The 72,089-nt window shown below is 38.9% G+C and overlaps 1 protein-coding gene across 1 annotated transcript; it reads right to left on the reverse strand.

Moving 5' to 3' along the window:
- Positions 1 to 25,477: 25,477 nt before the first annotated feature.
- AQP1 (aquaporin 1 (Colton blood group)) lies at positions 25,478 to 45,949 on the reverse strand. Its single transcript, XM_074830629.1, has 4 exons — positions 45,470 to 45,949; positions 29,338 to 29,502; positions 28,878 to 28,958; positions 25,478 to 27,359 (listed from the first exon to the last, which is right to left on the reverse strand). The coding sequence occupies exons 1-4, from the start codon at positions 45,851 to 45,853 to the stop codon at positions 27,180 to 27,182; spliced, it is 810 nt and encodes a 269-aa protein (XP_074686730.1). The 5' UTR covers positions 45,854 to 45,949; the 3' UTR covers positions 25,478 to 27,179.
- Between the last annotated feature and the right edge of the window lie 26,140 nt (positions 45,950 to 72,089).

Consider the following 72,089-nt stretch of genomic DNA (forward strand, 5'->3'; position numbering starts at 1 on the left):
TGATTTCTGGAGGTTGTCATACACTGAATAGCAGAAAGAATAAAAGTAAACTACCAAAGCTAGATGGACTCACTGAACAGAGTAGTTGGATTTCCCCAGGTAACAACGGCAAGGGTGTTATTTTTTTAGACTACCCTTGTCCTCTCTTCATAACCTTGAGAACTCAGTGTTTATATACACCCGATTTGCCTTAAGCAAGACTCAGGTTCATATCTTTTTTTACCTTAACCACCATGCTACTGCAGTTACATGTGAACAGAGGAGAGTAAATTGTGTCTTCCACCAACATGCATGGCTGGACACTGACTCCTAGAGTAGATCCCTAGAGGGGGGTGATGGTAGGGCTAAATTTCACCCATGGTATGAAACATTAACCAGCACAATATAGTCCAAAATTTATGAAGAACATTTCCACAGCAATTAATGATATATAATTGTCTTATGATGATGGAAAGCTGGAGGAAACCTTAGTATGATAAACAAATATTTCACAATCTTACAATTTACGTACAGAAAGATAATAACAACAACTTATTTTATTGACATAAAACCCCAGGGAACTTCCAAAGTTAAAAGTAAACAATTCAAGTTAAATAGTCAAGGCTTCTGAGACATTATTGCTAAAGCTTCATATTTCATAAGGATCATGTCCAGAAAAATGTATTAGAATTCAGCACTGAGAAAAGGACTAGAGTTAGCATTTTGTCTTGAACTTGTTAATCCAATCAACAGGGGCAAAAGTGAAAATGGAGTCAGGACAGTTTCTATGGTCTACCAAGGTCAGATCCACAGTCACACACTGTCATGATAAAGTTTGTAATAGTGAAGGCAAATCTACTGTGGAATAAAGAGAAATTTCAGTTTTTATTGTTGTCTCCCAGAGGCTCTTATTGCTATGACAATTCTTTAAAACTATTGAAATTTAGAGGAAAGGTGTGGGAGGAGAGGGGGGGAGGAAGGTTGGGTCCAAGTCATTTAACCACAGCTCCAGGAATAGGTAATTTTGTTGTGCAGACGTGACAGATAAATGTTCAGTTTCTGAGGAAAAGGGTATGTTTGAAACAGGGCAACTTTAGGCAATCCAGAGCTTCAAAAAGTTTTATAAATGGGGCCTTGAATTATCATTTAAACACTGAAGAGCAAAAATATACAGTCATAATTATGCAGTGGAATTAATTTTTCATTGCAACCTAGTGTAAAAGAGTGAGAATTTTTCTTACACCATGTATGAAATGAGCAGATGGATTTTAATTAAAGCTGTTTAAAACACAATGAAAAAAGTAGATTATTAACTCTTGATCACATTAAATTAGATTTAATTTGTTTAAGCACTTGTATACTAGGGGTTTGCACCAGTGTGCTTGATTGATTTGGTTTCCACTGGGATAAATTTTCTACCTTGGCAGTAGGGCTATGGCACAGTTACTTGACCACAGTGCTAGCTTCAGCACTTCTTTCCTTTCCCCTTTCAACGTTCTTTGGGCTGCTTACTCCCTGCCAGAGCTATTTGTGGGCATAGCAGGGAGCTGGAGCAGGGAGCTGATCCAGACTAGCAATAAACATTTTTTCCCCCCAGGAGAATCAGTTCCCCAGCCCACCTCACCATGTCTCATAAATGCTGTCACTGTAATGGAGAAGGCAGCCCCTGGTAGAGGAGCTGGGGCCAGTTTTAGGAGAGGGAAGGCGCCACTGAAACAAACCTGAAACCATGTCTTGCGGCTACCTAGGGAACATCAGGTGATGTTTTCAGACACGCGTCTTGTCATTTGAATGCTGTATTTAAAACTGCTCTTAAGGGGGAAAAAAACCAAAAGTTTTTGCATGCAGAAATAGGAAAACATAAACTCATGCACATGATCTGTATGAATGATCAAAATAGGCTGCTTAGCTTTTTTTTGATGGCAGCCTGTTAGTGAAAAACTACAGATTGAAGTAGATTCTCATGCACACTTATTGCCTTCACCTCTGGTATCGTCAAAGGTTTAATCAGTGATATTTGACTTGATTTCTTTATTTACAGGTAAAAAGCATCTGCTTGTTGCAAAAAGTTGAGGCTGCAATTCAATGGTAGGACTGTTAGTATACATATAGTAACATCACAAGAAGTTTTTTATTCTGCCAGGTAGTCTACAAATGTCCCCATTGATACAAGCACATTTCATAAATTTTATATATCAGATGTTCTACAATCACCCAGAGCTGAACAAAGTTTTCTATATTTTTTAATAGGGCCAACAGAAATTTTGGAGCATACTTGTTTTCTATTTCACAGAAAAAGCAAAATAGAAAGAAAAAAAACCCAAAAAACAAAAAACAGAAAAAAGCCCAAACCAAACAAAAAAACACAAACAAAACCCAAGTTGAACATAAAATGAAAATGTTTTTTTTAAAATAAAAAAAATCTCTGAGTATAAACATAGAACAAAACTTCAGGTTTTCTTGTAATGATAAGTGAGAAAAATTAACATATTGTTCACCTTTAATAGGCTTATTTTCAATAATGAGGTGGGAAGACCATTATCTTCTGAAACAGTTTTGAATGGTCATTTCATTGACTTGTCCATTGATTAACTATTGTCTAATGTTCACCATGGGTTGTCTATCATGCCACAAAAATGACCAAAAATCTTAATTTAAATCCTAATAAAAATAATTTTTTAATCAAAAAGGTCAACAAAAATGTTCTCTGAAGAATTTCCATGTATCTTATAAGTTCTACAGAAGATAATTTTTGAATCTCTGGTATTGTCCATGAAATATTTTCTGTCTTGAATTGTTTCCTGGTTTCCCTTGATTTCTGTTATTTGGGCTTGACGTCAGTAGATGAATGCAATAAACACTTATTTCCAAAGCTAGTTGTCATCTGGAATCAACATAAAAGGCTCTGAAAATTTTCAGTTGAAGACATTTTTTTCCCTTTTTAAGTGAAAGGTTGTCTCAGCCAAACAGAACATTCCTTTCTAACACAAAATACATTGACTACTTTTCCCAGCTGTACAGAAACATGATTCCTGTGTGGTCCAAAATGGGTGTCTCTTTTGCTTCTCATTTAATCAGTTGCCAATTAAGACCTTACAAGATCTAAAAATGGTCCTTACATTCATCATCTGTCATTATCTGCTGGTTATACTCCACCAATGCCTTACATCAGAGAAGGAAAGTAATCCACTTTTAACATTAATAATTTCAGGATATAGTATAACTGAAACAGCTGCAAAAAACCAATACAGGGCTGGAAAAAATCAAGCACACAAACACAATCTATGAAGCTGTTGTTTACAGAGCAGGCCCCCAGGAAATCATCTGAGAGTCAAGATAGCTAACAAGGTGAGTAAACTATGTCAGTGATGCTATAGTACTGAAGAAAGGCAAAATTATTTGGTATATAAATGAAGGTATTACTTATTTCTTACATGAAGCAATATATCATGCTGGTAAGCAATTTGACTGATCTATGATGAGGACTATTTTTGAAGTGTTTTTCAAGAAAGTTTTGGATCTGCTGGAAATAATCTAGAGGCAAGTAGAGGATTTGAGGAGAGGCCAGGGAACTGCAGCATAGGGGGAAAGGTCAGAAGGAAAGCAAAATGGTTTTGCCAGAAAAGAAGATGAAGGGGATATATGACACATCTTGTATTACAAAAAGACCTTTGGAAAGGAGACAGTAATAATTTTGCACATGTCAGATAGGACAAAAAGACACTAGCTGAAACTGCTAAAGGAAGATTGTGGATGGAATGTCAGGAAAAATCTTTCTGGCAGTAAAATTGTTAAAGCCTTTGATAAATCAAATGAAGAAAACATGGGGCCTCCATCTTTGAAGGGTTTTTGAAAAAGATCAGACAAACATCGATGGGAGTGGTGACTGAGACTGCCTTGTGGCTGGAGAATGGTTGATGTCTTGAAGTCTCTTCAAATCCTGTTCCTCTGTACTTTGATGGACTTCCAGCAGTCACAGAACATTGATTCTTGAAGCGCACTGCTGACAGAGCTGTCTTCAGGGGTGGGCAAAGTAAATGGCCTTTGAAACAAATGAGAATTTGAGGGGAGAAAACAAACAGTTTATAAAAGTGTGATATTTTCTTTTCCATACCAGTAGTCCATTTCCTGCTCAAACTGTCAAGAACAATGGATTTAATTCTTCTACTTTCTTTTTTTTTTTTTTTTTTTTTTTTAAGATGTTCAGAAGCTAATGGGAGAAAAGACCAAATTTTCTTTCCATTTTTTTCTAGAAAACAGATTAAAATCTGTCACTACCTCCCATGCCTTTGAGATGAACTTCACTATGAATTTCATTGTGCAAATGTTACAAACCTTGTAAATCACAAAACGTCTCAATGAAGAGAGGAAAAAGAGTAAGGTATAAACATGATACTACTCTTCTGAATTAATGGAGCAGTTCCTGGCAAAAAAAAAAGTGCTAGTCAGGGTGAACAAGAATGTCAATCATGCTCTTAGTAAGGAGCAAGCCCACGTGTACTTGATGCGCAATAATTTGAAGAGTAGCAACCTGTCCTTAGATTTTCCCTCTTTCAGAGTTGTTCTCCTATATGAATTCATCTAATCTCTTTGGTGTAGTGAATGTGTATAAGGGGACCTTGGCTGGAAAGGTTCAATGGGACAATATTGTTAATGAACACAGTAGATGGTGCTGTTCTTGGGCGAATTCTGCTTGTTTGGCCATGATAAGATGACTTTTCTGCATTCTAAGAAATCTTGTGAAAGCTCAGGTCAACATACTGATTGAATTTTCTCCTAGACCTTACACAGTGGACTCACGCAGCTATCAAAAATATCTGTGCCTCTGTTCTTCCTTTTAATGGTGAGAATAACAGTGAACACAAACAGTGTATAGGAGATATGATGTCACATTATGATGAAGAAATTTCTGTGCTAAAGTGACTTATTGAATCTGTATATACGTTATTAATAGAAAATGTGGAAAATAAGACCATTTTCCACAGATTTAAGACAGATTTAGGAAAAATGTAATTACATTAGGCTTTTCGGACTAATGTTAATACCAAATAATGGCAGAAGAGCGTGCAACAAAAGATGTCCTAGGTATTGAGTGCTAAAGCCTGATAAAGAATAGGACCATTATTAGTACAGTCACATACAATAGAGAGAATCATGTATAGCAAGCAGTAGGATGTTAATAATAAACTAAAAAACCCCATAGAAACAGTTATTAGTTGCCTTTATGTTTTCATGGAATATGCTAGTAGTGAGGTATTATTTTCCTAACTATGCTCTAATTAACTCCAGCTGTCCTGACCAGGTACTAAGCAAAAGTCACTGATGAAGGCCTTCAATTAAGCAGGTGGATAGTTATTTCATTACCAGACTTTAATCACTATTAAAGATTGTTATTACTCTTGACCAGGAAGAAGTTTTGGCAATTAAAGCTACGTTGGAAAATGTAACATAAAGTGTAGCCCATTCTTTTACAAAATTGCACTTATTTCTTCCGAGCCATTGCACAACATATTTTCACCTTGGGAAGGTCACTGTTCTTTTGATTGTATCATTGACCAAAGGTTAAGATAATAAGTAAATCCTGATCATCCTAATGATGGGAGAAGTTGAGAAAAAATGTACTAATAACCAACACCTGTAAGGGCCTTTTTTTTTTCTTTTTTTTTTTTTTCCCCCCCTGACAAAAAGCAGAACGTGAGTACTATACATAAAAAGGGATTTAGTTAACCATGGTTGTTGGGAAAGGCAGGACTCCCTGGTTCTGATTTACTTTCTGTACTTCCCATTAAATCTTATTCTTTTTATTTTGAGCACACAGAGTACTGGTGTCTCATGGCCTGGAGTGAACAGCAGTGTGATTGGACTCTTGCCTATTAGGGATGGCTGAATATCTTTTTTTGGCAGTGACTTTTTTTTTTTTTTTCCTTCCTAATGGAAAATTGCCTCCTCATACATTGAAAAGTTCTCCATGGAGTTTAATGTGAGTTCAGACATCTGGAACAGGATTCAGTTACCTGAACATACGTGGCTATTGATATCTGAGATGTTCTGGTTGACCCTACTTAACTTCCATCTGGATAGGAATAGTACAGGTGTTCCCTAGATCCATTGATGCGGGTGTCTTCAATACCCTGGGGTTTCTCAGATGTCAATAGACATCATGTTACAACAAGTAAAATAAGCACCTAGGCAGAAATTTCTTCCCCTGCATATTTAGATGCTGAAAATAAGGTGCCCAGATCTCAGTCTGGATCTTGTCTCTAACTGTATTGGGTCTCGCTGGGATTGAGTTAATTTTCCCTACAGCAGCCCTCATAGTGTTGTGTTTTGTATTGATAGCTAGAAAGTTGTTGATAACACACCGGTGTTTTGGCTACTGCTGAGCAGTGCTCGCACAGCATCAAGGCTGTCTCTACAATATCACCCCCTCACCAGTAGGCTGGGGGTGGGCAAGATCTTGGGAGATGACATAGCCAGGACAGCTGACCCCAACTGACCAAAGGCATTTTCCATACCATATGATGTCTGCTCAGCAATAAAAGCTAAGAGAAAGGAGGAAGAGTGGGGGTATTTGTTATTATGACATTTGTCTTCCGGAGCAACTGCTATGCATACTGAAGCCCTGATTCCCAGGAAGTGGCTAGACATCACCTGCTGATGCAAAGTAAAGAATAAATCTTTTGTCTTCCTTCGCTTCCACATGTGGCCTTTGTTTTTACTTTATTAATCTACCTTTACCTTGACCCACGAGTTTTTTCCCATCTTATTTTCTCCCCATTCTGTCCTGCTGAGGAGGGAAGTAATAGAGTGTCTTGGTGGGCAGCTGGTGTCCAAAACATGGACTGAACACAGCTAGAGAGTGAAAAGTGGAATGATCATAGGGAATTTCTGTTGTTGTATTTGTGGTGAAGGAACAAGGTGTGGATTGTGTGTAAATTGTCCACTTTCATTCAGTGTTGTAATGCTGTTATTTTGATTTTGGTGTGAGGAATTATTTTTCACTGATATGAGTGAAGTTTGTGAAGATTGTGTGATGAATGTGGATTTTAATAATAATTCTTAAATATGTGATTCACAGAAGCAAGGGGTGGAATGCATTGGATTTGCATGGCAAGGTTTTGGTAATAGGGGGCTTCTGTGAGAAGCTGCTAGAAGCTTCCCCTATGTCAAATACAGCCAGTGCCAGCTGGGTCCAAGACTGACCCACCACTGGGCAAGGCCAAGCCCATCAGTGACAGTGGTAGTGCCTCTGTGATAACATATTTAAGAAGGGGGAAAAAAACCCTGCAAAACTGCAGACAAAGAGAGGAGTGAGAATATGTGAGAAACAACTCTGCAGACACAAAGGTCAGTGAAGAAGGAGAGGGAGGATGTGCTCCAGGTGCCGGAGCAGAGATTCCCCTAAAGCCTCTGATGAAGACCATGGTGTGCCCCTGCAGCCCACGGAAGTTACTGGTGGAGCGGATCTCCACCTGCAGCACAGGGGGAAACCCATGTCAGAGGCAGTAGATGCCTGAAGGAGGCTGTGACCCCATGGGAGGCCTTCACTGGAGCAGTCTTCTGGCAGAACCTGTGGACCATGGAGAGAGGAGCCCACGCTGGAGCAGGTTTGCTGGCAGGACTTGTGACCCCATGGGGGACCCACACTGGAGCAGTCTGTTCCTGAAGTACTGCACCCCGTGGGAGGGAACCACACTGGAGCAGTTCATGAAGAACTGCAGCCCATGGGAAGGACTCACATTGGAGAAGTTTGGGGAGGACTGTCTCCCGTGGGAGGGATTTCATGCTGAAGCAGGGGAAGTGTGCGAGGAATCCTCCCCCTGAGGAGGAAGAAGCAGCAGAGACGATGTGTGATGAACTGACTGCAACCCCCATTCCCCATCCCCCTGTGTCGCTCGGGGAAAGGAGGTAGAGAAAATTGGGAGTAAAGTTAAGCCCGGGAAGAAGGGAGGGGTGGAGGGAAGTTGTTTTAAGATTTAGTTTTAATTTCTCATTATCCTGCTCTGATTTGATTGGTAATAAATTAAATTAATTTCCCCAAGTCAAGTTTGTTTTGCCCATGACAGTAATTGCTGAGTGATCTCCCTGTCCTTACCTCGACCCACAAGACTTTGGCTATATTTTCTCCCCTGTCCAGCTGAGGAAGGGGAGTGATAGAGTGGTTTCATGGGCACCTGGCATCTAGCCAGGGTCAACCCACCACACTAACTTAAAAGTCCACTTATGATGTGGTGCTTCTATAACAAATGGAAAGCAACTCACCTCCACAAGAAAGGTCAAACTTTGAGTGAGTTCAATGACCTATTCTGCTTGCTCTGAGACCTTAATCTCTAGAGACATAGAAACTATTAGTCATATTTATACAGTGTCTAGTAGAATGGGGTCCTGAACTGGAAGAGCTAATCCTGAGCACAGTCAAATAGTTAAGTCAGTGATACCCATGTGGTGGTCATGGTGTTGACTATGCAGCATTAGCAGCAGGACAAGTTAAGTCAAGTGTTCACTCTTTGTGTTGCATGGACTACAGATAAACCTGTGCCTGTGGTTATTCTCCAGATGGTTTAACACTAAAATGCTGGGCCAAAAAGTAGGGGTTCTGGTTGCATTGGTTACAGTAGTAATGAAAAAAGTAAGAAACATATTATTATTTTGATTACACAGTAGTAACTGAGGAATTACACAACGTGGTAATTCAGGAATGACTAAAGAGAAAGGGGAACCATAATTAACTAGGCTATCTTGCAACATAGACCCTTATTTGAGGAAATGACATAATAACATGGAGGTAATCTCTCCTTACAAACCTAAGTACTATAGAAATAGTTCTCAGCTCAGACAGCTTGTTCATCTTAGGGAAGTACTGGCATAACAACTTTTGAAGGAAAACAACAGGAAATATATACATATGAAAGTATATATGAGTGTGTACATGAGATAAACTATGATTATGATATATTTTCAAGCTTTTTTGGAGAATAAATTCTGACTGACTGTGTTCCCACTAGCCATCAGATTCAATGTCTTTTCATGTACAGGTTTGAACTGCCTTTCTAGAAAGCTCAGGGTTTTATTTTAATTTTGAAACTACATATTTAGAATCCTGCAACCATCTTCAGGGCTCAGCAGAAAGACCAAAGGTGAGATCAACCCAATAAACAAAACTTTTGTTTTAGCCATTCCAGCCTCTTCAGAGAATTCAGGATATCTATGATCTATTAGTCATACTGAGTCTGACCCATGACTAGCTCCATCAATTAACCAGCACTTTACACAGACTCAAGGATTTCCTCTGTGAGAATTTTTTTTTTTCTACAAATTTTCTATATTCCCACTCTTTAGCACTGTCTTTAAAAATCAGAATTGGTCAACATCGTTCTTTTTGCTTACTCCACAAAGCTTCTGGTATCTTCCAGAACTATATATCTTCCTGGACTATAGTCCTGAGTAAGGAAAAAACCCTCCATAATTGAAACAGAAAAGAAAGGAAGATACGTCTGTCAAATAGTTGTGAAACTAGCTCAAGAAGTTTATCCATGGACAAGTTTTGAGCCTTGTGCTTTTCCCACAAAATTGAACTGTCGCTTCTAAGTGAATCTCCTCAAAAAGAAGTTGTCCCACACCTGATGAATCTCTTTGAAGTATCTTTTAACGTGTTGTTATATCAGCCTTACATATCTTCATATTTTATAGTCTCACACATATATCTGCTCTCTTAAGATGGTGCCAAACTGTGACCATTTGGACAATACTAGATGGTAACCACTGATAAACAGAGAAGGGGCACTTCATCATGGCATTTCTTTCCACTGTCATTTAGACTAACAAGGCATATCTACACCTCTTTTTCTTACAAGGGATTATCAGTTTACTTAGCTTACTGGGGTACAAACAGGTTTTGGAGATTTACTGAAATTATCACAAGATATATTCTGCCCTATTTTTATATTTGCCATATTTTTATGACTTTCAGTGATGGACAAATAAGAGGAAAAAAAAATTCCAGTTGTTTTATTACATAGTCCCTCATAGACACAGGGCATAACAACAACAAAACCAAAATCAACCAAACAAAAAAAGCAGGTTTCTCTTGGATTATCCATAACTGAAAATACCAGTTATGCAGGACTCACTCTAGCTACAATAACTGAGGTAACTAAGTATTTTAACCCTAATCTAACACTACAGCAATAAGGATTTAATTCTATGACAGATGGCTGTTTAACTACAAAGATCTGCACTGATAGTGATTCACATTCTCCCTTGGCAACCAACTCCACGGGCTATTTTTTCTTGTACTTGTGAGGTTTTTCCTAATATTTGATCTAATTCCTCCCTGCTGTCTTATAAGCCCATTTCTTCTGACATAATGAGAATGATTGCCTCTTATGTAACATCTTTTTTAGCCATCCTCAGTTAATGACCAATCTCCCTTTCTCTCTGGAATCACACACACAGTTCTTCAAGGTTTCTCTCTGAGACCTTACTTGCCCAGCTTCTTCAGTCTAACAGCTTTCTCTGAGCTCTCTCTGATCCATCTGTCTTATTTAATAGCAAATTTTCAGTGTTTGTAAGCATATTGTGACAAAAAGAAAATACAACAGAATTTTAAAAATTCTGTTGAATGCCATGTAAAACCAATGTCATGTCAAAAGCTTCTCACCATTAAGACCTAAATGTGACCAAAACAGCCATGACACTTCATCCAGAGGTGGGTTAAAGAGAATAAGAAACAACTTGGAGAATTTTGCACATTATTTCAACGTGCAAACAGCAGCTACAGCTCTGCCCAACAGACACAGAGCAGCTCATGCAAGGATTCAAGGTGTACTGTACATCATTACCTTCATTCATGCAAACTCACTGAACTTGAATCTGCAGTAGCTGAGGTATCTCAAAAACTGACAGAGAAACATATGCTTGAAAAAGAGGAAGTGAGATACAGCCTTGGGTTTTTTATTTCTTTTAATGTCATGTTCTCCACAGTAGATATGCTAGCAGGGACTTGCGATGTATCATATCATAGAATCATAGAATCATAGAATGGTTTGAGTTGGAAGGGACCTTAAAGATCATCTAGTTCCAACCCCCCCTGCCATGGGCAGGGCCACCTTCCACTAGACCAGGTTGCTCGAAGCCCCGTCCAACCTGGCCTTGAACACTTCCAGGGAGGGGGCAGCCACAACTTCTCTGGGCAACCTGTTCCAGTGTCTCACCACCCTCACAGTAATTAATTCCTTCCTTATATCTAATCTATGTCTGCCCTCTTTCTGTTTAAAGCCATTACCCCTTGTCTTATCACTACCCTCCCTGATAAAGGGTCCCTCCCCATCTCTCCTGTAGGCCCCCTTTAAGTACTGGAAGGCCACTACAAGGTCTCCCTGGAGCCTTCTCTTCTCCAGGATGAACAATCCCAACTCTCTCAGCCTGTCCTCACAGGGGAGGTTCTCCAGCCCCTCTCATCATCTTCGTGGCCTTCTCTGGACCTGATCAAACAGGTCCACGTCCTTCTTATGCTGGGGGCCCCAGACCCAGGTGCAGTACTCCAGGTGGGGTCTCACAAGAGCAGAGTAGAGGGGGAGAATCACATCCCTCGACCTGCTGGCCACACTTCTCTTGATGCAGCCTAGCTGGCCATACCTGTAGCATCATGGCTGTCAGCTGACTTGAGCCTGCTGCTCTTTTGCAGCTCCCTGGTCCCTCCTGCTCAATGAAATGATCATGTTTTGTACAACTACAGGATTTCCAGATCAGTGAGCTGTCTAGAAAGATCTGACATTTTTGTTCTAAAGAAAGTGACTACCGTTATTTTCTGCTATCTAATCAAAAGCCTGCAGGAAGTTAAACTGCAGGCATTATCTTGATTTTGTGGTTTTCCGAGCTTTGTTCCTTGTGAGGACAAAAGGAGAGGGTAGGGAATGACTGAACCATAGTACTGGGAATGGACAGTATGACCAATTGACCTCTGAAATAGCAAAAGTCATCAAACTTCCCATTTGTTCTCTGATCAGAAAGGGGGAAGTGTAGTAATTTCCCTCTCTCATTCCCTTCTCGCTATGTCAGGATACCCACATGCTAACAAAACACCACTTCCATACCAGGATGGGGGCAGAAACTTGTACAGGAAGAAATAAACTGCAGACAAAGCAGAGTTGTAAACTTATCGAAGCAGTCTTGTCAGAAACAGGAAACCATTTATAAATCTAGTCCACTTCTGGGAAATTGGTGGTGTAGGATATTGCGATGGCAGAACTTGTGGCAACAGCAATTCTCCTCTGGCATGTTCTTGGAGGATGAGCAAGGAGGCTCAAAAATTTCCTTATTTATCTGCATCTTTCATGACACATAACAATGAGGTGCAGTAATCAGCATGAACACACAGTAATTTAAGATTCAGCATTCATTGTGTAATAACAATAAACAGCATTTCAAGTGACTGACAGTTACAGTGAGATGTATTATTTTTCCCTGATGAGTGCAAAGAAACACACATTTCCTCCTTATGTGAACAATAAGGAAAAAGCAGAAATCTCCCTTCCAGACTGATTCACCATTCTGTTAATGACACTGTGCGTATCTCATTTCCTGGGAAGTTCCAAGTAGTGAAATCATTCTTGACACCTTGTCCCTACACAAGAACTATATGTAAATTTCACACCAAAGTGACTGCATGATCTGAAGTCTGGATGAGGGTAAGAGGGTGAAGTGTCAGGAACAGCTTGATTTGTGTGACACAGGATGCTTGAATGTCTCAACTGGAATGAGTGTCTTCAGAACTGTAGACTTGGTGTTGACAGCAGGCATCTCACAATGGTTATTAGGTCACTTCTTACCTCTGATCACACATGTTCACATGGTGTTACTGAAATTCTGAGTGAGTATCAGCAGAGAAAGAAGTTGTCTCCAGATGGTAAAATGTGTAATATAAGTTTTGAAAACATTCTAGACAAAAGGCTTGGTTTTTGATTTTGGTGTTGGGTGGCTTCCCCCCCGCAATACACATATAATCAATTTTAACTTGGGGGGTGTTGGGTGGCTTCCCTGCCGCAATACACATATAATCAAAACTTGGGGGGTGTAGGGTGTGTGGTTGTTTTTTGTTTTTGTCTTTTTAGAGGAAAGAATATTTTTTTTCCTTGTCTGATACCATAATATGCATTGGCCACGCTCCTTTATAAACCTTTTTCCAAAGACTGTGTGACTCATATTGGTTTTTTCCAAGCGTATTTTCCACTTGCTATAGAATAAACAGCTTTTTTTTTTTTTTTTTTTTTTTGGTCTCTTTTGGAATCTCATTTGCCCAAAAAGAAAGCAAGGGTTGACCTTTCAGCTGCTGCCCTGATAAACTGCACCTCTTGCTTGCACATCACTTCACTGATAGAAAAGGGTGGAAATTTTCTCTTAGGCCACATTATTGACCCTCAGCTCTATGATAAGGCATTACTTACTCTTTGAAGGAGACTATCTCAGGATACCCCAGTCATAATGTTTTGTGAATTCTTACTAATCAGCTGGAGTCCAATGGTTTTCAAGCAGAAAAGTTTCTCAAACTTCATTTGTCATACAAGCTCTAGTTCATGGGGTAAAAGGTTCTTGTGCTCACTGACTTGTGCGAGATCTAATCTTGTAGATATGTTCTCACCAGCTATGAGAGCGAGGTAACTCACCCCTCGATGTGTTCATCTTACACTAACAGTAATACATGGGCCATTACTAGTTGTTGGGTGACAAATTTACAGCCCTGCCAGTTTCACAAGAACATGTCTGTTTGTGCGTAAATCCTTTACTACTGGATCTATCTATAGGCATTTGAAAAGGTGAGAAGTTCATTCCACTTGACTCAGGCAAAAAAGTAGACTTGTGACCAAAGCTGAGAGTTTGAGCAATAATTCTCAAAAGGGTGAAGAGGAACAGCTGTGAAGGAAGAGAGAGCGCTGTTTATACAACATGGTTTATTGTAAACCATCAGTGAGATCAGAGCAGTGCCAGCACAGTTGTAGGAGGGCACAAGAGAGTTGAAAACTGTATTTAAAAGGAACAAAACAAGTAGTATATTCATCTTCTCTGAAGCACTTGTGAAAGTGAGAGAGTTATTAAAATATCTTCAGAAGGCTTAAAGAGGGCAGAAGTACCTGATCGCAGTGTTATCAGAGAAAATCAGGCGTCTTAAATAGTCAAATATATGATGTTTATTGATGTGGGGTTTTTTTTCTAGCCTTCCAGCTTGTACAAGGAAATTAGAGTAACTCAGCTGCATACTTCCTCAAAACAATGTTTTATCATTTCTTCTTTTTTCTTCCTTGGTAATAGCTCTCAAGAGAAGTTGATACACCATTCAGCAAGTAACATGTTGTGGTCTTTTGTCTGCAGCCCCTACAAAGAACACATTTTGAGTAACGAAAAAGAAAAATTATAGATAGGATATTTGATTTTTTTTTTTTTAATTAATTTGGAACACTGTGGAGAGGAAAGAAGAAATCTCAGATCAAGTGGGACAACAGAGTACCCTTTTAATGAGTTACACATTATATTGTATGATGTAGATCTTGCCAAGGCATTGCCCTGATCTTTGTCATACCTTTTTATAATATTAAAACCACCTTCAGAACTACAATGCAACAAGGATGATGTTTAAACTCTCAAAGCCAAAGAGATTGATATTAACCTAGAAATGCTGGCTATAACTTCATCCTGTGTAATTATATCAATAAAGTTACAGCAATAAACATCATCTGAAAACTGTACCTCAGAGTATTTGCAAGTCAGTGAGTAATCAAACTTCACAGCACCTTTGTGAGGTAATAAAAAGTTACTTTTGCAGTTTAATATTAAAATATTCTGAGAACTTGTTGCTAGTGTCGCAGTTACGTATAAATACAGGCAATTAATTTCCATACGCATCCCTCTGCTTTGGCATAGAAGTTCTCTCCAAGTCAAAGAGAAGGAAATTGAGGTAATGACATATCACAGGCAAGGTTTTCAGAAATATGAGTGAATTAGAAGCAGAAGTCCTCAGAAATTAATGCTGAGGTTTGAGTTCCTAATTCTGTCCAATGTCTTTGAAAATCTCACCTCAGGGGAAGAAAAATCAAACTTGGGTATTGGTCTTCTACATCCCTATTTAGATGCATGTTATGGTTTGACACTAGAGTTCTGCAAAGATCCTCCTTTTTTTTGTTGTTGGTTTTTTTTGGTGTGGTTTTTTTTTTTTTTTTTTTTTTTTTCCAGCTCATACTTGGACATTGCTTCTTTTTTCTTCAGGATAGTAAATATTGCCTAACATGATTTGTCTGAGACCAGAAGTGGAATTGGTGGCTAGGCCAGAAACAAAATTCAGGGCCCTTCCTCCACTCTTATTTTCTAGACATTAGCTCATATTCTTTGAAAACTACATGCTGCAACTTCATTGCTATCACAGTCTGCATTAAGCTTTAATTTGAGATGGCTTGGCTTCTGTTGTGATTAAATTGAACTCTTATCATAACCTAAATACAAGTTCTCGTGTGTTTTCCCAGAACACAACAATATTGGCTTAACACCAAGCTGGCACTCTGCACCCTAGACCTTGGCTAGGAAATTATATCTGTAGATACGTACACATGCAAACCTATACACACATGCACATACACCCTCACACACACACACATCTGCACACTATTTCAAGCACTAAGATATGACAGTGACAGAGGACACTATCTGGAAGATATATGGAAGCTGAAAATTTATTTGAGATGTAAAAAACATCTTGATCCAGTTTGAAACACCAGTCTCCACTCTCAGTGGCTGTAAGGCTACTGAAGCCTTTCAGAGATGAGCATTAAGTAAGTCCATATAAGACAGTTGTTCCAAATCTTTAAATAACGTTTTTTAAAAATCATTATTTTTCCTTTAATTTGACCACAGTCCTGGTGGTAGCCCCTCCTTCCCCAGCTCCTTTCTTTGATGGCTATATTTATTAAAGGGAGGCAGCCCCACTTTCCAACTTTTTGAAAGTAGGGGTGGAGAAAACACACTGGACAACCCACCCATCTGAATGTCCTGACAAGTCACTTGAGTGTCACTGTCTCCTTATTCTGCTTGTTTGCAGGATTTGTTTTTTTTTAAAGAGCAGAGCCCTTGAAACTGGATAGTAACATGCTGTGTCTCTGGATGCCAAAGGGACAACACAGAGTTACTCTGTAAAGAAGTAGATCGGCTGTCCTCCCTGCTCAGAGGGAGAAGGGCCTAACTGAGAAGTGCACTTGGATGGCATTGAAAGCGGTTTGTCAAGTCATCAAAGGGTCTCTGCACCTTGTGGGAGATGGCCTTGGAGAGGGAGGAGGGAACTCTCCATCTCAAGACTGTCTCTGTCACACTGGGAGATTAAGAACTAGCCTTTGATAAAAATCAGGGAGAGGAGGGACATCTCCTGGGAGAAACCTCACTGTGTCCAACACACTTAGGCTGACGTGACAGCATTTTACACTGGCAAGCCCTACTGACCTTATCCCGGTATCTTCAGGCTGCTTCTTGATTGTCTTCAAAGGGCACATCTCTTCTGCTGAATCACAATTTGTTTTGTTCATCCCTCTTTCCCAGACAGTAAAAAGGATGCTTTGCAAGAAGCACCTAGAGGAACTAAATGTAATAAATCCCCATGATGCAGGAGAGCAATTGTCTCACAGGGTTCTGACACACAGCAGCTGTGAAGTCTGAATACAATGCACTTTCCACTACAGTAAATCCTTGCTTGGTAAAATTTTTCCGTCAAATGACTTATCTGTGTGGGCAGCAATACTTCCCTGTTGGTTTCATTCTTCCAGCCTCTCTCTCCCACCTCAACCATTGTTAACCTTTCAGTCACAACTGCAACCTAGTCTAGCAGTCGTCATTCTTTTTGGCCCCATTTCAGACAAATACTGTTTTTAAGCTATCTGACAAAACTGTACTAGGTTCACAAAGCCTTGAAATGACTTAATCCAAGGAGAAAATGTTTGTAGCTTACATTTGCTGGATTAAATATGGGTTTTAGATTTCCTGCCCCTCTTTTAGCTCAGACAAGGGGTGTGTTTCCCAGTGACATAATGCCAGCAAGGAACAGCCTGAGTAATATATCCACCATACGGTGTGCTTTTCTGCTGCTCACAGATTGCATCTATAATAATCTGCAAAAGGCTCACAGGCTTCAAGTCCTGCCCTGACTGATCGGGGATGTGGTTTTGTCTTTGCGCTTGTTCAACACAAATGTTCTGCAGACCTCCATCATCAAAATCATCACTTGCATGTCTTTCACCACTGCGATTTCATTGAACATTTGTCACTCACTGGACAAGATGTGAGCTTTGCCTTCAGGTAGATAAGCTTGTGCTATGTCCCCATTTCTTTATCAGCCTCATTTTCATAGGCACTTCAATTTCTAATGAGATGGCTGGGTAAAAGCAAGACATGAAACAGGATATCTAGATATTTTAAACTAGCTGTGCAGCAGCTAGTAACTTCTACAGTGTGCTATAGAAATGCCCTTCTTAAAAATTAAGAAGGAAACCCAGGCATATAAAATACTTTAGGGTATCTTTTTCAAACCTGATGTATTTAAGGAAAATTGCTTTCTTCTGTGGCAAAATAAAATATAAATTAAAAAAAAAAAAAAGAGCATGATAGAACAAAAGAAAGGCTCTATCATTTGTGGTCCCAGTCAAAGTTGTACATCTGGGAATGCTACTGGATTTTTTAACAGGGAAAATGAGAGGCTGATTCAAGATAAATAAATGCATAACACCATCAAAAAATGTCTACAGCAAAGCAGACACCAGACAGCAGATACATATATTCACATGTTTATGTGTTCTCCGGAATACTTTAGGAAACAACAGATAAACTTGATAAATTTAAGCTTTTGGTTACTTGCCTCCTGCCTCTGAAATGGTTTGTCTGTCCACTTTTCTCATTTCAGTCTTCTCTTCACCCTGTCTCCCCTGCATCTTGTACCTTTAGTAATTAGCTAGCACTTACATATATATATTTTTTTTTTTAGGAGCAAGGGACTAGGGGGAATTTTTCTTACTGAAATATCCATATTATAGCACACGGTTATACCATGGTCCCAAGAAATCATCAAGGGAAAATATAAGGTGAAAGCACCTTCCATTTATATGGTAATAACTGGTGTACCTCAAAGGACAGCATATGTTATTCGCATCAAAGCATAAATTAGCCTAAGAGGACCAGTCTGGATTCAAGACAACTATTTGCACTGCCTTACACCCCAGTTAGTCCCAGGTGCTGCTCTTTCACACCTCTACAGAATCCACAGTTAGACTCTGCCTTTTCCATCTGCTGCTTCTCTACCCTGTTGAGTCCAACATTTCATTCCCCGTGATTCCTCAAGCCCTGATATTACTTCTTGTATCACTTGTGGAGGTGATTGGTGAGAACTTGGCGTTGGGAACCTGGAGGTGCGTTATATCCAGCAAATGAAGAAACATTAGAAGAAAGAGCTTGAGAGAAGAGTAAAAAAAATTGCATATGTCTCTCAAAGTCAGGTTGTTCACCAACTGCCTGGAAATTATGTTAACCAGGCTGCTCCATGGAGGCTGGCTGCATTTCAGGTCAAGGCTCTTGAAGTGCTAATCATGCTTATCCTTCCTTTTGGTTTCTACTCAAATATTTGACTCCTAATTTTCCTTACTCCCAAATGTCTCCTTTCAGCAGTCCAGGTTTAAATCCAACTCTATGCCCAGCTCCTTTACCAAGTAGGAGTATGCTGAAATTACCAGTCTCAGTGATGATCTTAAATGTGATTTTTGAGTTTGATTGGGGTCAAAAAAGAGGAGCAAGAGGGAGAAGAAACTTCAGTTTCAGAAAGGTGTTTGATACTGGATAGAGTAAGCCCAGAGCATAGACTGTGCAAGGGGGATACTATGTCCTGAAATACACGAGGTGCTGGAAGCCCTGTGAGAAGGGTGGAAGCGGAGCTGCCCAGTTACTGTTTGTATAGTGTGCTGATGGATGAACCACATCTGTTCCAAAAGTTAATGGGGACAGATACTGCAGAGCTGGGAGAACAAATTCCTATTAAGGCAGTGACAAAGGTGTGAAATACATCATCATCAGGGGAGGTACTAAGCAAAAATGGGACTGGTCCAGTGACATATTCCAGTATGAAGCAAGAGGAGAGGCAAATCATATTGGAGTAATTGTTAACAAAGAAGATGATATGAAATAAAAAAGATGGAAATATTATGAGGTGTCAGAAAAAAGAAGAGATGCAAAAAGGATGCAGCATTTTGACAAGGGAAGTTCTTCATAGTGCAGCAAATGCAGTCCCATCTCCAGTTGAAGGCAACCAAGCAGAACAACCTTTCTAAAAGTATCTGAAAAGAATCAGAGAAAAGTTCCCGCTGTGGATCATTTTTCAGTCTCCAGTTCAAACATACCATGGCCTGTTTGTTCCCACAGTGCAGGGCTGACCTTAAAATCTTTCATGAGCTTTTGCTAACTGTAGCCCAGTTGGTTGCAGCATTCCAGCCATCTGCTTCTATTTTTAAAACTCCAAGTTGCAGACAGTTTTCTTTAGCTACCACTTCTCTGGGGATTGCTTTAAACAGAACTGCACAAAACAACAAGGCCCCCTGTTAGCATCCCTGAGATCCTGAGGGATTGAAATGCAGCAGCAAAGGAGGCAGGCCTGATCTTGTGCAAATAAGAACCTTTAATGGAAGATCCATTCTTATGAAATATCAACTTTGGAGGGGATAGGAGGCTTCACGCTTCAATACATAGCCACCTGGCAGCAGTTAGGCCAACTGAGTGAACTACCAGTTGAATTTGGGTAAGGAAGATGTGGAAAAAATTGAACTTTTGTGTCACCTTCAGAGAAAGATTTCTTGGCTTTAGGTGAGTGTTGAAGACCATAGACATGGACAAAGTTCTCTATTCAGAAAGTTCACTTGCCTTCCTGTTAGAAACATTACTTTAAAAACCCAAGTTCCAGGTTTCTCCTATAACTTAGCAGCCCATAGGCTGCCCTTCGTGCTTACATCTCCATTAGAGCAGGTTTTGGCTTCAAGCATTCCCAGAGAATGGCCTAAATTTGCTTGAATAATCTGATTCAAAATATTTGCAGAATAGAGTATGAAAAGATATTGTTGTTACTGTCCCCATTCCCCCCCCGCCCCGAATTAAAAACCAAAACCAATACAAAACAGTAAAACAGATCTGTCCAAATCATGCCTATGAATATAATATCAACTGTAATCTGAGTTTCATCAAAACTCACACAAGAACTGTGATACATCTTCACTGGTATAACAGAAGTTGGAAAAGTGTGTTCCACACAGGCTCATTAGTAATTTTATATAACTTTGGCCCACATACATGCTTTTCCATATGTAAGACTACATACACAAAAGTTTATACACCTACACATACACACTTTTTACTGAGTCACATGAAAGTCATACACTACTCTGAGAATCTAGCTTGGCACAGTGTGCCTACCACAACAGTGTGTGATTCCACTGTTTTCCATAACTCAGCTATCACTGATTTCCCTACATTGCCAACTAATTAAGTCTGCAGACCTTGCAACTCTTCCATTTCTATTCCATTATCTTTATGCATGCAAAATATTCGTGTGAATTTACTAAGCTAAGTTCATAGGACTAGGCACAATTTAAACCATTTATGTTGATTTATATTTGGAATAAATATGTACTGGTGAAACCCTCCAATTTTTCTGAGTCCATTATTAAAATTTAACAATGATTCCAACGTTTGAATGGTCTCAGGAAACAGCTATTATTTATCAAGAAGCCAGATTCAGGGCTTCTTAACAATATTGTACAAAACTGACTAATTGGACAAACAATCCTTTAAGGAAAGAAAGAGGTTATTGTTCATACAGTGAAAACCATAGCATAATAATTAACCACTCTGAATGTTTTGACAAAAGGTCAAATGCAATAGAAATGCAAGGTGCTTGAAAAGTCATGTGAACAGTCCTCATGTGACAAGACAAAATACTTGAAAGAGGACACAAACAGAACTCGAACGTGTAAATCTGAAGTGCCTAAATCACTTAAATGTCTACACAAAGCCTAGATTGTCTTTAAGGTCCCTCAAAACCTGAAGTTTAAGTTTAAGTTTTAAAGTTTAAGTTCCAATTACATTGAAATTACTTTGAAATTTAACAGAAATGGACTAACATGGATTAGAAAGGAATAAGACCTACAAAAACCAGAGTCTCACTGCATAATGCACACTTCAGGAAGGACTTTCCAGGCTTCTCCACCAGCAACAGACAGGTTAGTGCTGCTTGGACACAAAGGTAGTGTGTCAAACTGGCATATCATAGATCTTTCTGGCTCTCACGGATTGAAATAAGTGTTCGAGATTCACTCCCATGCCCAGCTAATGAGAAGCCAGAGTTGAGATCAGATCTCTTACAGCAGACTTGAAAGTGCTAGTGTCCACTCCCTAGTATCACAAAAAGCATTTTACACTACTATGACAATGCAAAACACTGTAAAGCCATATAGGAATGTAATTTAGCTCTTCTTTCACTCCTTGAACAATGCTAAAGTATTTTGGAGTAAAGAAGATCTGGGTCCAAGACAGAAAGTACAGTCACAGTACAAATGAACTCTCTTCCCACATGGCAGTGATAGGATATAAAATCTGCAGGCCCATCATTTCCCCCTCTTCCCTTTAATTCATGCCAGATTCTTCTTGTTTAAAAATGTGAAATAGTGAAACAAGAAAAAGTCAGAGATCTCCAAGGTAAACTAAGTGTGTGTTGCAGCTTGTCATTTTTATAGTCACATCTATCTTTTGGAAGGATTGCTACCTGCAAGTGCTCCATTTACTTTTCAGGAAGAAAAAAAAAAGGAAAAAGTATAACTGTTTCCAGCAATTGCATTCAACAGCCACTTTTTGCCAAGACTTGCTGTTTGGCTCTCATGCTTCCAGGGAACATGGTTTTGTTTGTTTTTAATGGCAGAAAAAAAAAAAAAAAAAAGAGAGAGAATTAATAGAAGGTCCCTCCAGGTTTTTATCTAGGAGTAAGGATACACCCTTTAGAAAAGAGAACTGACCACAAGCTGAAGGGAGAAGAGATTAAACGGAGGGATCATCTTTAAGTGTTAGTAGTTCTTCTCAGGACCTTGAAATTTAAGCACAAAAGAAAAGAAGAGGAAGGGGAAAGAAATTTCTAGACACACAAATGGTACAAAAATGGGCAAATAGTATCACTATGTTGATAATTTTCTACAAGCTTCTTAATTCCTGCTCTAAGACAAGGATGGAAACAAAACAGAGGAAATGGCACAATGAGGGCAATTCATGGCAAATTTTAGAGCATGACAGAACAGGAAGTTCAGGAGATCTTGAAAAGGGGAGTGTATTGAGTTTCTGGAGTTCTTTTTTATCAAAATCTATAAATCTCATAACACAATGATTGAAAAAGTTGAAGAACTTTCATTCAAACAGGCATGGCTGAAGGGCAGTAGGTTATATATTTCAACCAAGGTAAAAAGAGAATTAATCTTTTTGAATGTTAATAAAATCTACAAATCAGTTGCCTTTTCTGTGGTGTGTCACTTCCCTCTATTCTTCATTCTTGTGTTTATTTAGTGCTCGGTCTCTTTACCGAATTCTGAGATATACAGTAATTTATCACATTATTACAGGCAATAGGGCTGACATTCACATCTGAAAATGACTATAAGTGAGGTAGCTATCTGTCTCTGCCAATTGCTATTACCTGCCCATCTCTCTGTGCAGGATTAGACAGGGTATAGAAGAACAGGAATGGCCGTGGCCAGGCTTTCATTGTTACATGGAAGCAGCCAAGACCACAGGGCCCAAGAAAGTTCTACTCAGAAGCAAAGACACACAGCAGCAAATAACTGATCTGGGGGTAAATTAGGTTTTTATCTGATGATAAATAGTTGGAGTCAAATTTTGCTTTCCCAAAATAGCTAACAATGACTGTGGCTTCAGCAAGAATAGGATTTCACTGAGAGGGTTTAAGTGAAGTTGCACTGCTGTCAAATCAGAATTTAGTTTGTTAACTCCCTTTGTAGAGCTGAACATATTAGATTTATCTAACAGGACAAGGGAATCTCGAAGTCAATAAGGATTGTGCCTTCTCAGGAACATCATCCATAGCCCTATGTGGCATAGGATTTCAAGAACCTAAAGCGATGTGAACTCATAGATTGCTAATGTCTAATTATCAATGAACCTATTTAAACAGAAGTTTGATTTCACAATTCAGCTATAAAATGATGCAGTTGTCTCCAGAACAAATTCTGTGCAAGTAATTTCTGTAACATCAGACAACTTATATACAAAAAATATGGTCCTTTCAAGGAGATCAGTCTTGAGTAAAATGAAACCCAGAACCATTCTTGCAACAGATGTTTACTAGAGCCCAGGCTTCAACTAAATCATAACAGTCATATTCTTAATATAGTTTTATTGTGTGAGTCTTGGCATGTCCAAACTTCATCTGGGGAAAAGGAGGGAAAACACTGAAATACTAAGAGAAACCCTATTAGTGTTATTTTAATTTTTCAAAACATTAAGCCATGAATTGTGACCAGTGCAGCTGGTGGATATGGAAGGACAATGGAAGTTTCCTGGCTTATTGGCTGTTATTATGTTATGTTTCAATCGCCTTTCTTTCCTTGCACGTGTTAAAAGTCTATGTAGTCGAGCAACATGAAATCTAAAATTAAATTGCCACAGTTACAATAGGGAAGGCAGAGAATGTATTTACTTCTAAAGATAGATGACTGAAGTTAAGAACCATATCTCCTTAGATTGTCTATAGAGTCAATGGATCAGCAGTGGTTTCACCAGGGACAAATTCAAAGCACCTTGCTCAGTCTTCTTCTAAGTTTTCTTGTGTTGGTGCATGCAAAAACCAGGTGGTACTTCATCAGCTGTCTAAACCACGGAGTGAGTACATCTTCACTGCTGGTGCTGTCTATCCCTGGGATGACAACTGGCCCTCAGACAAAACAAAGTGGATCATCTTTGCATGCTCAACTTTGACCAGGAAAAGTTGGGGAGAATGCCGGTTGGTATGGTGCATAGAGGCACTGGCAATTGTATTCCCATACTTGGGAATATTTCCCTGTACTTTTTCATTTACTAGCATCTGTGTAGCCACTCTCTGTGGGTATTTGATATGCTAAGGCCTACTTGACAGGTTGGCTACTGAGACCATGGCAGGTAGTCCCTAACTAATCTATGAAAGCATCTACTCTTTATCATCTTTTCCTATTAGAATGTGTGATAAATACAGAGGTTTGTCCCTGGGAATCACCAGGGCACAGACGTGGTCTATTTGTCCATAGGTCAGGAACTAATAGTGCATACATCATGGGAGTTGTTTTGACGCTTCCTCTTGATATCAGGGAGATTTTTTTTGAGTTCCTGAGTCATCACATGTGAATACATTTGCCCACTTGACATTTGTTAGTGTGTTTTGATGTTTGCTGCTTCATGCTTTTAATTCCTTTGCTGAGTACCTTCCAAATATTTTAATGAGTTGATGATAACTTTTAAGTGTACTTGTCTAGCACAAAACAAAGCCATTTATGCCAGGAGTGGGAAGACCATTAGCAGCTATGGCTCTGCATTGCTTAGAAACTGCTGTTCTCATTTCACGATCTAAGTACCACAAAAGCACTTTAAATGTACCATTAAGCTTTTCCTTCTTTAAGAAGAAGGGAGAGGTTTAAGCCTGGAATTCTATTGAAACATGGTTTCACTTAATTTCCAACGCTTTGCTGTAAATTGTTTAAACATTATCACTGTGAATAAATACACCAACAAATCACACTTCATTTACTTTGACCTGGTTTTTGTTTCTTCACTAGTGAAAGAGTTATTGTACATCTTTTATCCATTTTATTTATTATTGTGGTGATCATAAGCAGCAGCTAGAGCAGCTAACATGGCACAGTCCTATTACACACCAAATAGAAAGGCAATATTGCTTGTCTTCAAAGTTTGGTCTTTGAAGTGTAGAAAATAGGCCAAATTATTGCTCTTTGTGGGTGTAGGCTAAGGAACAAATTGTGAATCTCACATTTTCTCCATCACTATATGTGTTAAGTTACCTCAAGCTTGTCAAAACAAAATATTTACTGTGGGTGACTTCTGAAACTGTTCCAGCTCATAGATTCTGCAAGGAAAAAAATGCTTAATTTTGGGTCAGTGGATGCACGAGGGTACCAGCAAATAAAGTTGAGAAAAGATTCTGGAAGGTTGGCACAAGGTCATTGTATCCTGATTCATTTCTAAGTATAATTTAGATAGAGTTTACATCCAGGTGAGGGCCTGCTGTACAGAGAAAACTTCCTTTACCCAAAGGTTAGCATCAAATCAAAAGAGCACTCAGGATTGGAAAAGCAGAAATTGTCTCAGTCTTACAGGTTGACACCTGAATGGTATAGAAAATTAATTTACATTATGTTGCAAGGCAAATTAAAAACAAGAATCATGAACATTTTGTGTGTTAGCACAACTGATTTTGTTTATTTTTAAACCACCCCAAAATCCAATCATGCTGTATGAACATAGACAATATACAGGATAGCACACCAAATGTAGACAAGAAGAATAAAATGTATTCTGTTTTATTTTGCTGGTGATTTTCCTTTTTATTTATTTTCATTGTACATCTGCTCAACTTGATGCAATGATCCAATCTATATGGATCCCCCTGTCAACCGTCTCTCAACTCCTATGTCCACACTGTCTCTCTAAGAGGAGGCTTCCATCATATTACCTCTGGGGTATTTGTCCGAATGGTAAAGTGTGCAGCTTCTTATGTAGGTTCCTCTGGGCCTCATTTTTTATGTAGAACTGTTTAGTGCAGAACAAGTATACCAGCATGTATCTGCTTTAACTATATTCTATAGTTAGTAGGTAAGACCAGCTAATGCTTTGGGTTACTTGGGCAATCATAAGTAGCACACACACAAAAACAAAACCAGAAAATAGTTTTCCACATCGTTTAGAGTGTTAATTTTCTTTACGTTTCCAGTGTCATTTATTTTGCTAAGCACTGCTGCAATTCTTTCCACTTGTCTTATGCTCTTATTTTCTTACAAAACAGTATACTAGGCTTTCTGTATAAAACATATATATAAACATTTTTATATATATATATATATATAAAAAAACAAAGCAAAGACCCCCAAAATGGACTTACACACAGGTATACATTTGTCCCTCATTAGAAAATATACTGTGTGTATCTATTTGTTGTCCCTGAATGTCAAAGCACTATTAGAATGGGATAAGGAAGAAAGGGGCCTCTTTATTTTCCTGGTTTGTTTTAAAATGTACAGTTAAATTATGTAAGCTGAACAAAAGCAGAGTAGTCACAGGAACAATAAGATCCTGTTTACATATTGACACCATGTGGTTCTTGTTGCCATTGTTATTACTACTCTCTAATTTGACTTCTAGTTATTACTTCCCAGGAATTAATATATCTATACTTTTTTTTGTCATATATTCTCTCCCCTCACAATGACCTGGACACAGGTTCAGGGAGAATGAAACACTAGGAAATCCAAATGGATCCTGAGGCTCTGGAGATTCTTGTCTTGCTTAACTTTTCTGGTCCTCTTTCTCAGAGATTATCAATCATTTAGAAAATTATGGTTATTTCTATATAACAAGTAATTTTTAGTGGCCTTTCCTTCCAAAGATGCTTTTGGGTAATGATTTGAGATAGTTTTTCACATACACTGTTAGCCTTAGACACCAGCCTTGCATATTTGTATAAATACTTTTTTTCAGGTATAAGCTCCCCATTATTGGTACAGATAGTTCTCTGTCCTCGGTATCTATTCTTTCAGCAAACAGACTCATCATTTGAACTACTTATCATTATTGAGCGATGTGCTGGGAGAACAACCCATGCTAAATACACCTGAAAATTTGGTGGTGGCAAGGAAGATGTTATACTTCAGCCCAATTTATTTAGCTCACAAAACAGTGTCTAATGACTTCTTGGCCTGAAGACTTTGTAATTGAAAAACCCCAGATATAAAAATGTTATTAAGATTAGGGGCAAAAAGGGAAAACCATATGGAATTTTTTTAAAAAGAAAGTACTGCTTGCTGGTTTACAAAGAGTCTATAACACTGATAAAATCTTCGGAAACCAATGTTCATTTTTTTTTCCCTTGTCCTTCTTTATTTTGGCTTCATTTCAACCCGGGAGTTCATATCATCTCCCTCCAGATCATACTCTTCCACTTGGCCGCTGGTCCACACCTTCATGCGGTCAGTCAGGTCGCTGCTTCTGGGAGCCAGGATGAAGTCATAAATCAGGGCAGCACTTGCTCCTCCAATGATTGGGCCAACCCAGAAGATCTGAAACACAGTTCCCAGCCCAGTTAATAAATGTATCAGGTAATACTTCATTTGAAGATGTTCTGAAAATCTCCTCTGAGGATTTTCACTATGAAATTTACAGCAAAAATATTAAAACTACATCCTATCATCTGAACTTTTACTTAACCACATGGCAAGAAAAGAGGAATTTCTCACCATGAACTGGCAGTAGACCAAGAGATTAATAACTGTAATTATGATTTAAAGTCCTGGTATTCAAAATTAGATATCTACCAGTAAAACATCTCAGTTACTCCAGACAGATTTGGCAGGGGGGCACAATTTCTAAAAGCATTGAGGGCATTAGATTCCATTCTCCCACTAACTTTCAGTGACAGATGAATTAGAAAGTAATACTTAGCGACAACATAATTAGGGGCTTAATTTGTTACTAGCTGTTATTTAGCTAGTGATATTGCTGTAATTTTACTGGTCTAATCACTTAAGGCAAGTTAAGTTTGGAAGGAGAGGTAATAAAAGTATTTTAGTAGACAGGTTGATTTTATTAGAAATAACAGATGATTTTGAGGGATTTGTATGGCCAAAGAATTCTGGAGTCTGAAAACATGTTTTCTTTTATTCAGCAATATCAGTGGTTTAATATGAATTATTACCTCTATCTTCTTCTCTCTAAAAAAATAATTTTTCTATGAAGTTCCAAAAGTACTAGCTACTAGCTTAGTTACATTATCTTAGTACCCCAACAGAAATGTTTAAGTGGGAGATAATGACAAAATTTCCCCAGTGTCCTCCTTTTACTCTTTGCATTAAAGTGGCATCCATATCCAAAATTTTCACAACCCATTGTATTGCCACTAAATTTCCATGAATACTTATGCAACTGGCTGTCAAAATCATGAGTAGGAGAGTTGGAACAAACTACATATTAAATATTCAAGAACACGTACTCATTTAGGGCTTTTATATCAGCCTTCTTTATTGATCTTTAGTGAAATAAGTAAATTTTTATGAAGTTCCTCACTTTAACCACATTTAACCACAGGGAATAATCTAAAATTTATAGTGTTTCCAGAGAACTTATCCATGAAAGCACATAAGCAGACAGTTAACTTTAAGATGAACATTATATTAGCTTCCAAATATTGGATGATTCATTTCAGTTTGTAAACCTGATTCAGAACCTTCCTAAATTAGGTTTTACCAGATTAATCAGTAACACTTTACAAACTCAGTTTAAGCAATAAACACTTGATACAGGATTCTGTGTAATGAGTATTTAACATTTAAAATATTTGAAATAAATAAACACAAGGGAAATAACCAAAAAAAATCTACTGTATTACTTTGAACATATCACTCTGAGGACTTTGTGATCTGAGGCTGGTCAGGAGCAAAAGGAGATTATCCTTTGTTAAATGAAATGGAATGAGACAGAACTCACTGACTTGGTGATAATAAGTGTTTAAATGGTTCTGATCTTGTAGATTATGCATATTCAGAGACTCTTGTAAGCTAAAAAAAATTTATTCAACTTACCCAGTGATTTTCAAAGTTGTTGGCAATCAGCGCTGAGCCAAAAGATCTGGCTGGATTAATTCCACAACCGGTGTAATCAATCTAGGAGGTGGAAAGAGAAGCAGTGGTGAGGCACTGATGCACATGTGGCATCTTCATTACACAGGAGGGCAAGTGGCAGCCTGTAGCATGGTTTGGATGCTAATAACAGCTTCATTCATCCCACCCACTATTCCTCAGAAAAGTGCCTGTCCTGTCCCATCAGGGAAAAAGGTCCCACTTCAGTGACTCCTCCCAGATGTGCAACCTCATCACTTGTTGCCACATCCACATGGCTCAAGAAAGAAGGGCCATACATGTTGCAGAAACAAGGTCAATCTCTGAAGAGGAAGAAGAAGGAAGAAACTATCATCTTCCTGCCTTCACTGGCCCATCCTGAGGTGGGACATTGCAGATATCAAGTGTGAGAGCTAAAACTTACAGCAAGAAGATGTCCCAAGGCAACAGAGAGACCGATGGCCAAAGGTGCTGATCCTGAGACATCATTTCTTCTCCGGTCTGTGGTGGCGAGGACACACAACACCAGCTGGAAGGTAGCAATGATTTCGATACCTAGTCCTTGGCCCGCATTGATTCCCTCTGAAAGCTGCATGGTGACAAAAAAGAAAATGTCACTTGATATTCCTACATGACTTCAACCAGTATGACAGAGTTTTGAGGGATCTACTTTCTCAATAGGGAAGCAGAGACCTGCACAGAAATTTGTCTCCTCAGGTTACTTTTGCTTAACAGAGGGGAAAAAAAATGAAGGAAAAAAAAAACTGAACAGAAATTAGTTTTGAAACACTCGTTGCTGTACTCAGGTCTTGGCATAACCAGCTTTTGTTCATGGTTCAACATGGTTGCATGGTTGCTGCATCCAGCCAAAGTGAATGCTCAACCACTAGACACAGTGACAACATAACTGATCTACGTGCGCTAAACAGATAAGCCAGAGATTTGCCCTCAGTAGAGTTTACCCACAGAAGTGAACTCTTGTGCCTTGAGGCATTTATTCATTGCTTCTGTGAACGAGAATCCTGGGATCATATTAAACATTGCTCAGCTTGCCTTCAGCAACAATTGCTAAGCAAACAGGGGCAGGAGGAGAAAGGAGCAAATAATAAGAAAAGTGCATAGTTCTGGGTAGCTTGAAAGTATTTATGTCTGTTATTAACAAGTCACATTAATCTTTTCTTCTCCCACCGCTACTTATTTTTTGTAATTCAGTGTGAACTCTTCAAAACAAGGGCTTCATGTGGACAATGTCCTGCAAAATGCTGGCCCCATGGGCAGATTTCTGCAATAATATTAAGACACATACACGGTGTTTCAATTTCCTGAAAGTATGCATCTAATGCCACTTGAAATACCCTGAGATATCCACAGAGTTCATGTGGGTCTGGTAGATGTGACACAAGTCCTACAGAAGACCAAAGGTATCTAAAATGTCTCTAGATGGCAATGTTTAAGCAATATATCTTTAACTTGGACACATAATTAACGTAGTCAATGGAGATAAGATCCATTCAGCTGATGAAATGTAGGTGATCATTTGAGAGTCAACTGAATAGCTCTGTCTTTTATTTTGTATTCACTAGATCTCATTTGACTACAAGAGTTTAGACACTTAACTCACATGTAGACTAATTTTAGGTGTCTTAGACTCAAACTGAATCTTACGCAACTTCTTTGGGAGCCATAAAAAACCATCCCCAATTTGGGAGTCCTAAGGGCCTGATGGGGAAATATTTCAATTTCCTATTGAAGTAAAGCAGATTCTCTAGAAAAACTCACACTGGCAGACGTAGATATTCCAGCTGTATTATTAATCATGAAACCAGCAGAGTTTCTTATTAATGTAAATGCTGTAAATACATTGAAACCACAGTAATTCACATAAAAGAACATTATAGAGTAGAAATGCTGTCATATTTCAGGAGTACTGTTAGAAACCTTTGCTTAACAAGAAACCATGGAGCTAAACCATTCAATATTATAAAAAGTTTTGAATTATGCTTCTAATTGCTATATTCAGTGGTATCTTCGTTAAGACAAGACAAGCATATATCTGAGCTGAATAACTTGGTGTTAAGCAGAAATAACTACACTGCATGGATAGGATGAAACATGAGCTTGGACACAGGCCAGAGAAACTGAGAATGTGAACGACTCAGAGTAGGAAACAAACTTGTGCTCAGGAATAGTTTTATAAGCAGGTTATCTCATCTGTCATAGTCTCTGCATTAAAAATTGTTAGGTCACACATGGCAAAAACATAACTAAATATTATTGTGACCTGTCCAGAACAATGAAACTATGGGAAATCATGCTTTAAATCTGTTTTTGTGGTTTTATGCTCTAATTTTCCCCAAACTAATATTTGAATACCTTAAAACTCAAAGATGTTTAGTTGAACTCTTTCACTTTCCACCTTTGCTATTCACTTTTCTTGTTTCTTCTCTGTAACAAAGCAGCATAATATCACACAGAATCACAGAATCATCTAGGTTGGAAAGGACCTTGAAGATCATCTAGTCCAACTGTTAACCTAGCACTGACAGTTTCCAACTACACCACATCCCTAAGCGCTATGTCGACCCTACTCTTAAACACCTCCAGGGATGGGGAGTCCACCACCTCCCTGGGCAGCCCATTCCAATGCCTAACAATCTGTTCTGTAAAGAAATACTTCCTAATATCCAGTCTAAACCTTCCCCGGTGCAACTTGAGGCCATTACCTCTTGTTCTATCACTCATTACTTGGTTAAGGAGACTCATCCCCAGCTCTCTGCAGCCTCCTTTCAGGTAGTTGTAGAGGGCAATGAGTTCTCCCCTCAGCCTCCTCAAATTCCTAAACACTGAAAAAAAAATACTCTGAGACTTCAAGCAGCATAAATCTGATTAGCTACATTAAAAGTAGTGAAAACATACTGATTTCTAAGACCTGCCAATCTGAAAAATTAATAATATATATCTTGTTCTTTAATATGCAGGACTGATATCTGTTGAGTTCACAGATAGAAGGGAATTCTGGTTGAGATTGTGGGCATTTTAATTCCTTCAACATCCATACAGTAGAAAGTGAAATCAGTTACTGAAACCTTCAGCATTAATAGGACTTACATGTGAGAAATACAAGTCTGACATAAATATATACAGATGAGCTGGCAGTGAAAATGTCATGATCCAGAAATTCATGCTGAATGCCTTATATATCACTAAATTAATAATCTATTACTTTTGACATCCCCTTATTAAAAAAACCCTACACACCTTTTTTAGCTGCAGAGACAGTGGGATTTGTGGCTTTCAAAAAATTAGGCTTCAAATGTATCCCATTGATATCAAAAGTAATAGAATCCTTTTAAAAATCTGGACTATAGACTCTCTGGAAAATCCTGTCTCACACTTGGAAGGTCAAATCATCAAACTTAAAAGGCAAGTGTATTGGCAAACAAGTGAGTGATATGCAAATGCTCAAATGTGGATAAGAAACTAAATTCTCTTCTATCATCATGCAACTCTTACACCCCAGACAATCTAGATCTGAGGTCTGACATATCAATGTTAATATTTGAAAAGGCCTTGGCACTTCAAACAATTGAACACTGACCTACCATTAGTTTTTCCCTTCATTTGAAGGACTTCTATAAAAGAAAAAAGACAGTAAGAGCAAAATTATGCCTTTAAAACCTGTGATAATTCTTATCCTTGAGAGGAGGAAATCATATTCTTCCTTTCTCTCCAGGAAAACACATCTTACAGATGACGTGACTTGAGGTCATTCTCCCTGTTAATCAACACTTATTGATGGGCCGTGTGGAATCAAAGAAAACCTGGAAATATCAAAGGAAACCTTTTGCTTTCCTCTAACATGTAATTTTACACAGCCTGCCAGGGACGTAAGATTCCACTGTGAGAGCAAGGACTCTGGGCCATGTTCCAAAATGAGGCAAACCAAGACAAACCTTGCATGTCCTGCTTTGCTGTGGTCTGTGGATCTGCAGTGTATAAGTGTAGTATCACAGACGTTCATTTTTGCCTACTTGTCAGAGCTATAGTGTCACTACAACAGCAGCCTGGACCATCCATGGCACAGCAACACATGGAACAGCATGAGTCTTCACCACCCTAACCACATCCCAGCCAAAGCATAACATGGGTAGTAGGAAGGTGCATTTCCTAGAATCAAGTTAAAATGTACATATATATGTACATATGTATGTATGTATGTACATATATATATGTACGTATGTGTATTTATATTTATATAACCCTTGGTCACAGTGGATTTGCAAGCATTACCCAGATAACAATGAAATATGAAACATTTTGTGCCTTTTGAATCTGCTGTTTTAAGCTCTTGACAGAACCAGGTAGGTGTAACCAACACAAGTTCGTTACCCTTTCATTGTATTTTCCATTAGTTATACTGTTTTTTTAAGGAAAGCTTGAATTTTTGTAGAACACCTGACTCCTGAAACTTCAGGGCAGTCTAAAGCTTAATCCTAATCTAGTAGGAAGTAGTACGATACATTACAGAGACCTGACTACCTGAGGCTGTCAATAAAACAAAGGCAAAAATAAACTGCTGGTCTTAACATCTAACATTCTGCTACTGAGAATATCCAGAATATAAAGTAACCATATCTCTGGTTCTTAAATAGATAGAATAATGCCTTGAAACATAAGACACAGCCACCTCCACTGTAGTGTCAGGGTGAAGGGGTCCCTTTCTAGTGACCTGTACCCAGACTGCAATGACTTTCTTCCCTGCATTGGTAGGATGCTTACAAGCAGTCACAACAAGGCATGTGGGCTGACACTGCATTTGTCCTTGATTTATCTGCTGGAAAATCTCTGATCTCTTCTCATCTCAGTCCAATAACTCTTATATGCCCTGCATTTTATGTCATGTTCATTAAGGCAACAGAAAAAATGTCAGAGATAACAGCACAGTAACTCCCTAAGCTTTTCATGCCTCAGACTTGTGAGGCTTAAAGAGTGGATTCAGTGCTTTAAGGAACCAAATATGCTCTAAGGGATTGAAACGAGCACACAAGCCCACATTCATCTCCAACACAGTTTCCCACACCACAGGATTCAATCCAGACTTCTCCTCCTATTTTTTTAACATAAATTGTTCCTCTAAACCTTATTTCTAAGTCTCTGTTTTGACAGGAGAAGCACCAGAAACACACCCAAGAAATGGGTTACATCATTGGCAAGATCTGAGAGTTATATGTAGACACACACATCCGATCACCTGAATTAATCCTGGCTGCATTAGCTTGCGCTGAGCAATTCTCCCTTGACTAATAGCACCCAGACGATAAGCAGAAGCCTACAGGGAGACACCCCAGGTGAGGTGTATCCTTCTGTAAGCTGAATTCTACCATTAATATTTTCACCTGAGTTCACTGTGAATCTGAAGTTTGTGGAAGAAAAACCCACTGGAATTCAGTAAATTTATAGAAATACATGTCATTCAGAAAGCTCCTGAGGTGCAACTGATTGGAACCTAAGGAAGCACTTAGGGCATGCTGAAGTTCTCTGCTTTGTATTACTGAACATGGGATGAGGTACAATACCTGTTCCCCATTCAAAGATTAGCTTTATCTGATAATGCTACTGCTGCTCCTGAGCAACCTGGTTTGAATTCAGTGCTGACTCTGCTTTGAGCAAGAGGTTGGACTAGAGACCTCCTGAGGTCCCTTCCAAGCTGAATTATCATATAAGAGACCTTGTTTTTTTTGGAAAGATGGGAAGGACTGGGACAGAATTGCCTCAATGCTGCTCTGGTTTGGCCAAGTTAATGTCTAAAACCAGCTGGTGACATATGCATATAGTGGAGCCACAGTTGCTGGATCAATCACTGCGACAGATCTGCGTTGATATAACCCATATTGGTGAGTGAGTCAAGAGACACGTAATATAATCAGATGAGGACCATTAAACCTGAGGGCAAAATTAGTGGAAAATCATTACCGCGAGAGTAACTAAATGAGATGAACACCTGCTTTTTGGTTTTAGGAAATGGGTAGTGGTCACGTTGCTTCCATTTCTCCACATCAAACAGGAGATGGGATCTATGGAAGCTTGTTTCTCAGAAGTGCCATTAACTGCCATGTTTAGCTGACTGACTTCCACAGCTTTGAGCAGTAATTTGTGCAAATTAATGGTATGTTTTCTTTCCTTTTGTTTTTCTTTTTTTTTTCTTTTTTTTTTTTTTTTTAAGAGCAGGATATTTATTAGTTGTCTGCCTTCAGAAGAGAAATAGGGACAGGAAATTAAACTGGCCCAAGGTAAACCCAACTGTGTACTTCTCTACTGGCTTCATATTTTTCTCATTAAGAGTAAAAGTATATCAAATTCAAACCTGTTTCCCGTTATATGGATAAGACAGTTTGTTATGCAAGGTGGTTTCATCACATGGTGCTATGCTCCATCTCATCCAACAAATCCTTAGCCATGAATTGTATCTTCTAGGATACAGCTTACTTTCATATAACAGGGATTAGTCTCTCGTTGTTCCTGAAAAATGATAGATGTCTGGAAATGTAGAATTCTATTTTTCAGTAGGGGAATGTCAACTTTCTCCATTCTTATGAAACACTTCACTGCAAGCTGTGTTGCCTGATGGCTTTTAGAGAGAGAAAAGTTAAGCCACAGCAATTTAGTGACAGATACAACATCACTGATGGCTGGGACTTCTCTTCTTTGCATATCACAGCCATCTCCTAGGTAAGGCAGCCTTTGCAGAACACCAGCAACAGCATGGTTTGCACAAATAAGAAGCATGTTGTGGTCTGACTATAAATGTATTACCTTATATTAAAGTGTTTTTAATATTCATGTTAGGAGAAGAACTATGTTCTCCTGTTAACACAAAATCTAGCATTTTAAGGAGCTGTGCTGCAATAAATAATATCTTTATATGAGACAGACCTCTTTCTGTGTGTTGAATTCAGAAAAAAGAGCTAACAACTTGCACCAGACCTGCTGCTTTCAGAATTCCAAATTATTAGCTTATCTCTGCCATGACAGACTTTTTTCTTAAATTAAGTTTTTCAGCATTTTATTCAATAAAATTCTCTCTGTCTTACTGCATTTTCTTTCTGTAGCTTAAACTTTCCCTTCTTTGAAATTCCTTATTTTTTTTAATAAGGAAAACTCTTCACATTAGTTTAAATAGTTCATGCTCTCTTTTTCATCCCCATGTTGTAAGTATTAATTATGCTGCTTTATACCAACTAACACATTTAAGTGTTTAGTTGGGCAAAGTTGTTTAATGCAATGTTCTTCAAATCTAATCTCACAATAAATCTCCCTCCCTCAGAAACCCCTTCCACTATCTTGCCTGTAACTTTGTCTGACTCTTTTAATTCTTTCAGCTCCAGCTCTGTCATGAAAATAACTTGATAATTTCCATCTTGATTACATACCTTTATTCTGCTGGAAGTCTGTCCCAGATCTCAATAGCTATAAACCTTCCTTTAACTCACAGTCAAAATGTATTCAGAGACTTTATTCCCAGCTATTTAACTACATTTATTCTCTTTCCTTGCTACTTAACAGTATCACTCTGAAATGGATGTTTCTATACCCATTATTTGAGTGTTAGGGATTCAGAGAGCACAAAAGTCTCACTGCTTTAGTGAGTAGAGATCTAAATACTTTCACTTAAAACTATATGACAGGAGCACTCAGAAGTTGCTGCTTATGAGGCAAAGAATTAGCACTGGATCGTATCCTAGATCAACAATAGAAGCATTCAGCTGAACCTAGGGACAAAACATATTGTCCTCTGCTAGATTATCCTTCCTATAAATACAGCCTTAAGAGCTCTAAAGGGGACTCATTCAATTCCCAAAGCAGAAATCATATTTTCCATTCTTTGGACAGCAGACACCCTCCAGGAACAAGACTAAACTCCCTCCTCCCACCCCACCTTCAGGCTGATGAGAAACTAGCCAGGGCTTTGTGTTGCAGCAGCCTGGTATGCCATAAAGAGAAGAGTGATGGTTTCATTTATATTAAACCAGAGCACATAAAGTTTACATGTGAGACCAGTGACAGACAGTAAAAAAATTCAATTCCTCTATAGGATTTCCATTTAGCACAACTAGTTAGAGGTAGAACGTTTGTCTCATTTACATTTTTACTTTTTGATGTGCCTCTGGGAAAGTTGATTTGGGGAAACATTTTTTTAAAAATCTTGCTGCTGAGAAATAAACAACTTCTATTCAGGGGATGAGGAATGTTGAGTTGTTTTTTTCCTTTACCCAGCAAAAAACCAAGCAAATAGTTCATTTTCCATAACACTTTTGAAGCACATTTATACCATGGAGCTATTTATGATCTCCTGTATTGTCAGCCCAGAAGGAGATGGTCTTTTGAGGGGAATTTTGGGCACATCTGAATTTTGAACCTAATAGAATCTTCCTCTCTATGTTAGATTTCCACAAACCTCACAGTATGGTTGTTGACAATTACACCAAAGCAATATTTATTTTATACTTCTAGACAAACACTCCAGCAAACCTGTGAGGTTTTCAAACTTTCCAAGTCTGAGGTAGTTCATACGGTCAGTCTTGTGCAGAGCATTGAAGATTTGGCATTTCCACGGATTTAAAAACAGCTCTGAATATGTGCAATGGATTTCAGGAATTAGGGGAACAATTCCAGCTCCTTCATTTCTCCACCTTGTTCATCAAGCAATAAGTCATATCAAAGGAAGAAAAAGGGGCCAAACCTTACTTTATTCATTCCTCAGTTCAAATACAGTCATCATTAACTTCAGGAGAAGTAGTGCATATGTGTAAGGAAACATGTTGCCACAGTTCTGCTTTGAAAACTTTCATTGACTTCACTTGGCACAGAATTAGTGCAAGATCCTGGAAAAGTTTGGTTTTCTGTGGTACCTCTCAGTGGTTCCTGGAGAGGGGATGCATGAGGCTTTACCAGGAAAGTACACAGAGTAATTTTTTGCTCCTTTCCTGTCCACAAATGCCAAAAAGAGAAACCCCTTGCAGAGATTTCAGGACATATTTTTGCCCTTCTGCAATATGTTTCCTCCAATATGCCAGTCAGGCCCTGTGTATTTGATATAACAGGTGAATTTTGTGCCAGTGGAGTTGCAGCAGTTAAACACCAGCACTAGCTTTGGCTCTGGGTGCCAGAAATATCAGTACTTTCCCAACAGGTTGCACATTAATAAATACACAGAACCACATGATGCTCCCAGAGAGGCCAGAAAAACCTCCAGGAAACATTCACTTGCTCCATGACATTGGTATTATTATCCTGGAGGTACTGAGGAGCACAGCCACAAACCATAATGTCTCATTGTGCCAGGTACTGTATCAGCCCTCAGTGAAAAGTGTGCCTCTGCTTCTGCATATTTGCAATGAAGAGGCAACAGCTTAAAGACAGGGAAATACAGAAACTGAGAAATGCAGATGCATAACAGATAGTTTGCTATCTATGAAGTTGAGCACAAGCACGATAGTTTGGACTGGTTTCCCTAACTCTGGAATGGAGATTTTTCTAAGAATGAAGGTTTCTTTGACATTTTCAATTGTGATACCAGGTAAAGATCTCTCTGTTATTGAATTCTCTCAATTAAGCTAGAGAATGGACAAATAAGCAAAAATGTACTACTGCTCTAAAGAAAACAGGCAATTTCCTCTTGAGAAAACAGGAAATTTTTCAAGGGCTATTTTTTCTTCCTTTAGTACTTGTGATGTGTTTTAGTATCCTTGCTTTGAAAATGCTTCTCTTAAAGGTAGCTATATACAGCCCAGATAGTGACATTTTTTGGGATTCTCTGATTAAATAAATGCTATTCCCGACTCACCTGAAGATTCACATAAACTGCTGAAGTACATGAACCCTGCTACAACGACTTATATGTTGGTTTTAACATTGAATCAATTTAACCAGAGGAGATCCATAATATTCTTTCTCATGTTTATTGTGGAAATTTCCATTTGCTCTCAGGCTGTGGTCCTTGTCATGTCAAATCTTGATTTAGAATAGACACCTACTAATAGATTTTTAAAAAATTTTTCTAGTTAATTTAAATTAGGAAATGAAATTTGGGTTTACCTCATCTGAAGAATCTTTATCAATCTGTCTTTGGTGTGCACGTATGTGTGGAGGTGTGTATACTCATACACACAATATATCCAAATACATATGGCATAATGCATAGAATGCTAAGGAAAAGAAAACAATTTTAACTGTTTATTCACCAGTCAGGAAGGGTGGTAGCAAAATGAATTTCTTTGTATTTCATATTTAATCGTACTTAGTTTGACAGCTGGTCAAACAGAAAAAAATCATTCTCCAAAAATCCCAGCAATCCCCAATCCATTTGAATTGCAATATTAACTAATCTACCAAATTAATAATGCTTTTAGGTCTATTGCAACTCGTTATTTTACAACCCTCTGTGTACCCCTTTCATCATTTTCTATCATTTCTAAGTAGAAATAAATAAATATGACCTTTAACCTGAGGCTTGCAGAGCATTTTTCAAACAATGCACCAGTCATCCTTGGATCTTCTGGATGTGGACCCAGTTCATGCTACAAAATCCACTTTGAACCACTCTGTTCTAGCACCAAAAGTCTGGCCTGCAGGTGGATGATCACTAAGGCCTTGTGCCAGAAATGGCCATGCTGCTACATCCCTGCATGCTCTCTGCCAAAAGCTCAGGATACAGCTATATTATTATAGAAGAACTAAGTAAATCTTCATAGAAATGGAAATACGAAATAACTTCTAAGATCCGAGATAAGATTTAGAGCTGTAATCCCTGTTATCCCAAATGCTTCAGAGGATGGGTGGTAACCATCAGGTTTACATCTCAGCCCAGATGTTTCTGCTGTCACTGTGTGAACACATTAGAAAGCAGCCAAGACTATGGCCAGTTTTGAGCAGGTGCCTTTCCTGTGCTCCACCTGCCTGGCCTGGGCTGATGCAATACAATGCTGGCATGCCATAAAAGACTGCTGCTGCAAAATTGAAATTGAATAATGAGCTATTGTTGTGGTACTCTTTGTTAAGAAATAAAGATCTCAGACTGATCTCATGTACAGGAACCATTTTGCTCACTCTAATAATGCAACTTCTGGTCCCTTGTAGAAGCTCAAGTGCTTAAGCGTGCAGATGTCGCAGCACAAGCAAGGCTTGCAGGAGGTGCCTACATTGGATTGAAAACATGGAGGGCAGAGGGCAGTGACAAGGAGAATGAAACTCACTGTACTGAAACTTGAGAAAAGCACAATATATAATCTGCACTGAGAAAAGGCATCCAAGGATTTTTATTAAGCGCTAGAGGTCAGAAACTCAGCTGCATGTCTCGTCCATCCAGTAGCACCACTGGAACTGCAATTTTCCATACTGACTCAGAGGAAAAGCGGCATCACTTAGTCAATTGTCCACTCACGCTGTCAAGCTCTCAGTTTATTTTGGAAGTTCTTCCAACTCAACCCGACTTTGTTTAATTTGAGGTTGGAGAACAGACTCATAGGGCGTGAGCAAAAAGAGAGAGGGAAATCACAAGCTAAACACTGAATCATCAGGGCCAACCATGCAAGTTCCACTCCCCATGGTGAGAGGCCCACCACTGGTGCACTGGTTTGGGCCAAATGTGGGGAGTCTGGTGATTCTTGTTTGTTATCCTCTCCAAGGCAACTTTCTAAAGGATGGGAAAGATTCAGTGAGGAATATAAAAATGAAAACATCAGTACTGACCCACACACACCATTAAAAAGTGTGGCAGGTCTCAACTTTGTGAGAGGGAACTCCCAGTGCAGGGGAAATTTTATGTTTGCACCAGAGGTCCCTGTGCCTTGGAAATTTGTGGGTTAAAAATCACCAACACTGATGATAAAATGATACATCTGCAGAAGTTAAGGATGCACACATTGTATGTCCCATCCTATGTTCCAGTCTCCTGGAGACAAGAGATTGTCCAGCTTTCAGCTTTCCCAAGTAGCAGAATAAGATTGGAACTGAGGGACACATAGACAACAGAGAAAAAAAGACATCTCCAACATAGGGGTTCAAAGCTTCTCTGCTGCTGCTGGACCACAATCCAGCTAAGTTGAATTACTTATGGAAAGGGGACTCATTCTGTAGTGTTACTTTGGTGAGGGTGGAATGTGTCTCAAAGTAGCAGATACTGCCCTGGTATGAAGAATCAAGGACAGCAAAGAGTGCTTTTCTCCCTGTCTTTGAGAAAGGATTTCGAGTTGGCCTCTATGTGTTTATCACCAAAGGGCAGCACACCCTTATGTACACCAATTCTTCTGCTATAGCTGATCTAACTCTGGGGACACTGCTGAGCAGCAGCGGCAGAAACACAGCCAATCGCACTGAAATCCAGAGGGTGTTCCAGCAACAAGTGTCTTTCCACGGCCCAGGAATGGTATCTGTATGACTATTCACCTGTTTTAAGAAAATGCTCCAGACTTCTGAATCCACTAACCATAGATCTCTTCTGGCTTTTCCAGGAAGTTCTTCAGTTACACAAACAACATTTATCAGTCCACTGTGTGTTTTTTAAAACCGAGTCCTTCTATTTGTTATTCTTGGTTGGTTTTCTTTTCTCTTTATCTACCCTGAGCAATGCTACCTTCAGCTCTGTTTTCCTTGCCTGCAATTTTTGATCCACTTACTTACAACTTTTAAAATAATATGTTTCATCAGAAACTTCAGGCAGAGTTTTCAAATAGTTTCCAAACTGTAGCCCCAAGACTTAGGGGGTACATTTACTGGCATTCTAATCAGTGTGCCAAAGTACAGAAATTATGATATTGTAAAGCAATGTCTGCATTTTCCCAAACTCTGATTATTTTCATGAAAAAACCCCAAAAACCAAAAAACCTGAGCTAAAGAAATTTTCTAAGCGTATTTTTAAAAGTCTCAAGATAATCACTGCTGAACTGCAAATATTGTGTTACCTTACATTACAGAAGTCTCCTCTCACCCGCCTTTCCTGCTTGAGCTCTTTGTTGGTCATTAACTGCCTGTGATGAATAGTTTCTTCCATTATCCAAACTACAGATCTGTCCTCACTAGACAATAGCCAAATAATAAAAAATAGACAAATGCTGGCAGATGAGTGCACTTTGGATTAGGTATTCTCTATTCTTACATTTTTACCTAATGGGAATTTGTAACATGTAGTAATCTAATTGACAAAAAAAGATAAAAGATGATGTAAGGAAAAATATTTAAATTCTTAGAACAACAAAAACACTGCATACTCCTCTTTCAGCTTTTTCAATTCTCAAAGTTTTACTTTGGCACCCACATGGCTACTAAAATATATGGGAAGCTAAGTGTCTTAAAAGGATTCAGTAATCTGAATACCTCTGAATATTGTCCAAAATGTCTTATTTGGAACAAGCCAAAGTAACTAAAAATATTTCTTCACTTCAAACTCTTCATACGTGACTGTTTAGCTTGTCTTAGTATAAAACAGACCTTAATATTGAATATGTTAAAGCAGCATCCTGCTTTTTCATTCCCCCTTCCTTCTCTTTAGCCTTGCACCTTCCATGGCTGTTTTTTGTGCTTTATTTCCTTGCATTTTCCTTTTTTCCTTTGAGCAATGACAAAGACATAGATTCATCCTACTTCGTTTTGGATGCTTAACAGAGACTTCCAAGCCTGGAGCCTCATCATGACAAAGAAGAGTTGTCTGTCTCTGGAAGACAACTCAACAGATCTAAAGCCTTTGTCTCTCTGTGAACTAGAGAAAAGCCTTTGGAAAGGGGTTACTCACTTGGCTCCTGAGTGCAGGACCTACAGTTGGGCAGGATAAATCTAAGTTTAGGCATGAAATCCTAAATTACCCAGCATCCCCTGGGGACACTGGATAACCACTGACTCCATTAAACTGCTCCCACATTTTTTCTGTAAAAAACACCCCTCCAACAGCATGGCAGGGTCAGAACAAAGGACACAGTCATGCACGTCCAAGCCCTCTTCCCAACCTTGTCAAACAAACAGCACTCCCTTTCTTTCTATTCCTTTTCTCAATAGTGAATCGACACCTCATTTTCCACAGGAAGGGCAGGAAGACAAAGCAGCTGGCAGGGATGACAGCTCTGTCCCTCTCCTCCTTGTCCACAGGTTAAAAAGCATTATATAAAAGCAAATCACTGTGGTTTCTCCTTATGGTCTATTTACTGAAGGAGGCAGCGTGCTCTTGGTGCTGGGTTGTAATTTCAGGATATGCCCTGTTGTGATCAGCTCTGCACAAGGACAGCCATTCTGCTATTCTACCCTGCCTTGGGCTCTGACCCAACTCCCCCCTCAACCCTCACCTCCCCTCCCCAGACAGTCCAAGCTTGTCAGTGGGAAATGAATGGATTTGCTTTCCTCTCTAGTTCTTTCTTGTAAGGGAGAAGAACAGCTGCTGCTGCCCTCCCCATCCCCAGGGATGTGAAAGGAAAAAAATCAAAATTCTGAGTATTTGACAATGACAACCACTGAGACTGGGGTTTTTAGGAACTATTTTATCCATTAATTCACACACAGAAGCAGTTGCCAGATTTGCAAAATTGGTATGATGGAGACTTTCACTTACCTGGTTTTAACTACAGTGTATTTTATGGCCTTGAAAACAATGTATTTGATTGTATTCCAGAGGTGTTCCTCAGAAGGGAACAAGGCTTCCACCCTAACACGAAATTTTTGAGATTTATGAAGTAGTCTCCTGAGCTTACTAAAATCAGTGACTACACTGATCTTTCCTGATCTTTGCTGATCTTTCTAGCAGTCCCCATAGGCCCTTCTCTTCTGAGATTTTCCTGTGCAGAGCTCTGAATTATATCCTTGTAGCTTGGAGAGATACTGACTGAGGAGCAAGAAGAGTTTAGGGTGATCATCTACACCCCCCTCTACAAATGGAGAGTTTCAGGGTTTTTGAATAGAGGAAGGAGCTAGTCATTAACATTTTGTGGCAAGCAAAAGGGAAAGACCAAACATGAGTGCTACTGAAACCAGACCTCCCCTGTTTAATGGCAGTTGGATGATTCGAAGAAACCACTTGGGTGGATACCCTGTCCCATGTGGTTGAGCAGTTCCCTCTGCCAGTGGTTTCAGAGGAAAAGACCACATACACACACAGCCATAGCCTTCTAGATTTAATAAAATGACTTGCCCTTCTTCCCCAAAATGTTTTGGATTAACCCATCAAAATTTCCAAAACAGTGGCACAGTGACACAACCTGCGGGCACCAGACTCGAGGGAGGTAAACAGCCAACCCCCAGAATAACATGAGGGTGGATGATAGTAAGATGCTCAGGAATCACCTTCTTAGTGTCAGATTTTGTTATGTTTTCAAAAACTGCTTCATTTTCTGAATTAACTGTAATGCCACAGAATGCAAAAATATATTACTTTATTTGCTAATTTAATTTTTTTGATCCTTTCTTCTCCTTTTGCTTAAATTTCTGAAGAGAGACTGTATTTGCAGCTTTATGTCCCAAATATCCCTCTAAATTTAAATGAACATAAGATTTCAAATTGGCTCAAGTCTTAAACTGCAGTGAGGAATATTCTGCAAGAAAGAGGCCATAGAAAATATGTGAAATACTTGTTCTTAACAGAATCAGGTGAAATAAGTGACTAGAAGGCAATTTCCATTAGTACTCTGTGCACTGCAGTGGCTGTAGCACTGCCTCTGACAGTGGAATGATTTCAAGTTTAAAAGTGTGTCTATCCTTTTTTCTCCATTATGGTACAATGACAATAGTAAAATGGAAACATTTGGAGGAGGAGGAGTTGTGGTCAGGCAGTATTTATGCAGCATGATATGAGCACCAGTCTGGGAGAGCGCTGAAACCTACACCCCTTTTTAATGTAGCTGTCTCAAATCTTTCTCCAGTCTACACCTGAAAATTCAAGGGTTTTCCAATTTTTGCCAGCAAAAGGAGAAACACACAGAAAGTGCAACTGGGATTCTGTGTCAGGCAGGATCTGAGCACTCTGCCTAATGCAACAGGTAATGCACCTTTGGTGATAGGGTTTCTCTTGCTATACATCTCTCTCGCTGTTCCCATAGGTTTTTATTACAGTTGTCATCAGGTTACACAAACTATTAATTAGGTATTGAAAAAGAACCACATTCGCAGAAGCAAAACCAACATTAGTGTATGCACATTAATCAACATGTTACCTGAGACCTTCAGAACCACAAAAAGGATTTGATCATGCAACTGCCAGTGATTTCAAAGTTAAATTGCTGTCAAAAGGCACCTTTCAGCAACTTTGGTGTACAAAATTTATCATAAGCAAAACTGCTTATGACCATAATGTCCTAAAACTCCAAAATGGGGTTGGGGGGGAAGGATCATCCCTATAACATAAATCCATCCTACTATCATTCAGAACTGGATCCCCTGCTACGATAAGCAATTAGCTGCCTGAGGTCACCATCAACACCACCATCAATACCACACACCACACACACACATATTTAGTAGATTACAGGTGCTAAATTTCTACTGGAAAAAAATTTAAGGAGGAATTAAAAGTTTCTACTTACCGAGTTGAGCCCCAGGAGGTTTTTTGGGAGAGAGGAGGTGACTCCTGACAGAATAGCTGTGGCCACCACTGCCCCCAGACACTGGGCAATGATGTACATGAGTGCCTTGAAGATGCTGATCTGACAGCTCAGCAGGAGACCCAGGGTCACAGCTGGGTTCAGGTGTGCACCACTGATGTGACCCACACTCTGTGCCATGGTAGCGATGGATAACCCAAAAGCCAGTGAAACCTTCACGTTGTCCTGAGACAATGTTTTGTTGCTCGCCACTGGGAAGTTAAAACCCAGAGCCGAACCAATGCTGATAAAAATAAAAAGGCTCATGGCAAGGAACTCAGCCACTACTGCTCTCCAGAACATTTTCTTTTTGAATTCACTAGCCATCTTTCCTCTCTCTCTCTCTCCCTCCCTCCTCACTTTCCCTTCTCCCTCTCTCCCTTCCTTTGCCTGATATTTTTCCTTTGAGGTCTGAAGAGAAATCTGGAGAAAAAATGCAGTCCTTGGATTATTTATAGGGCTTTGGGTGGTCTGTAGGAGGGAAGGGGTGTTGCACAAAAGGAGGAAAGAACATCTACATAGATGCTGACTGCTAGATTGATGTAAGACACTGTATGCCTGCCAAAGTTTTTTCTTCTTTTTTTTTTTTTTCCCCTCCCTTAACAGCATTCGATCTCTGCAGCCGTTTTTAAGAGGCTTTTTAAAATTCTTGGAAAAGTCTTTAGGAGTGCCTCAGGAATTTTACCCTCACTTCTTTAACTTCTGTATCATCATTCAGCACATGGAGTGGAATGAAAGCTTTTACAAGATTTCTGTCTTGAGCCAGACTGAAACAAAAAGGAAAGTTATCTGTGCAGGCTGGTAAGTTATCCACGCTGAGTTTCACCAACAACATCTGAAAGTGGTAAATAAAACTGACAAGTAAATCCACACTCTAGAGACTTAAGTCTCTCTGTTTCATTTGAAAATGGGTAGAAATGTCTCTTCTGCTGGCTCTGTAGAGACTTGGACTTGTTTCTGATGCCAAGTCTGACGACTGTACAGACAAACACATGTATTTACACAGGCTCACACAAGCTGGTGTTAAGTGATGAATGATAGGGATCAGTTTTGATCTCTGTGACCACTATGTAAATCTGACATAACACTGCAAGTAAGCTGGAAGCTTTCTATAGATAAAATTTGGATGATGAGGGGCAGTTGATTTGGGGGATTGGGGTTTTTTAATTTTTTTTTTTTAATTTATATAATTTCTTCATTTTTTTTCTTTCAAGCATAGAGGTGTCTCAAGGTTTCATTAGGCTTGATCTCCCGCACTCCTTCTGACTGGCAGGAAAAAAGCCAATTTGGGGGCTTCCTAGACCACGTCCTGCAGTGAAAGAAAGCATATCTCACAGACCCTGCTGAAGGTCAGCTATCCTGTTTGTCACCAGGGAGACTAACTGCTGCTGCTGAGCCACAAGACTGACCAGAGACAGAGACAGAAGGGGAGAGCAAGGGATAAGGGAAATTACATGCTTGATTTTGCAGACAAAATGAATCTCTCAACAGTGTCAGAGTCTTTTGGAGGAAAAGGTCTAACTGCCTCTGGTTTTATCACAGCAGGACTTGTATGCATACCTCAGATTAACCCCTGTGTTATCAGATCTCTGCCTGTTTAAATGGCTGTTAATCAGGGCGTTTGCTCTGACTTCAAACTACGCAATATCTGATCCAGAGTCAGAAACTAACTCCCCAGGCACATATCTTGAAAAACAGGTATTTAAAAATAATTTTAAAATGGGTATTTAAAGTCAACCTACTTTTCTTCCTCCTCTTTTTTCTCCCTCTTATTTTAATGCACCCGTGTCAACTTCTAAACTACTTAATTTAATTCAAGGATTTTTCACTTGGACAATATGTCACTATGAAGATAAAATCAAATATACACCTGGATAGTATTAGACAGTCAATAAGGTTTTTCTGAATATATTCAGCTTTCAAAAGATTATTCAGATACAAAGCTGAAGACTGTTTAAATAAAAATCCAGATGTCTGCAGCTTGTCATCCCCAAGTTTTTATTCTTTCTAGACATCACATGTTCTTGATTTTCCATATAACCAATTTTATTTCCTTCTGTTTTATAATACGCTTACACAACAGAACTGTACCAGTGAAAAAAAGAAAAAGAAAAAAAAATGGGAACAAATTAATTATTAGTTTTACCCTTCCTACTACAGTGGGACTTCAGTGAGGAACCATGTGTCAGAGAAAGCAAAAATCAATTTTAGCTGAACATGGTATGTAGTGGAATTTTAATATATGATACAATTGATTCTAGTTTTATTCTGTTCAGTGAAACTTTTTATTTACTGCAAACTTCAAGTCTCTGAGGCTTGAAGATCTTAATTGACCAGCTTCTCTGGTCTTACCAAGCAGATGGTCAAGACACAGGGCATATATTACACACCTCAGGAAACTAGGGAAATCAGATGGACAGTTTACAAGAGTTTCCAGGTGTCCCAAATTGGCACCTGTGAGATGGAGCTGCCTAAATATTCAGCTGTGTCCACAGGAGATTACCTCTTTACTCACTTCTTCCTACCATTATGATGGGGATGGCCAACCTCTGTACCAATACTGATAAGGTGAGAAGGACTCCCTCAAAGGAAAATAGGCTGGGGAAGTATTGTAAAATGTTTCCCTGATTTATACAGTATCCTCTAGGTATCCCTGACTGGCCTGTGCCAAAGACAGGGAACCAGGCAAGCAAGACCTTTAGTCTGACTTCAGCGTATATGAACAACACACAAATTAAATGTGCCTTGAGAGTAGCAGGTTGGTAACCTCCATTGAGAGTTAGCTAATACATTTATATTTTCATTCTGGGACTCCCTGTTGGTCTCTTCATAACCCTTACCCACATCTCATTTTATATTTGTAACTTGATGCCACAATAATTCAATCAAATTGTCTTCAGACAGAAAAGAAAATCATCTGAAATAAATTACAGACAGAAACTGTTACATATAAACAGGGAAAATACACATCTGAGAGAGAAGTGTGGAACTATTAGCCAGTCTCACCCATCTATGCTCTGATGTGAACAAAATCATGATCATCACTGCTGTGTTGTTACTAATTGCTTGCATGGTGGTGATACACAGGGCCCCTATGCCTTCAGTGTTGTGCAAAAAGAGACAGCAGAGACAGCCTTGTCCTGCATGTAGAAGAACCACCAAGTAAGGGGAACAGAAGGAGATGTGAACAAAAGAACAAATATGCTGCACAAGAAGTAGAGGGAATTGGCAGAGCGGACAAATTAAATCAACAGTATAAGTGTAATGAAGAAAGAGGAGAGAGAAGATGTGAGTAGAGCAGCAAGACATCAGTTGGACCTCTTGAGAAATGTCCACCAGATTTAATTGGTGTCCAACTTGTCACTTTTCCACAAAATCCCATCTTACTCAGGCTGACAACAATGACCCCAGCACTTGGCCAAGTAATCAGAGGTCTGTATACCCAGTCCTCATAAACCACCAGGAACCAAAAAAGGGCAAAATCCAGTGTCCTGCATATCAGATGAGGTGGGTTTTGTACAGACAGTTTTTCTAGGCATAGTTTTAGCTTATCTGCCAATTCACACTTTAAGGTAGGGTTTGGTTTTTTCTGTAATTATGTATCCAGACATAGAGAGAGATGACTGCTAACCTTATGTGTTTAAGACAGGCGATGAAGAATATACCTGATGGGAACGAGAGGGATAAAGTAGTTTTTTAGTTGAGGAGTGATGCTTCACAGATGATTTAAACCAGTGTACTCTGCATAACTCTCTAATTTAATTATACTAGAGACAGCTGAGTGAAAAATCAAGCTCATAGAACTGGATACTTTAATTGCCAAGATCCCAGGAGCAACTCATTTTTTGTTTGGAACAAACCAGGTTTTGAAAGGCTGTAGAACAATCCACACTTAAACATTTTAGTCAGAAAACAAATGTACTTGTTTAAGTGGTAGGCTTTATTCTGTGCTCCTACATGTCAAATTGCTCAAGAACTCCCTATTATTTGAGCAAGAAACAAATGTCAGTGACTGCAAACTTGGTCTTGCCTAATATGACTTCTCTGGAATCTTCCACTTAGGTGAAGGAACAGTCAAAGTTGAAGGGCAGAGGGAATATATGTCAGTCCAGCAGTCAGATGATTGGAAGAACCAGGAGAACTTCAGCAAGCTACAACTATTCTTCTCTTGAGAAGAATTAGTTATTCTGTGACCCTGCTAGCCAAGTCTTCTAGCAGGCAAGTGGCAATTGCTAAGGAAACTATTACTCATAGTTTCAGAGACAACAGCAATTCTTACTTTCTGCCCATAGACTTCTGCCCCTCCAAGACTTCACTGACTCTCACTACCATGGATAAAAGCAATGTCATGAAGCAGGGAAGAGCTAGAGGATCCATGTATTCTTGCCCAGCATTGACTGCTGGAATGAATGTTTTCCCATATATTCTGTCCAGTGCTGTCCATACAGAAAGTTGGAGTTCAGAGGTGAGGTTTCCTAAAAGAATAATGCCACTGTCTTAAACAGATTTACACCAATATTCAGTAGCTGCTTCCTGAGCTGAATTCACTCTCTTGCTAGAAGGAGAACCTGTCCCATTTTGTTAAAGTAAAAAGTATGATGTAACAACTGAGTCGATGTAAAGGCACTTGGGAATTTCTCTGCAAGAGAGGTGCCTGAGCACAGCTGACACCTGACAGCATGTGTAAGGTGTCCAAGAACTGGGAGGGGATTTAGGCTGAATCCCTGACTTAACGCTCCTAAATCCAGGAAAAATGGAAGATTTCAGACACATCCCCCTCTTTAGTGTTTGCTATCAGCCAGTCTAAGCACCCACTTGCTCCATATGCTGACTGCTACTCATCTGATTTTGTTCCCTGTATGGTAAACTCAAAGTCTGTAATGTCCTCTTACAGACCTGGACACTTAAATAGCTTTGTGAAGCTGGATTTGAATTCTCAGAAACTTGACTGGAGGGATCAGAAGTTATTTATCAACAACATGAATCACCTGCTGTGCCAGGAACCAAGATGGTGTGTCACTCTCTAACGAGCAAGATTCAAAGGCATAAAGTCCACATGATTAATTTTCATTTGGGTATGTCATGACTCAGTGAAATCAAAGCAAGTTCTAAAGACTGATCAAGTTTTTTCTTTTCTTAGGAACAAAAAATACCTGCACATTCCTCCATGTTCATCTAGTTATCATAATTCTCTTTTGAGGGATTTTCTTTTTTAAAAAAAAAAAAATTCACTACATATGGATATGTGAGCCTCCTTACTATAGCACTTCCCTGTTTCTGCTCTTCATTTTCCTTTTTCTTTAATTCTTTCCCTTCAGGCCATAATAAAACAATAGAAGAGAAAAGTTTATCAGTGAATATACAACAGGAGAAAAATCTGCCTAGCTCCAGGGTCAGCACTTACCTTTCTCTGGAAATCCCCATTCTATGGCCCATGAGAGCTGTAAAGCTGCCAACTATGTCAGTGAAAGAACTGTTATTAACCCTTTTTTGATGCTTTTGGGACATGAAATAATAAAGATGCCCCCCAACTGGGGCACAAAAGGGAATTACCCAGACAACTGCTAAATCAGCCTTCCTCAGGTACCAGATTTTTCTTTCACGCTAATTCTCTTGTACCACTAAGTTGACAGCAGCATCTCTCCAAAGGAGGCAACATTATGGGCAATGAAGTCTTTAGCACTGCCTGCTGTCCTGATGCACAGCATGTAGTGCTAGAGAAAGGATACAGAAAAGTTGGGTCCCATCAGGATCATCTTTTGTCTGAAGGTGTCTTGCAAATAGGCATTTTTTCTCCCCAAGCTTATTCTGGAGAGGGAAACCACACGCTCTTCTTCTTAGCAGCAGGCAACTTGCAGCAGCATTAATGTACCAAGCAATGTCCCTCTTATAGTAGAAATGGATGTTAACTAAACAAATGTCAACACACTTTAGGAGCAAGCCATTTTTGTGAGAAAGGGGGTATGAATTCCTTACCAAAAAATAGGAGAAAATCTTACAGCTTTCTCCAAATGAAACTTCTCATATACCTGTTATTTAAACATAGTTGTCTTGTGAAATCATCCTGGCGATCCTAGAAAATGCCACCACATTGAGGGTTAAATTCCAATTATTATTTTTTTTCAAAGTGAACATGTTTAGCAACAATTGTCCTTTTGAGTTTCCTGTGCCCAGTGCATCACTGGGAGGTTGACCAATTATTTTTTTCCTCTTTTTTTCTGCCCTGCACATTGTGTTACATAAAATAACAAGTCTGCCAGGAATACTGGGCATGACACATCAGTGACTGTGCTAATGAAAGCCTTGGTAGTTCATTACAAACACAGGAGGTGAATAAACCATTGTTATTGCTATAGGAAAGCTTTCAGTATGGATCACAGTTTGCTTGGTTTTTTAATATGCAGGGGAAATCAGGTCCAATCTTCTACTGCCGTAAGCTGAAAAGCTTCACTGGAGCAATGCTGATTATTTGTTTGTTTTGAGGGAGGCTTTTTTATGTAATTTTCATGAGTTTTGTTACCCAGATTTCATCACTGCTGTATGCTGTATGCTCTGTTTCACCATGGCTCAACTGCTCTGGCTCACAGTTTGTCTTTGGCACAGTCCGAGGTGCTGATTCAACATCAGAGACTTCTTTATAATAGTGAATTTCTTTTAACTGCCAAGTGTTATAGGGCACTGGATGTTGAGCTGATATGAAAAATAAAAGGGAGACCTTGAGGTGAAACTTGTGACCTATTTCCCAAGCAGAAAAAGCCTTGAGGTGAACTTTGTCAGGTTTATCACACAGCTGGGCTTGTCAAATCTATGAGATCACATTGCAGCAGCAAAGAACTCACCATCTTAACACAGGCTGAAGAAATAAAGCAATAAAACAAAGTAACCATAGGCAGAGCACTTGTATGCCTTGCAGAATGTTGTGCCAGAACTTCATAGTAAATGGATCATTTTGGCAGGTTACTCAGCCTTTCCTGCATCTCCAATTACACTTACAATCCTCCTGACAGCAGTTTACCTAGTCTGTCTTAAAGACCTTCCTCAAGGTACAAGATTGTGATTCTTGTACCCCTTTATATGATCAATACCAGTGCTTACTGTTAGAAAGGTTCCTTTACATCCAAACTTCCCAAATCTCCTTTGTTGCAATTAAAGCCCAACAACATGCATCTTGGAAAATAATTTATTCCCTTCCTCTCAAAAATGTGTGAGAATTTTAAAGATTAGTCCTATTCTTTCTAGACTAATAACTCATTTTCTTACAAACTTTCTTCTTTTGGTCTTCTTGACTTCTATAAATGTAGTTCTTTATGTGGTGTTTGTATGATCATAACACTGTGAATTTTCTCCATAGGATAACCTCCTTTGTACTTCAGACCAGTTTTACAATTCACAAGTTTCACCTTAAATTCTAATCTTGCACCTCCAGAGTACTGCTGCTTCTTCTAACTCAATACTGTTTGCAACTTTAACACCTGTTCACTACACCATCACTCAAGATGTCATAGAGCAATTGAAAATAACACACCAGAAGAAGATCCTAGAAGAGCCACTATCTCAGTAAAATCCTCAATTTTGATAATGAACCATTGCGAATTATCTCTCAGGTGTAGTTTTCCAACAGTCATGCACTTACTGTAGCTTCATAATTCTGGCTGGTGTTGTCCTCCCTTGCTTACAAGAACAGAAAACTCAAAGTTTCACTAAGGTCAGGAGACAACATACCTATTGCAACTCACCTACACATAACCCTTAAAACAAAAGAAAATCCTTAGCAAGAGTGACATTCATCTTATCTGACTTCAGAGAGTTACCATTATGTTAGTTACACTTGTTTCCCTTACAGTCAGTGGAAAGAAAGAGGCAGTTTTGGCATTCGACTCACGGAATTTGTTTATACATCCACTTTGGATGCATGGCGCTAGAGACACCATTGACCGTGTTGACCAGATCTTTACTTCAAAGTAAACTTTGATATGTAAAACTACTGTGCTTGTTTGTGACACAAATTATTAGCAAGACCTACCATATTTCTCCAGGAATAAGCATAGAGCATGTTGGCACTCGGAAAGCAGTAAGAAGTTCTGTCAACATTGTCTACTTTGGTTGTAACAAAAACATAAGTTACAACTGGGAATGGATTATGGTCTTGTGGACATGAACTATTACAGACTGAATCAGTTTCCTGGTGGTTGTCTTTCATCAGGAAACACTATATTTAGCCACATGATTAACCAGCACACACACGAGTATATCTACAACCTCAGGAACCTTGTTCTGCAGTTATTTTACAGATTGAAGACTTATGCGGCCTGGCTATACAGGCACATGTAGGCAAAATATCTGCAAGGCCTTTAGCTAAGATTTGTCCTTTTTCGCACCGGGTCTCATACTAATTGCATTCAGTAGCTTTTGGGCTTGCATGGCCATGGCAGAAGAGGGCTCAGCCATTTACACATATCTGGCATCCTGAAAATCCCATTGTGATCTGCATATGAAAGGACTGAAGACTCTAAATGTTGCTTTTCATCAGGAGGGTAGATTTATAGGAAATGCAATGACCTTCACCCCGAAGATCTACCTTTCCTCTGCCATACATCAAGATAACATGAATCACTTTCAGGTGTCTGTCTTCCTCCAATAGCTGTAGAGGGACCTCAGATGATCAGTTTAAACTCAGTAGTTAATTTCTGGATGGCTTAAGATAAATGAAATTATCTTGCTCTCAGTGAAGACCTCAGACAGAGAAACTTAATCCAAGCCTTGAGTTCTCCATATTCTTAAACTCAATTCTTTATGTCCATATTCTTTATACTCAAGTGAGTGGAGTTGGGGTTCTCTCTAGCATAGCCAAAACACAGCACTACATACACTACTCCTCTGTGTTCACTGAAACAGTCTCCTAAAGCATCTTTGGTGATAAAGCTCTCCTATCAACTGTCTTCTCTCTCTTATTGAAGGTACCTACCACCTGTCTTCTGAATACTCAGGAATAATAACCATGGGCATTTGTGCACCTTTGAAGGCACGGTTTCATCCTTGAGCCTCTATGGGTACTGTAACTTGCTGTAAACATAGTTCAGCCTTTCACTGAGCACTTTGTCTTCCTTGGGACCACCACATCTTGCAATGTGAGTCTGTATGTGGTCATTTCACTGTTTGAACATATCTCCCTTTCTGTTTCACCTTTTGTCCTTTTCTTCTTTCTTCCTCATTTTTATCAAACAGATCCTCTCTTTCTTTCCAGGTTAGAAAATCCTGTTCATTAGAAGCCAGCATCACACACAAGAGTTGCCCTTCATTGTGGCTTGTTTTATCTCTAAATGAGAACATGAGGACACCAGTGAAGACATCAGCACTGGAGCCAATTAATTAAAATTGAAATAAATATTGTGAATAACCTTCAATTATCTCCCTACATGATAATGATCTTTGCAAACACCTTACCATCATTACAATTTGAGATCCCATCTGAATGTAAAAAAATAAAATGAAATAAAAGCAGATTAGGAGAGTTTAATCATTCCTTGCAGTAAGAATTCTAAATAAGGTCACATTCATTATATGAATATTTATAGGGATGACCATTTTCTTTCTTTGCAGAAAAACATAAATGTGCAGAACCATAAAGTCTATCTAGAAAATTTGCCAAAAAGCAGATCAGTTAAGTTGCTGCAGAAGTAGTCAGAGATGAGTTGAAAAAAAAAAAAAAAAAAGTCTATAAATTACATTATGTCACAGGTTTCCTTCAGAGAAACAAATATGAGATCTAGGAAGCATTAAAAGTTTTGTTTTTTCCCAAAGTAATCTCTCCGTTTTGTGGTTGTGTGATATTGTTCTCATCTCACCAGTAACAAATGGTCCCTATTATATTCCCTCCTATTTTTCCATCTTATCCTGATGTTATAAGGAAATAAGATTCCAGCGTTAAGTGCATGCAGATTTGTACTCTGGAAGGGCACATTAGCACCTCACTGTCTGACACTGAGTGAGTTCACACTGATTCATTGATGTTGAATCAGAATACAAAACAGTGATCCTGGCACAAAATGAGCTTTTCTAGGAGCTTGCTGTAATGGTTTAAGACATGTCTGTATCGAGTGTCGTCCTTGCACTGGACAGTCCCCATCCCACAGGTAAACTGGGGTCACGGTCTGTGTTCAGAGGAGACTCAAACATGCTCACAAAGCAGTGACTTAAAATAAACCCTTTGGCTTGGACAGAAATAGATTACGAATATGCACATCTTGTGGTGTGTGTCAGCTGGCTGGGTAGAAACTTTTCTTTAACGGATGGTAAAAGATGGACAGAGAGGAACCCGCTATGGCTAATGTGACATAAAGAGAGCTGGGCCACACCCTTAATTTGTGCATTCATTCCCCTCATTGAATGAAGGCTGGGATAATTATACCCCCCACCAGGGTTTGCAGAGCTCTCAGTAATTCCAGACTAAGTATTTATATTCTGCTGTGAAAGTGTGTCTGTGTTTTTATATCACACAGTTTTCCAAGCTGTTTCTTCTGGGGGGACTATCAGAATACCCTTGAGTGGTTCAAGCACTATCTTTGTATGTTCAGTATGCTCATTACTGTTTAGCCAATTACAGCATATAACCATGTAAGCATTGCATTAATCTGTTAAATTCCCAGAAAGTGAATTAAAAAGAAAAACAAAACATTGCCATATGCCACAAGATTGCTTTAAAGGAACAAAGAGATTCCAAGAAACAAAGCTTGTAAGGCAAAACCGCAGTAAAATGAAATCAACAGTAAGCATATAAATTTAAAATCTAAATTACTGTTAATAGGGATAGTGGCTTAAATGAGCAGCTTTTGAGTGAATTTTGATAGAAATTTCCGGTGCCTCATCCTATCCCAAAACATAGCTGAACTCAAATACTTCAAGGTGTTAGCATGCTAGTGTTTATTTTCATTTTCTGTTTTCGTCTACTGGAGAGACACATATAAAGCCTGCTACAAGATTTCTCCAGACTTCTCAAAGAGATGGAGACACTAGTTCCAGGTAGAGTCATTGGGACTGCTTAAGGTTGTAAACCAGGAGTTGTTTTCATCAGATGACATTGTTCCTTAGCCTTCCTTGCTACGAACTGAAAAAATAAAACTTCTTTGGGTTGATAGTGAAAGATTTGTTTTCCTGCCCTGGATTGTATTTGCAGCTCTCCTTTGAACTCTTCCCATTGTTTAGATGTCTCTTCTGAAATGTGTACTCCAGAGCTGGGTACATCATTTAAGAACTAGTTCATAGAGGCAAGGTCACTTCTTGTCTTCTACTGAATGTTCTTCACAGACATCCAAAAGTTGCACTGGTCTTTTTTTTTCATAATAAGTCATGTTGAGGCAGTTATTGATGCTTCGTTTGCCACTTGCCAGTTAAATTTCTCCCCTCCCACACATACAACCTGCAGTCTTGTCTCCCAGACATTTTAACTTCAGCTGGACGTTATTAAAACAAATTTGATTGGACTATGAATATTTAGTCATTCCTGTCCTATTAATTACTTACTAATCTACCTTTGTTGTGATACCAGAAAACTGAACTCACAAAGATATCATATTCTTATGGAGTTGTTCCTAAACATTGGATAGCATTGGACAAAGATTATCCTTATTTTTTCTCTCTTAGGTGCTTTTCTGAAGCCCTAGGAACCTGAAAGATCTCTGGAAAACTGGCATGATAAATCACTTCCAAAATAGTCTTTTTTGCTGAACACATGATCTTGTTTATTTTTATGCAGAGTCCTTCACTTTCTTATAAGGGGAACAGATAACTGTCCTGCTGTTAGCTCATTGAGCAACATTCTGTCTAGTCTTTCCCTTTGGAAGGCCTTCTTAGTTCTGTTTGATGTTTATTGTGTTTAAGATGAACAGTTTCACAGCTGTCTCCTTTGTATCCATGTCTGTAACTTTTCCTGAAGGTTCTTGCAGACTGTTCTCTTCAAATATTTTATTTATTGCTTTGAGTTTTGAAGATACACTTTGGGTTTTCCAGCTCTCGGGTTCCTAATGTTTGTATGTTCCATAGTCTCTCCTTATATCTTGACTCTTTTGCATTCATGTGCAATCTGCAGCACTTTTGGAAAAATCAAAAAAACTTCACATCATCCTTTCATACTCTTTGCAAGGTGGCCAGAAGTTCATGGACACCTGGACTTTTTGGTTCCTTCAGGATTATCAACATGAGACACTTTGACTCACACAGAAGTTTCCAAATTTTTTTTTATGAATCTTTATGTCAAAAACTATAGTTACAAATCAGACTTGCAGAACAAGCAACTGATGAAATTACTTCTCTGGCTCACTGCACTGTGTCCACGTGGTCTGGAGAGTGAGTGAGGAATGGCTGCAGTTCAAGGCTCACACTCCTGTCCTTCCATGTGTTCAGCAATACTCCAAAACTCTCCAGCAATTCCAGTGTTATAAGTTTTACTCATGGTAAAGACAAGAATCAGGGCACCTGAGAGGTGGGCGCTCAGGGTCTCATCAAGTAGTTGAGGCCCAGCTGAAACTGTTGATCTTCTCAACGTTCATTTACATTGATTTTTCTAGGATAAATGCTCAGAGTGGCTCACTCTAACCATAAAATCTGTGAAAGAAGTGAAGACTAACACATAGTGCAGAGTCCTAAATGATAAAGATCTTTTATACTTATAGGAACTTTTCTTTGTACAGTGGTGGGTACTGAATTGCCCTGAGAGCACATACACTGCCAATTACCTAAAGACTTGATGTCTTTGGCAGGAACACATAAATAATGCTTCTCTTAGAATAACATGTTCTTGAACTCTTTCTCCAGTGTATTTTCTGCACATGTTTCCCATCAGTAACAGATGGGGAAGTCTTACCCAAGAGCACTTTTATATCCAGTTTACAGAGGTGAAAAGGAGAAAACCAAAAGATTTCTAATACTGTCTTTGATTCTGATTTGAAAACTTTCTGATTTGCCTCATGCTTCTTTAAAGTCATGTATGTGGAGCCTGTGCAACTTTTGGTGCTTTAGGATCACTTCCCACACTTGTGATCTCTGAGAATTAGATAATTCTGTAGGTTAGGAGTGAATAAAACGTTAAACACAATTATCATTGCAATATTATTATAAAACACATCAAAAAAACCCTCTACACCAGTCACTGTGAGGTAATCCCAGTTTAAGTGCACATGGGGCTAGAAAAATTCTGGTGGCTTAGCAGTTTTATATCAGGAATGCACTGCATGGAAACTTCATATTACTCAATGAATTTAGATAGCACAGTCAGTAGACTCTGGGGGGTCAGTCAGCAGGCCAGTACATGGTGTAATTCTTCTGCCTAAACATAAGTATCTGGCACCATTTTATTCATTACAGTCTCTTGCCTGGCCTCCAGCAGCTACACCAGAAATAAGAGGTCTCCTTGTGCTGTCTCTTTGTCATATCTGCCAGCCCTATGTAGATATCTCAGCTACCCAATGGTAAAGAGTTTCCTAGCTTAAATAACTAACTAATGATGTGTGGGAATTTAAAATCAATGCTCAGGTGTATGAAAGCTGTGTGGACCCCCTTTATTGACAATAGATACAGATCGACATGGTCAGATGGCAATGTACCCTGTCCCAATACTTTGTCCAAAAGAGGTGATGCAAACCATTCCCTGGAAGTACCAGCTTCTGCCTAGAGATGAACCTGCTCCATTCGTTTTCAGATGGCTAAAGGTGAGGTGGATCCCAAGCTTTACAACACACTCAGTGAACATTTGTTCAATACTCTTTCTTTTACTAGGAGAGAATGAAATGTAACTCAGCCATAATTAATCACTTCAGCTTAATTCCCTTTGGAAGCCTCTCTGACACACATGCAGACTTGTGCTAGCACTCTTCACCTTGACAAACATACAGGACTGACACAATCTCATTCCAGGGTTGGAAACATAATTAATGATGTGTCAGAATGACTCACATCACCACGTACCTCATGTTTCCCCTTCTACATCTTTACTCTGCATAGTCTCATTTTCCAGCTGCCACCCCTGTGCAGGTGGCATACAGACCTGTCCACTCTGAATTCTTATCCTGCTCAGTGTGGTTTCTTCTCTTCATCTTCCTTTGAGGAACTAGAGAGAAGCTGCAAATTTTCATAGTTTTCAAAGATTCCATGTTATTGGGAAAAACATGTCATTAGCCATCCTACCTTACTCCAACTAATATATTATTGGAAATTACTTTTTCTGTCCATCCACAGAAGGGCAGATCTCATTCAGGCTTTTATCTTCTTCTATCTTTTGTCTCAGTTCTTAACCTATGCAACCTTACCTTGGTACTACAAATCCTGAATATTCCTCCACCTTTCCTTAACTGGGAGTTATTCATATGTCATCTTTCTCCTCTGATCCCTTGCCTAATTCCTTTTCTAGGATATGAAACAAACTGCTTGTTTTCAATCTTAGAGACTTTCATGGAGGATATTTATCTTCTTTTCATTCAGGTGATACAAACCTCTAAGTAGGCAGTGAGGACAAACTTCTTTGTTATTTTCAAGTGATCTCATCTTAGACTTTTTTTCAGGTTATGTTTTACACACCAAAACATTATTTCTATGTATGTTCAAAATATCTTTATTGTTCCTTACTCACCTCTTCACAAAATATCAGAATGGTTGAGGTTGGAAGGGATGTCTGGACATCATCTGGTCCAACCCTCTGTTCAAGCAGGGCCATCTACAGCTGGTTGCTCAGGACCATGTCCAGAGGGCTTTTGAATATCTCCAAGGACAGACACTCTACAACCTCTCTCTTTGAAACCAGCTTTCACTGTGAAGCCTGCAAAGCACATGAGGACAGCTTGTGCTGAGTTGTGAGACGCCCATCCAGTGTAATTCTGTAAGAGAGAAGCCATCTTATTTCCACAGCTATAACCTGCTCCATTAAGGATGATGGTTCTAATCTCTGAGGGATGGTTTAAATCTCTGTGATAGTAACATAAACGACATGTGTCTCAGTATTTTATTTGGCTACACTTTTCAAAGGGTCAGTAACTGCCAGGTAATATGATCTCTCACAATCTCATTTCATGTGATACACCCCTCAGATACCACACAAGTTAGGATTTTGGGGAAAGACCTAACAGTGCAGTATTGTGATTGAAATATGTCTCCACAGATTCTCTTTTTTTTCCTCTAGGAATACATTGTTCTGTTATTACTAACCCTATAATCTCTCTTCCAAGACCAGCTAAGAAATCATGTGATGTTCATATCTTAAAATGAATGCCCCAAAAAGTCTGCCAAAAGAAACAAACCTATATGTTGAAAAACATATTACATATGTCAAAATCTAAGCACTTGGTAGGAACACCATGATTTTTACCTCTTTTTTTTTTTTTTTTTTTTTTTTTTTTTTTTTTGTTAATGGCAGTTTCTGCTGGCATTCAGCTCAAAAAATTAGAAATCTCAGTGTTCATCTCTACATGTAAACTAGGTGCCTATGATCCCCTTATATTTAGTTGAGATCTGGGATTTAATTCAGTTACCTTAATAAAGGCATCAAGGTGGCATATTTTTGCATCAAGGTCATCTGAGATTCCTTCTCCCATCAGATAACCAGTTGCTAGTCCATAAATTTGTAGATCTTCTGTAATGGCCACCATTTCCATGTAGATTCATCCCAAATGGCACTAGCCTCTTTAGGCAACTGAATCAATTAGTAAAACAAACAGAGCCTAGGGCCTTTTGAAGTTTATGTTGTAGAATGTGCATATATTTAACCAGTTGAATTATTCTCTAGATTCCACCAATTATATTCATTGGACATTCACAGATTACATTGGGAGAGGGGACACAGTTCCATGTAGACATCTAGATGTAAACATCTAAATATAAGTGTCTTAATCTCTGAGGTGAAACCCAGCACATATTCCTAGACATCGTGCTTCATAGTATGCTGTCTGTGTCCCATTATATTTCTTGAGAAGGCACAGTTTTAATCAACAGCTGGAAAAAACACATGTAGAAGAAAAATACAAAATATTTGTCACATATTGTTTTGGAGGCCATTTTGGAGGTCGTTTGTTTTTTGGGTTTTGGTTGTGGTTTTTTTTTAAGCATAAGGTTTGGAGACCTTGCAGGGAAAGTGCAATCAGTGTATATTAGCTTTTGTTCAACAGCCAAATGTAACGGACAACTCCAATTATATATGAAACTGAAAGAGTCATATTGAAAGGATCAGTTTATTTCTTGTTCCAAGAAACTTCTCAAAAATAATACCTGGATGCAAACACTAGAGAAAGTAAATACATTCACTTCAGACCATTGTGAGTCTCTCTTAATTGTAATGTTTATATATCGATTGTACGCTTGCTTACTACAGTATTTTTATACTCTATCCAACCTGAATTTAGATCTCTTAATTGTGAAGAGTTATTTATTACCCTTGGAAAACTGTTCCAGGACCTGACAGATCTCACTATTATAAAGTTCTTTATTGCATTTCATTTAAATTATTTTTTTCTTCCATTTTATTCTATGCTCCTGGTTATATTCCACTGCATTAATAGTGCTGAGTCCCTTTTTCTCTGTTGCACATATCCCTCACTATAAGAGTGCTCTTAGGCCCCTCAACCATTGTTGGATTTGGTTATTTATAAAACTTTTTTTTTTCATAAATCTTAGCCCTTTCACAGCCTTTGTTGTTTCTCTGAATTCATTCCAGTCTCTCTCCATCTAGATGTTTTACGTTTAGAATAATGTAGTTCACAACAGTTTTCCCAGCCACAATATGTCATATGTGAGTATTAAATATTTTTAAAAGTCTTTCTGTGGATTGTCTGTCTGTATTTTAGGATTATGATGTTGCTATTTCCTGCACACATAGCATCCTTCATTATTTGACAAACGTGATAAGTCTAAGTGCCTAAGTTCTGCGTTACATCAATTTTAAATCAAGTGTTCTCATCCATAAGGAGCTGTATCTATTCTGAAGAGAAATGAGAGGTTCTGCAAAACATTTTCCATCATGGATTTACAGTGCCATTTGGCAAAGTAATATGCCAGTTATTCATAAGAACAAAAACACAGTGAACTCAAAATATCCAGTCTACTTTTTTTTTTTTTTTCTTACCACAGGTTAAAATTAGAATAAAATAATCAGCTAGATATAAACTTGGTGAACTTACAGTTTCCAGCTGCATTTTTCCTTTACCACCTGAAAATGTGAAGCTAACTACCCTGGGTCCAATTCTGAACCTGTTTACCAAAATGTAAATAAACAATAACGCTGTTGAAACTGAGAACATATAGAATGTAAGAATAGTAAGTTGGGACCCCTAGGTGATATTATTTTCCAGCACAGATTTTCCCAGTACAATAAATGGAAATTATCCAAGAGAAGAAAACAATGAAGCTATCTATCTATGGTGGTGTAGTGTGAAAGAATAACAGAAAAAAAGCATTGTTGGAGAAAGCAGCTGGAGATGTAAGGCTACCCTTCTTGCAATGTATTTGTGATGCTGCAATCAATTTTCTAAAAACCAGAGCATTAATGAATGGGCTATTATACAGCAACTTACTCCAAGGCCTGGTTCTTTTCCAAGTGATTGTCAGCTTCACCCTGCCTGCAGTGCAAGTATGTTGGCCCTGGGCCTTTGATTCAAGTCTAAAAGTACTCTTCAAAGATGCTCCTTCCCAGTGCAGTTCTCCCATACACTACAAATTGCAGATTCATGGTTAGTTATTCTGCCACTGACCACAGCAGGCCATGGTCTACAGCAAAGCCTATATTCAGAAGGATTAAATAACATATAGGCCTTATTTAGAACACCACCACACCATGCAAATAATATACTAAGACCTTCCTTACTATGTGGCAAGCCCACCCTCTGCATTATATCTCTTAGCATAGCAGAACTCCTCTTGTGTAGGGTCACAATAAAATGGGCTTAGGGAGACGACCTTTGATTTTCACCATTTTTTAAAAATATTACTACAACAGCTGACACAGGTTGAAAAACACTCTGTGATTTTGCTGCACTTCTTACAAAGTACCCATTAAGTTACAACAAAATAGTCTCAATAGCAATTTCTATCATGACAATCAAAATCATAGAATCATAGAATGCTTTAGGTTGAAAGGGACCTTAAAGGTCATCTAGTTCCAGCCCCCCTGCCACGGGCAGGGACACCTTCCACTAGACCAGGTTCCTCAAAGCCCTGTCCAACCTGGCCTTGAACACTTCCAGGGAGGGGGCATCCACAACCTCTCTGGGCAACAATGCCTGGAAACAGACTGTGAGAAAATAGTCAAAAAAGAGTCCTGGAAGATGAGAAACAGAAATTAATCAGTGATACATGGCCTTGTTGAGGATACAAAGTGAAAACAGATTTCTCGCATTGTTCTGAAGGTTTCAAAGAAGGAAAAAATAGCATACTTCAGGCTGGGGTTTAACTGGTATTTGGAAGACTTCCGGTGGTCACTGACTGATTGAGCCTTGTGCTTTAAAATAAAATACAAATGGCTTGACAAACCACTGGGAATTTGTGTAGCCAGGGAAAAGAAGGCAGTAGCAGGCAGAGGCACATTCCTAACTTTCATCTGGATGGGATGTTAGAATGCACCAGTCCTTGTCTTGTGTCAAGAATTTCTTGTAAAAACATGTCTGGGGATGTAAAGGAGGTAGGGGCCACAGAGCTCTCAGAGCATTTCCTGGGTGATCCAAAAACCAGGGCCTCGGTGTTTGTTGCTCTGCACACCCACTTTTTCTGTACAAGCATTCAGAAATTGTTTACATTTTTAGCATGTTAAGTAACAAATGCACAAGACAAATATGCTCAAACTAATAAGAATTCAAACTGTGTTTTCCAGGATTTATAAATACATTTATTCAGTACAGAGAATTAAAGTCTGAAAATTGTTCTTAAAAAGAAAATCACAGTAATTTAAAAGAAAAAAAAAGAGGACATGAAGGTAAATGATGCAGATATCAATCTTGGTTATCAATGCCAAGGGACAGATGGCATGCACTGATGCATACTAATAATCATACAGATCAGCTTTGAATACACTAATTGTCAACATGAAAAGAAAAGCATGATAGATAATCTATTGTTATTTTCTATTCTTCTCATACAGTGCTGCTAGGAAACGTATTATTGGGGCTGAACTATACATCAGTAGTAATGAGTGTTCTACTGAGCACAACCCCATGTGATGACAGAAGTATATTTTTAAATTTCTGCTCCGTATATTTCTGCATTCTCCTCCATATTCAAAAGGAATTTTGAGACTATAGGGCCACACTAAAATCAAGTGCCTATACAAGGTTCTACAGCATTTAAATAACGTGCTGTTCAAGAGAATAATATGTTAACCACAAACACTTAGGCTCAACTTCTCTATACCAAGACCTTGGGGAAACCAAGACCAAGATATCACTAGAAATTTAGCTAGATGACTTCCATCAATACACATAAGAAACCAGTGAACTACAGCATCCCATTCTCACAACTGTGGATAGAGCCTGCAACAATGAGGTTCTCAGCTTCAGTGTTTCAGCCAAGAAGTCTGGTGGGTTGAAATCCTTCACTGGTGTTTCTGAAGAGTTGTTAGCCTACTTCTCCCAGCAGAAAGTCTGGGGAACAAGCCACATCATGCCAGAAATGATGGTGGCAACTTAATGGTATAAATGATTGTCTGCTGGAGACATACCCTAGGCCCTGGACCCATTCAGTTTGCCAGTACAAACACATGCAACTTCAGTCACCTGGATCCACAAGGTACTGTTACAGGAGATGAGGTGGTGTCATCTGTGGCTGAAACTCCTCGGTGGATTTTCAGCAGGACTGCTTTTAGTTCACTTGGGCGATGACATGAACTATTTGTGCCACAGTAAGAAGACTGAGACAGCATCAGCAGCAAAAGAAATGATGGATGAACATCTTCAGGGCAGACATTTGATTTGGAGGATTCTTGTTACTTGTGCAGTTGAGGGTAGATTATATGGTTCTTGCCCAAAAGGCTTGCTCCTAACTACTTCAGGGAAGAAGCTGTGCTGTACAGCACTGTAATAATCTCTCATCTTTCCTAGTAGACTGTTGTGTTTTTCCATTTCCGTTAGTTGGCTTGGCCACAGGGCCTCTGAATTTTTTTGTTTACTTTTATGTAACAAGAATATCAGGCAGTAAGATCTAGTGTCTTGATGCCTGGCTGATCAATCACTTAGGTTTATTAACAAAGATAGCCAGTGTGGAACATTAGAGGGAGATGGGTAGAGAGGGGGTGGGATGGGCATGAGATATTATTTCAGATTCTTTATCTTCCTATTCTGTCCAGTGTTCAAAAGCAACAAACATCAGAGTGTCTCCACACTGTAAAATGCAGACAAAGTTTCTCTGCTTTTGACTTTTCTTAAATACTGGATTAATATAGCAGTAGTATTATACTAGCAGTATACTCCTAGTGGCCTACTAGTAAAGAGTAGAAACATAATCAGAAAGCACTAGAAAAATTCCCATGATGACAGCAATATACAGTACAGGAGATGATAGGAATAAATGATCTTAGAGTCTTTTCTGACCCTGAAAGCCAATGAAGTCTAATGCATCTTTAAATCCCTCAGGCACACAAAACAAAGACCCTAAGAGGAACAGCTGTATTAAATTGGACTTAAAAGCCACCATCCTTGGCACTGGGTAGTAGTCTCTAGTACAGAGATAAGTAGTGTGATTTTCCAATGGGATAAATTATAACCTCTTCCAGTTTTGACTCCACTATTTCAAATTCATGAGCTGATTGAAAAAAAGGGGTCTGATATTGCTGAATGTAATAAATTGGGCCACGAAGGCATAGTCTTAGGTATGCATCCCAATAAATTATACTGAGATAACTACATCTTGAATACATTGAACATAAAACAGCCTCTTCATTTGCTGAGAACTGCAGCCTGATTTCAAAAACTGTCCTCTGCTGAAATCTTCCATATCCTGTCCCTAATCTCCTAAGACATCTCAACCCTGGAGCGCAAATATTAGAGAAAAACAGGGAGATATATTTCATTCCATGTGCTTCCTCTGCTTGGATGTGAATGGCGTTCACAATATCTTAGCTAGCCCATGTGCAAAGAAGACGTGGTTTTGTCAGCATCTGTTTCTTGAAAGTGAGGAGAGCTGCATGACCTCTTCCATCATCAAATTAAATTCACTACTGTTAAAAAGAATCCATACCATATTCTTGCTTCAGTAAATACATAAAGCTCCATCTCACAAGCAGTTACCCCTTTCTCTCCTTCCTCTGTTTCTCCCTTTACAATGCTGTTCCCAGTCTTCAGTGGAAGCATGGCTAGGGACATCTAATTTCAAAATACATACATATTAGTTTTCAGATTATCCCTACCATTCCTGTGCCATGCTTTACCTTAAACAATTCTTCTTTTTCTCTTCTTCATCTTCCCTCGAAGTAATTGCAAAGAACATCTAAAGCCTTTCTCAGACATTGCTTTTAGCCAAGTTCTTAGACTCTCTGCTCTGAAGCCAAGATGACCAATTTAAAACAGTCATAGAAACATTCCAGAGAGAAGTCTTCTAAATTTGCAAGATTTAAAGATTTTATAAAGGTGAGTTTTGACTCAGATTAAATTGTATTTCTATTAAAATTCATCCTGTCTGCTCACATATCCATTCAAATTGTCCAGAATTTCTAGAAGTCCTATGGTTATCAAGTATTACAGCTCTCAGCTTAAGCAACCAGCCAGGTTTCTCAGGCTAATCTAGATTGCTTCCATACAGGGCATCCTTTGGAGTCATGTAAAGAGCCTGATGATGTTTTTATGCAGTTTGGATACATTTTATATGAAATAAAATTATGCTTGGGGAAAAAAAATATCTTTCCTTGGCTAATAGGCTTACCAGGAAGAACTTTTTTCCTTTTTTCCTTCTGCTGCCCATACTCCTGGTTATATTAGGGAGCAATGGTGTCCAGCCAAACCCCCCTTTGCTGGCAGATTAAAGACATATTTCTCTTGGTTTTAGGCAGTTGAACTAAATTATCACTAATGTCTTTTCTGAGCCTAAACTAAGAAAATTAGGTGGCTTATATCAGGCCTAACCTTGTACTGCTTATTGAGATGAATAATTTGATATACTTCGCTGTGTCTAATATGAATGATACAGGGGGATTTAGGAGCAGATTCCCCCTGGCTGGTTTGAGCCAGCTGCTGAATTTTGGACCTGCACAGTCTAGGCATACTGGGCAGGGTAAAGTGGAAGGTGATGATCCATTAATGCTCCACCTGGTTAAAATATCCCCATTTACGTGTAGTTTAGATAGTTTAATAATGGAAATGCAAATCTTACTTCTGCAGCTACAGCTTTCAGACCTTTTTTCTCCTTAGTTTTCAGATGTAGAATATAATTTTTAGATATGCTCTGGGCATTGTTCTTGGATGCTGACTAAGACTGTCAAGCACGTTGCTGCTCTCAGAGACTTTTAGCTGTTCACTTGGAGGAAGTGTTTTCCACTGAGCCAAGAAGAAGGATACTGGAGTCAAGATTAAGTCCCCCCCACCTCGCATCACTGAATCAAATAAAACCTTATTCCACCCACACATTGCTATCTCAACTTAACAACAAAAATAACCTGCCAATCTCTCCCCACACAGAAACCTTCAGAGTTTTCATCAAAAGCAATAGAAAGGTACTGCAAAATTTCTCAAGTACGTCGGCAGAAATTGACATCATTCCTTTCAATTAATCTGCTGTTATTTTCTTTGACACCACTGGATGAATCAGATCAGGAGCAAGGGAGTGGGATATTTCCTGTACCAAAAACATGTTACAAATAAAGACAAGAAAGTTTTGCTCCCCTCTAGAGGAGCACTTGTTGGCCAGAATTATCAGTATTTGCTGAGAAAAAGCTTCAGTCCATAAACTCAGTGAGATAAAAGCAAATAGGAACCTTTAAATGTAGTTGTAGATATTGAGGAGATTAATCTGGGAAGGGCTACCAACAAAAATAGTAAATTCAGGAAGGACCTACTCTAAACAGGGACACGAAAAGAGACAGGAAAATAACTGTGACATTCAATCTTGATAAAGCTGAGACAGCTAGGGAAAAGAAAACGTCCAAAACATTTGCACTGACAAGGAATGAAGAGAACTAAAGATGAATAGTCAGAGTCTGATGGAAATAATATGGCAGAGCAAGAATCTGAATTTAGGTCTTCCCAGACCTGGTTATTACTGTAGCTATAAGGCAATGGTGACTTACTAGAAGCAAGCTGGAGAAATTATGAATATTAATAAGGGACTCATAAGAGTCCATTGTTTATCCAATCTGTAGGCTATGCAGGGCTTTGGGGTACCATAGCACTTAATGATGTCTTAAAAAACAGAGTCAGGAACTTATTTGATTCATTCACATTATTTTAAACCTTTCTCAGTATGCCCCTCGCTAATCTGCAAACATGGACTCAGCCCATGAATTTATCTGGATCACAGTATCCTGCAAGTCTTCATTGACCACATCCTCACTAGTGAATAACAGTGAGGTTAGACACAATTCTCAGGACAAGATGTGGCCAAACTCTTAAGCCACCCAACTAAAAGCTTCATTGCCCTTCTGCTCCCCAGGTGCCTTTATCCACACCACCCATTGTGAACCTGTGGTCTGTGTTACTCACCCAAAGCATATCCAGGCCCCTTCTGGGAAGGAGCTGCTCATCCGAGACCCAAAAACAATTAGGGACTGTGCTGGAAAATTACACAGTGTGGACAACTGTGAGCAGGTTATTGAGTCCCTCTCCTGGCCATCTGCACCTTAATAATGTAGGTGTAGCTTGTGGGTTACATATCCAGCTGTGCCAAACTGAAGGGTACCAACATATACATGGATAAAGATGACACTTAAGTAAATCATAAGCAGCAATAGTCCTTATGGGCATGTCTTTTGCTGAACAGAAAGGTATGAGGATTGGACAGAGGATGCTGGAAGATGTTGAACACAACTTTTCTCCTACCTGTGAGTCACTTATCAAGTCTGAGTTTTTTTCATAGCCTTCAACACAGCTATGACACAAGATTAATTAAAAGCTGTACAGGATTATTCTTTGAAACCACTTTTTTACTTAATCTTGTTTTTCAGCTCTGTGCACTATGCTGTGCTGCAAGATGGACAAAATGGAGCATTTAAGCCCATTTCTTTCATTTATTTTTTGGGTGGTTTTGATGCCATATGAGAGTGTGTATAAATTTCTGTACAGGTGGTTTTGTTCATGTAAACAGATCTTGGCTTATTTCAACCAAATTTAAGAGAACGATGGAAAACTCAGATGGTAAATTTCTAAAACACTTATTAAAATAGGCAGCTAAGTAGAAAAGTCCTCTTAGTGAACTTTAACTACTTTTCTAGACATCACAAAACCTACTCATTGAGGAAAATAAATAAAAGAGGAAAAATATACACAAACATGACCAGTGATAACCAGTCTTCATTTATTCCACTGCTTACAGAACAAGTACTTTTTTTTGCTTTAAATTTAAGTCTTATTTTATCTTTAGCCCTTTGGTATTTCATGAAAATCGTCACACAGGGAAATACATCAATCTAAAATTCCCAACCATAACACAATTCCTGACATTTATATTAAAGTGAAATCTATGAGAAGTATGAAGCCAATTGCTAACTGTGTCATATACATGAGAAATAAACTCTCTCATTAGCATTCAGGGTGTTTTAGACCTCCTTTTCTGCTATTGCCATAATTTTAAAGAATTTTTTTGTAATTTGCTGACAGCTTTCTTTTATTCAAACTTAGAAACTAGAAAACCGTATTACATTTATTCATTTTGGGCATTTTCTATTAATAGTGCCTCTGAAACATACACCTGCACTTAAAAAACTCAACAAACACAGCAAGAGAACTATCAAAACATATATATACATGTTTATATAAATATATATACAGAGAGAGAGAGAGAGATACCCTTAGGAAGAGAAAATCTAGGTTAAATTATCAAGGTGGAGGGGAAACCTTCCCAACAAGAGCTATTATAATAGTTACCCTGGGGAAGTGATGAGTACACAATTTCTTGAAATACTGAACATGAGCTTTTTCAAAACCAACAAGTGTGCACTGGAAAGAAAACCTCTACTGGCAAGGATCTGGACCATTTAATAGTCCTTTCCTATCGGTGCAATTTGTGATTCTGTGAAGATGTCTAAAGGCTAAATGAACCACAGAGATTCTGACAATGCTTTCCAGTAGTTTGTTATCAGTCACAAGTGAGAAAACAGATGGGGAGTTACTAGAGCAGTTCATGCAGTTTCCCAAGCCCAGTCAGACTATGCAACCTGTCACCTTGGTACATAATAGATTCAAGAGTGGAAGTGATTAATACCACGTAACATCTGACTATACCACCCATACTGTTCTGCTGTAAAGACCTATGCCCTGTCATTAACAAAGACATTGTCCATTAATTCCTTATTAATTTCATAAGAAAAATTCAGAAATACAAGGATGAAGACAATCAAAACTGAGGAGGCAGGGAAACATAATTTTTCATTTTTTTCCAAGCTTTCTTTCCAGTGGACCCTTGTTGACCCATCTAACTCCAGACCCTGGTCTGCAACCAGATAGCCTAGGGCAGCAGCTTTGCTCAACAAACAAGCTTGTGTACCCACCGCATGTGGGTTTTGCCTATGAATCACCTTCTGATGTTGTTCCAGTTCTTTTCTGTGCATTTATTAAAAACCATTTCAAGAGTGGGACGGACATGAGACAAAAGATGGCTCTGTAGAAGCTGGAATTTCATATGGAATTGCTTCAGGACTTATCAGTCTGAGGAAACTGCACAGATGTTGTATTTCTAAACATTAAATTATCACTGAATAAGCACTGTTTCAACATAATTCATATTTCAGTCTTGGGATTTCCCTGACAACCTCCTCCAAATAATTTCTAACTGTTATTGTTCTGTCAGATTTAATGATTCTGGCTTCTCTGACGATTTTATCTTTAATGTGAAATAAATGTCTTCCTGATGCTTCACTCTGTGTTGCTAATGGGGTGGTAGCTTAGCATTTTTATTCATGTTTGTCTTTTGGTCTTCAGAGGCTAATCAAAGCTGTCTGTTGAAGGCCACAAAATGGATTCTGCTGACCTCACTGAAAATTAGACAAGTCTCCTGGCCAGTTGGGACTACAATGGTCACTGAGGCAGATATGGAAGGGGATGAATCTCAAAGGAAGCCCCTCCTACTGGATAGCTAAAGACAGATGAGTTACTTGAGAGAGAAAACATTTTTGCCAAAGGAAGAAGAAAGAAGGGAAAGATTCATCACAGGCACAGGGTCAGCTGCATTAAGCACAGGCCAGAGTAAGAAAAGTTTTTGCTCACTAAAACTTCTTTCAGTCTATACAACCAAATATTCAGGTTTCACAGTGCACACAATCTAGCTGCAGCACCACAGCCTGAATAACCAGCCTTTGTGTATCAACCACAAAGACTCACTCCAGACACAGAGAGGTCTGTCGTTTCTTTACTCAGCGCTTGTAAGAAGTAACATGCTTGACTTAGGTCAGAAATCCTCC

Source organism: Strix aluco, chromosome 1, assembly GCF_031877795.1.
Source record: "Strix aluco isolate bStrAlu1 chromosome 1, bStrAlu1.hap1, whole genome shotgun sequence".
Taxonomy (NCBI): domain Eukaryota; kingdom Metazoa; phylum Chordata; class Aves; order Strigiformes; family Strigidae; genus Strix; species Strix aluco.

Bases quoted from the DNA above. Each gene is read 5' to 3' on its own strand.
- AQP1 (XM_074830629.1), bottom strand. From the start codon at position 45,853: ATGGCTAGTGAATTCAAAAAGAAAATGTTCTGGAGAGCAGTAGTGGCT. The intron at 29,503-45,469 runs GTAAGTAGAAAC...GTCACCATGCAG, and splicing joins ACCTCCTGGGGCTCAACTCG to CTTTCAGAGGGAATCAATGC. The intron at 27,360-28,877 runs GTAAGTTGAATA...ACTGTGTTTCAG, and splicing joins ACAACTTTGAAAATCACTGG to ATCTTCTGGGTTGGCCCAAT.